Source organism: Vigna umbellata, chromosome 7 (assembly GCF_029865625.1).
Source record: "Vigna umbellata cultivar VRB3 chromosome 7, Vumbellata_1.0, whole genome shotgun sequence".
NCBI lineage: Eukaryota > Viridiplantae > Streptophyta > Magnoliopsida > Fabales > Fabaceae > Vigna > Vigna umbellata.
Window position 1 is genome coordinate 27,343,680 of NC_142171.1, and position 67,526 is coordinate 27,411,205.

General features: G+C 33.2%; 4 protein-coding genes and 1 pseudogene across 4 annotated transcripts; 3 read left to right on the forward strand and 2 right to left on the reverse strand.

Annotated features, from left to right (window-relative positions):
* Positions 1-4,153: 4,153 nt before the first annotated feature.
* On the forward strand, positions 4,154-19,616 carry LOC124843958 (Sec23/Sec24 protein transport family protein). The gene is made up of 12 exons (XM_088094306.1): positions 4,154-5,065; positions 5,747-5,920; positions 6,520-6,681; positions 8,183-8,325; positions 10,159-10,234; positions 10,312-10,487; positions 10,585-10,666; positions 13,474-13,551; positions 17,126-17,287; positions 17,383-17,646; positions 18,200-18,304; positions 19,304-19,616. Exons 1-12 carry the CDS (start codon positions 4,334-4,336, stop codon positions 19,442-19,444), a joined length of 2,295 nt encoding a protein of 764 aa, XP_087950432.1. The 5' UTR covers positions 4,154-4,333; the 3' UTR covers positions 19,445-19,616.
* Positions 13,563-17,119, reverse strand: LOC148195620 (uncharacterized; annotated as a pseudogene).
* Positions 19,617-23,257: 3,641 nt separating the features above from the next.
* Positions 23,258-26,283, forward strand: LOC124843968 (protein FAR1-RELATED SEQUENCE 5-like). The gene is made up of 3 exons (XM_088094086.1): positions 23,258-23,381; positions 24,114-24,541; positions 25,855-26,283. Coding segments are annotated over exons 1-3 (600 nt in total). The 5' UTR covers positions 23,258-23,380; the 3' UTR covers positions 26,026-26,283.
* Positions 26,284-41,940: 15,657 nt separating this feature from the next.
* On the forward strand, positions 41,941-49,885 carry LOC124843977 (ATP/DNA binding protein). The gene is made up of 4 exons (XM_047320825.2): positions 41,941-42,184; positions 44,016-44,226; positions 44,859-48,501; positions 48,628-49,885. The coding sequence occupies exons 1-4, from the start codon at positions 42,023-42,025 to the stop codon at positions 49,715-49,717; spliced, it is 5,106 nt and encodes a 1,701-aa protein (XP_047176781.1). The 5' UTR covers positions 41,941-42,022; the 3' UTR covers positions 49,718-49,885.
* A 6,938-nt stretch (positions 49,886-56,823) lies between these two features.
* LOC124843986 (putative linoleate 9S-lipoxygenase 5) lies at positions 56,824-65,207 on the reverse strand. Its single transcript, XM_047320836.2, has 9 exons — positions 64,939-65,207; positions 63,772-64,055; positions 62,683-62,923; positions 61,844-62,185; positions 61,524-61,609; positions 60,432-60,521; positions 59,374-59,672; positions 58,613-58,876; positions 56,824-57,667 (listed from the first exon to the last, which is right to left on the reverse strand). The coding sequence occupies exons 1-9, from the start codon at positions 65,156-65,158 to the stop codon at positions 56,890-56,892; spliced, it is 2,604 nt and encodes an 867-aa protein (XP_047176792.1). The 5' UTR covers positions 65,159-65,207; the 3' UTR covers positions 56,824-56,889.
* Positions 65,208-67,526: the final 2,319 nt, after the last annotated feature.

Consider the following 67,526-nt stretch of genomic DNA (forward strand, 5'->3'; position numbering starts at 1 on the left):
AAAATGACAAATGAAATTTTTTTACACACGAAGTTCGCAGAAAAATTTGAAAAATTGTTTCCTTCGAGTTTATGTGAATTTTCAGTAAGATCCGACTTTTATTTACTTTGTTTCTTGTTGTGTTTTATTTCTGTACATATTTTAGGGTTTCAGTCTAACATCTTGAGCATCTCAAATGTTTCCTCAATGGCCATTTTTGTTTCAATTTTGGTTTCATTATTTTCCGAAATTTTTCCTTTTTCTTCATTCAAATTAAATTTATCCATTATTTTGTTTTATTATCTTCTAATTTTTTTTGTTAAGTTTTTTATTGATTGAATATTTTTTGGGAATTATAAGTATATTGTATTGGGGGACTAAAAAGTCCTTTCAAATGTTAAATTACATGTTTAATTACTTAAACACTAACATTGATTTAGGTACGATAAACATTTAAATCAGGTGAATGGATTGTGATATTTTTTCTCAATACTTTTTTAAGTTCACAATTGATCTTACCTTGAGATGTTGCAGTTAGAAGACTAGACACCATGACTTTGGTCTTTTGAAGAAACTTTCATCATGATGATTTTATATACTAAGGACTAAAAATTCCATGAAGACCATCATATATTAAATCAACTATATTAACCCTAATAATAATATTTAGAGAACACCATCATAAAGATTAAAGAATTTGAAAAGAAAATTACAAAACAAAAAATTGTTTGTAACATGTTTCAAAAATTTTAAAATATTGCAGTAGTTTATAAAATATTATAAATTGGGAAAAGAAATATAAACATATTTAATCGCCACTCATTAATGAGAAAATTAAACAAGTTCCTAAATGTCCACCACCTTATTGTGAGAAAGTGCAAATAAAATATATTATATCATATAAGATGAAGCTTATTTGCAAGAATAATATATCATAAATAAAAGGTTTTTCATATATTTTGTATACTCAACATTTAATAGAATAATGTTTTATGAGAAAATATGATATCCAGACTTTATGATATTTCTTCTTTTCTTATATCATAACCTTAAATAGTTTCTTAAATGGTGAATTATACTAAAAGTTGAAAAACCTTATATAACCTATCTTGCTTTCTTCTTTCTTTAACTTATATTTTCTTTTCATGTTTACTTTTTGTATGTTTCGTGGATTTTGAGAAAGGTGCTTTCAATAAAATATTCATGTTATATTCATGTTTACTTTTCCTAATCCATGTTTTATTTTATAGTTTTATTATGCCTGATTGCCCATGATTAGTCTAATGATCTATAGATTTCGAACTTATATTTTATTAACCTTCCATATTATTAAAACCTTAAAGTAAAAAGTTTGATCAGGGATGGATTAGCACAATAATTTATTAATAAGTTGGTCAGTTCTTGACTATAGGATTCAGTGATTAAATTAATCTGCCAAAACCCTTTCTTCTATCTTAATTAAATGAGTTAGATGGGGCCACTATTCTCATTCCCACAAAAGAATGTTTAATGCAAAGAAACGAATTTTAGTGTCAAAGTCATCTCACACACGATAACATTTTTTCATATTATTACACCTCAACCAAGGCAATATATAATATAATGTAGAGACTAAAACTGAACACTTTTATTTTAAAAGCATTCGTCTTCGGATGAGAGTTATCTTTAAAGATGATAAAAATATTTGTATACGTAAATATTAGTACATATTCGTAAATAAAATTTATAATAAATAATTATTATCCACCGATATTTATTATTCACAATTTTAATATATATCTATAAACAAGTCAATCCGCACATATGAGTATTTATTATTTGTAAAAGAAACCAAAATTAAAATTTAATTTATATTTTATTAAGTTAAAATTAATTAAAATTAAAATTGATTTATATTTTATTAGGTTAAGATTTAATTAAAATTAAATTTTAATTTATATTATATTTTATACTTTTTTTAATTTTATTTATATTTTATTTTAAAAAACAAATAAATATTAATGAATGAATTTTTTATTATAGGTCCACGGATAAACATTATTTGTGCTAACCCAACCTGTTGTCATCTCTAGTTGTATATGCAATAAATACAATAATTAATAAATGTAATTAACATATATTATATAATGTTCTATTTATGTTACTGATTATGATCCTTGTTTGAACATGAATCACATAGTTCATCAAATTATTATAATTGATGGTGAATAATATAATTAGGGCAATAATTCTAGTCAAACAAAGAGAAACTTAATATATATCAAATTCATAAACCATATCGGATACTTTTAACCAAGTTCACTTGATCAATACATGTACCTAAGCTATTTTTCTCCTTTTACAAATTTCTTTTGACAATAAATCATTAAATTGACAGGGTCTCTCTACTAGACAGTGCAAGGGTTAAATATGTTTTTCGTCCCTTAAGTATCACACGATTTTGGTTTTAGTCCCTACTCAAAACTTTGGTGGTTTTTAATCCTCGTAGTTTTGAAACTATTAGTATTAGTCCTTAAAAATGGACGGCGTTAAGTTTTAGTAGATGTGGCAAACGGCGATGCCCAGCTGCGCTCTGCACTCTCTGCCACGTTGCTGGCCAACAAGAATCTGACATTTACGTGGCCATTCTCGTTCTTCCTCCATCACCTGACGACGACGAAGATCTAAGTTTTCGCCACACTGCTCCCCCGTCTCTATCTCTCTCCAGGAACTCTGCTAAGTCCACTACAACTCTCAGATCGCCATCTCCTGTCGCGGTCCCCTTGATCTACACATAATAATTGTATATAAAATTTAAATAAGTGATCAACCATAAAAAAAAGAGAACATTACTAACTCAACCTTCCCCTAATGCCTACACAACATGATCAACATAGCTGTCTAGTAGATGGACCTTCAAGATATCCAACTATTTCATCTTTTTGGTGAACAACATCCTTGTGATGCTCAATAACATCCTTCTCATGCTCATCAACATCAGGACCAACTAATGTTGAAGCTTCTCCAGCTTCACCATCACAATCCCTTCTACGAACAAATGTCGTAGATCTTCTTCTAGTTTCTTCTTGTGCAAAAGTCTTAGTTCGGTTTGTAGAGACACCTCATGTTCTTGTCATTTATAACAAACAAACTCAAAAAAACATTAAAACCAATACACTTAACAAATAACTAAAGTTAAAGAAAATAAATAAATAAAACAAAAACTAAATAAATAAATAAAATTAAAAATCCATTATTCTATTAACTAGATTTCAAAATTTGGTAAATTTTATAATCTCTCAATTCTAAGTCTTTAAAACCGTAACTCTAAATCCTCTAATTCGTTTCATGCCTATGTTCAACTATAGATTTCAACATCCCATCCAACAAAATATTTACAAATTTCTCATCTTCACCGATTACTATCCCAAATATATATACTTCGTAAATAACTTGTTTGTGACAGAATCTTGCTTGCTTTAAAGGTAAGGTGTGGGAGAAGAGATCAAAGTAGTGGGTGAAAATATGTGAGGTGTGATGTGTGGGAGAGAAATGAGTTGTAATGTGTAAGAAAGAAAGAAGGGTGGAAAGGGTGAAAAGGGGACTTGTTGCTGGGGCGCCTAGGGTAAGGAGAAAAGTGAGGGATGAGTGTTGGTGGGTGGGGTAAATATAAGGAGAAAGAAAATGACCTTTTACCCTAATAAAAAAGTTTAGGGTCGATTAAGGGATTAGAAAAATTTGGAGATTAAAGAAGAAAAATTGAAGGTGTAGGTAGAAAGCCCTTTAGATGAACTCTTTAGGCTGGGCCCAACTAATGGTGAGATGAAGTCTTTGGATTTCATAGACTAAGTTTTTAACAGTAAATAAACAGACTTTTCTGATAAAATATGAACGAGCCACAGCAAATATTTATATGTAAATAAGGTTGTAAAACTCAAGTGAATCAATAATAAATAAAATACATAAAATATATAAGAGTGAATATATTAGTTTAGAATTAGCTCTAAATGATGAACATATTTTATAAACTCTTTTTATAAATTCTTTGATAATAAGATATCGAAAGACCACACAAAAATCTTAAATACGTAATAATATTAATAAATATAATAATAATATTTGATATCATTCAATTTATTTTATATAATAGTTATAAACTCCTCTCTGAAAGTATGTTGGTGAGTACAAACAGTGCATTAACCAACCAATCAAAAGTCAGCATTGGGTCTCTGTTTTGATTCAATATTGAATGCATGCTTATTTTTTCACTGATACTGTGATCAAAGCCGTTTGAGTGGGAGCGACAGAGACACGCCATAACCACCAGGATCGCTCTCTCGTGTTCCTTCTCTTTCCTCTCACCGATCCTCTCACCATGGCCGAATTCTTGGATCTCGAATCCCAAGACGGCGTGCGCATGCCCTGGAACGTCATCCCAGGAACCAAGCAAGACGCCCTAAACTGCGTCGTTCCGGTCTCCGTTGTCTACACTCCCATAAAGCAATTCCCCTCCATGCCAGTCCTCAATTACACGCCTCTCCGATGCCGCACGTGCCGCTCCGTTCTCAATCCCTTCTGCATCGTCGACTTCGCCGCCAAGATCTGGATCTGTCCCTTCTGCTTCCAGCGCAACCACTTTCCCCCTCACTACGCCTCAATATCTGACGAATCCCTCCCGGCCGAGCTTTTCCCGCAGTACACCACCGTCGAGTATAACTCCGACGCTACGTCCGCTGCCTCCGCCGCCGTACCTCCCGTTTTCCTCTTCGTCGTTGACACCTGCGTCATCGAGGAGGAGATTGGATTCCTGCGCTCCGCGCTCGCGCAGGCCGTCGAGCTCCTCCCCGAGAATTCGCTCGTTGGGCTCATCACCTTCGGGACGTTCGTGCATGTTCACGAGCTAGGGTTTGGTGCATTGCCGAAGACGTACGTCTTCAAGGGATCGAAGGATGTCACCAAGGACCAGCTCCTCGAACAGATGAGCTTCTTCGCCAAGAAGCCCCGTCCGGCCGTTGGTGTGGTTGCCGGGGCGCGCGACGGGCTGTCCGCGGACAGCATTTCGCGGTTCCTCGTACCGGCGTCCGAGTGCGAGTTCACAATCAATTCGGTAATGGTTGTTGATTTGGAGTATGTTTGGTGTTAATTTCTGTGTGCGCACGGGTGCTAATCTTCATTTGGGAATGCCTGTTGAATGCCTTTGGCAGTGGAATGAAATGAATTCGGATTGCGTATATTTGGTGTTTATTTTGCGTGTATGTGTGTGTGCACTCTTTGCGCTCTCAATTCGGTTATGTTTGTTTAGTGTCTCTTGTAGTGGAATGAAATGAATTTATGGAAGTGTTTTTTGTCACCTGCACGGTGTTTTTTTTGAAATTTCAGACACATGTGGCTGATCCAGCTGCAATTGCAAATGTCATGTGGTGGCAGACACTCCAAACACCTTGACATTGTGGTCAAAACTGTGTTCATAGACTGTTTTAAGGTGCTGGCCTCTGGTGTTAATTTGTGTGTATAGTCTATTTTCAATTTGGGAATGTTTGTTGAGTGTCTCTTGTAGTGGAATGAAATGCATTTGGTGTATGTATAATTGTTTTCTGTGCTAAATTGTGTGTACACTCCACCCTCAATATGGTAATGTCTGTTAAGTTTCCCTTGTAGCGGAGTGGAATGAATTTGAGTGTTTTCTGTGTTAACTTTTGTGTTGAGTGTTTCTTGTAGTGAAATGAAATGATTTTGGAGTGTATTTTGTGTTAGCTTATGGGCGGTATACTTGTGGTTTGGTCGGCAGGTTTTGGAGGAGCTGCAGAAAGATCCTTGGGCGGTGCCCGCAGATCAGAGAGCAACTCGGTGTACCAGCACAGCTCTGAGTATCGCAGCAAGTTTGTTAGGGGCATGTGTCCCTGGTTCTGCTGCGAGAATAATGGCATTTATTGGTGGACCGGCTACTGAAGGACCTGCTCCTGTAAGAGCCTCTTATGCAACTTATGTAGTTATATATAAGTTTGTCAATGTGTTATTTATCGTTGTAGTGGTGCATGTAGCAAAATTTGAGTTCTATAATTAGTTAGTGTTGTGGGTTATTAGAGTGAACATTAATAAGTGAAGCCTGTGTGATCAATGGAGTGTTTAGGCTGGTAGTAAAGGAACCTTTTCAGCAAGAAAGTGTTGAGGTTAATAATTATACTTGAAGTTTAGGCTTCAAAGATTCCTTAGGATGATATTTCAGACTTAGGTTTTTCTTATCATGACTGTATTTTTGAAGGAACTCTATGATGACATCTTTTAGTAAAATTGAGTGTTGTACTTTCCCCCCTCCTCTTTAGTATCTAAACACAAATATTTAGCTTTGAATGCATTTGCTATGTTGGCATTTTCTAGTTGGCATGTACAATGCATCTTGGTGTTTTGAATGCCTGCATCAGAGTAATGTATTTAACTTGGAGTCCATTTTGTTGACCTTGTAAAATGGAGTTTGCATCATAGGCTATAATGAATTCCATTTTACTTTATTGGTTGATGACATTCAGCTGATTCTCTCTTATGAACTATTGTATATTTCAGATTGTATCCAAACAACTTTCTGAACCCATTCGATCCCACAAGGATCTGGATAAAGATTCTGTGCCACATTACCATAAATGCGTGAAATTCTATGATGGACTTGCGAAGCAGCTTGTACATCAAGGACATGTACTAGATCTCTTTGCTTGTGCTCTTGATCAGGTAATGTTCACTTTTATCAAGTGATCTTTTTTTGGTCTGTACACAGAAGTTTACATGTGTATAAGTTAACTGCTGTTTGTCTCTGTTTCCCCCTAAAGAACCTTTACTGTTAAGTTTTTGCCAAACTTAGAATATTTAAACAACAATCTAACTTCCAATTATCCATTGTAATCAAGAGTTTGTGACGATGCTATAACTTGTAATTTACTTCTTCCCATTCTTTAATATATTTAGTTTTCCAAAGTGGCGGATGCAGAAGATTTTGCTTTATGTCGAATCTTCATGCTATAACCTCCTTGCATCTTTTTATTTGATAATAATTGTTGAGTTCAAACTTTTTTTGAACATAAAATATAAGTGTTGTTCTCAAACAAATACTCCAAATAGGAGCAAAAGATCCGTGCTGCATATAAATTTAGTCTCTTTACTTCTATTTCTGCCAAAACCACCTATAAAGTCTGGATACTACATGGGCTTGATATCAAATAAATATTGGGACACAACAATTTCTCGAAATTTAATGTGATACGTTATTGGTACATAAAAAATATTGATAAAGAGATATTGATCCTTTCTTATTAATTCATAACTGTGAAGATCACAATTCAGAAATTGACATTTGTGACTGTTAACCAAAAAAGTACTCTCTGTCCATGTCATAACAATTTTTGGCTAAGTGTTCTATATTAATATAAACATCTTGGTATAACTCAAATAAGTATTGAGACTCTACGCAAAAGCCTAGAATTAGGAGCATTGCTAAATTACCGGCTACAATTATTTTAGCATTTGCTATTGATATTTATTTGTGCTTCGACGAGAAAAAATTCTCTGGAAATGTCTTTTACACCAGTCCACTCATTTTATATTATTGTTTAGAACTAACTAGAATCAGTAAACAACGACAATGTTATTTTTTTGGCATTAACAAAAGAGAATATGTTGAGTGTCTCATGTAGTGAAACATAGAGTATAATGATTATACTTATATTTTTTTCCCACAAACATATCTTTTTTTTACCAAGTTTCTTTCTCTTCCCCTGATTTCTTACTTTTTCTGAGTATTCTTAATCTGTCTTGCCTGAAATCTTCTCTTCTATTTTTATTTGTTAGATCTAATTATATGAAAAATAATTTTTTCAATCATTATTTTTAAATGAAGGTGGATGATACTTTGAGGCAGTCCTTCCAATGAGACATAATTCTAGTGCCTCTCACCATTAATAATTAGACTGTCCAAATTCATAATTCCTGTACTCTGAAATCCCTGGTTTGTTTATGGGTAAAATAAAAAATAGTTGATAATTTTGTGACCTGCTATCTGATTTCATTTCTGGTCAATTATGTGATGCTAAGCTTTATACTTTTAGTTGGACTATATTGGCTGACAAAAGCTTTATTATTTCTGTAGATGTTTGACATTTTTGTTTGTGGTTGTTTTGCTTGGTACAATTTTTACGTATGAAAAATATTAAATTCTTGTGTATACTTTATTCTCCAGGTAGGAATTGCTGAACTTAAAACTGCTGTTGAAAGGACTGGAGGCCTTGTTGTACTTGCTGAAAGTTTTGGTCATTCGGTATTCAAGGATTCACTTAAGCGTGTTTTCCAATCGGGTGATTATGATTTGGGTCTATCTTCAAAGTAAGTCTTATTTTTTTCATTTTCTTTCCTTATTTGCTATTGAAGAGCCCACATAGACTAGAGATATGACCAAATAATAATGTATAAATGGGTTTAAACCTCACCTTATTAAATTAGTTTTGTGAGGTTGAATTAGTCTTTAATTTAACTTTCTTAAGATGATAATAGAGTTATTCAAAGCCTAGCTTAGTCAAGCTTGTTGGGTCTTGTGTCACCTGCTATCGGGTTCCCCTAGTTCCACACTTGAAGTATCTAGTCCATAGTGTATTGAAGAGCCCACATTAATTAGCAATAAAGGAAAATTATAGCATATAAGTGGATGAAAACCTCATTTTACAAATTGATTTTATGAGGTTGAGTTAGGTTTAAATTTTACTTTCTTAAGATGGTATTAGAGCCTATCCTAGACTTAAATATTTTTTGTATGTTTAATGCTTGGAATAATATAAAAATAAAGGTGATGAAAAAAACGAAAAAGAGAAAGAATGACTAAGAAAATATTATGACTGTTGTGGATAGAGTACTACGACCGTTACAGTTGTATATATTAGTTGAATGTTATATTTGAGGTTTGGTTTAGGAAAAAGAGGTAGTGTGGGATTTGGGACGTGATGTCTTATTCAGCATGGGTAATTAAGTCTTCTAGCGGATCAAGGTTTAACCCAAAGGACAATGCAAATTCATAAAACATGATTATTAGCTGTACACCAATAAGCAACAACACTGTTAACTTTTGAGCACATTTTTCATTTTTAATTGCTGACACTTTTCAAACACGTATTTTAAATGTATCTAAACGTATCCGTGTCAGATACATCCTAGACACGGATACGCTGGCTTGATGAATGTATCCTAGCATCACAGCATTGGATATATTAGTGGTGGTGTAATACAATATCATTACCTAAAACTACTATTAGTACTAATACTTTGGTCAAGCACTAGTACAACTAGCCTCGGAGCCATCCAATTCATATATCTTTTAATACTCTCTTACAAGTTTAACTTGGTCTGTGGTAGTCTATCTTTCTAACATAAAAGGAATAACAGTGAAGGAGTTGATCAACACTTTTACCTTTACCGAATCCCTAATTATATTATTTTGGTAATCAGCATGTTCTTGGCTGCTGACTTGTTGATTCAATCAGGTCCATTCTTTTATATATTAGAAGAACCAAGCTTTGACACCAATCTAGTGCTGGATAATAGACCATAAACTATGAAGCTCGGACATGGTTCACAAATGGTGTGCCCTTGTGTCTAACACGTATCAGATACCGACACAACACTCCTAATAGGACATGTATCGTAGAAGTGTCCAATTTGAAAGACATTTTGTTTGTCTCTGACATAATTTTGACAGGTTCCAACACAATGTTAACAAGGGAAAATACAATGATTTTCTGAAAACCCATATACTTGTAAACTTATTGCATAAATTTGTATTATGATTATAGAAATGAGGAACAAATCTTATATGATCACTACTTTTCACTTTTTGGATATTATAGACTTATTAAGTTCATTTTTGTATTAGATGACAATATGTTTAGATTATTATATTTAACTAACCTTGTTTATAGATGATTTTGAGAATATAGATATTGGTTGTTAAATTAAATGATTTAATATATAGATCCGTGTCCCTATGTTTACATTTTGAAGACTGCATGAGTCGAAGTGTCTGTGTCGTGTCTTCCATGACCTTACTGCAAATGTATATCGTTCCCATTTATAACATATATTAAACTCTTAACAGTTAGTATAGATGGTTCTGATTGTCATGTGTTGCTTTATATATTGACTCATTTCTTATTTAACTATTTTTTGCAGTGGAATATTTGAGATAAACTGCTCGAAGGACTTGAAAATCCAGGGTATTATTGGCCCTTGTGCATCTCTTGAAAAGGTATGTCTAGAATGTCTCACCTCTTTTCTACTACTTACCTCCACAACATAGATGCTTATACCTATCTATATCTGCAGAAAGGCCCATTATGCTCAGATGTTGTTATTGGTCAAGGGGGTACAAGTGCGTGGAAGATGTGTGGCCTCGACAAATCCACATCATTGTGCCTATTTTTTGATGTTGTGAGGAAGGAAAGTCCTGATGCAGCCATTCAGGCCACAAGCAATCAATTTTACTTCCAATTCTTGACTTAGTATGAACACCGTCTCTATCCTCCTTTGAGTAATGTTTTGTCTGTTATGGTAACGTACTTGAAATATTTCTCACTCATCACAGATGTTTTGCTTCAGTTATCAGAATAACAAAGGGCAGATGAGATTACGGGTTACGACACTGTCACGTAGATGGATTGCTGGACCCGAAAGTATACAGGTAAGGTTTTATCTGCAACCTTTTGATTCGTTATACCTGCAAAACAAAGCCTTTGTTCACTCTTTCTACCACTATATTCCTTCCCTTGCTTAGCTTCCTTGTTGGAAGCTTTTGGTTTTGGGTAATTTGTTTAGCTGATTGGTAAGTGCCAAGTCTAGGCTTTGGAGCTGAAGTGAAGTTAAGACAGTTGTTCAATAGGTTGGTATTTAGGAAGTAGGTTGCTTCTTTTTATGATATGCAATTGGGTTGCTGTGCTCCTTTCATCTGAAATATTGGCCATATATATATATATATGTTAGTAGAAATAAGTTGGTCTGTACAGTTTATATAGTCATCATGTATAAGTCAATATGTACACTTGTAGGTTTTATTAATGAGTTAGTCAGTACATCTGTCAGTTTTGTTGTAAGCAATGTCTATAAATACGTTTCTGTATTCATATTTTCAGTGTTATGTGATAATAAAATTTTCAGTTCGTTTTCTCTGATTCTCTCTTCAGTTTTGTTGATCTAAGAATATATATATATACATATATATATATATACATATATATATATATATACATATATATATATATACATATATATATATATATATATATATAGTCAATACATCTGTCAGTTTTGTTGTAAATGGACTTATCGCAGTTCTTGTATGAGGGAGATGCCATGATAAAGTTATCTGATTTTGTTACTTTGAGGTCACGCAGAATCTAATCATCAAAATAGCCTCTATGGTTATGGGAGTTAATCTGGGGTACATATAGTCACCCTAGACCCAACAATGTGGATACCTCATGCATCGGTCACCATTTTTAGTTTACTGCTACACAAAGATGAGGGGTTATTTATGGCTTTTTTTAGTGTTTGGGCTTAGGGCTTAACCTTACCCTTCGAAATTGGCTTGCAAGGTGTGGAGTACATGTCTCGGTGGCCCCACACTGACATTTTATTTAGCCTTTTTAGTCAACCCCTCTGTAGGTAGTCCTTTGAGACATACTATGACCTAGAGGTGACCACCTAAGACGGGCTTCAAACTCATCCTTAATTACTAGGGGCTATGGGCTTGTGTAAGAATAATTATTAAATTTATGTATTTTAGAGTAATTATTAAGTCTAAAGTAGGGAGTAGTGTGTTGGGAACTATTTCCAGCTGTACCTATGAGTCTAGAGCAACCTATGAGTTGTACCTAGTTTTTTACCCAGGAAGTCTAGTGTAGGCCTTTGATCTTTCATCTTTCCATTGTATCACTTTCTCATCATTATAAATAGAAGATCATAAGAGTCTTTTAAGCTCTTTTAAACCAATTCAAGGCATCTAAAATAGATCCACCTATCTCTGTTTTTAATATTCATATGGTGTCAGAGTCATGAATTTGAGTCTTTCCTAGCGAGATTTATTGTTTATTGGATCTATCATACAACCCGTTATTGGGTCACTATCGGAGTACCCATTAATGTCTAGTTTCACACTTATGTATATAGCTCGACGTGAGGGGTGTATTGGAGATCCCACATCAACTAGAGAAATAAGGCATGTTTATATCATATAAGTGGGTGCAAATCTCATCTACAAGCCAATTTTGTAGGGTTGGGTTAAGTTTAAAGTTCACTTCTTAACATAGTATCAAAGCAGGTGGTTTGAGTTTTTTCTAGCACTATATTTGCTGTTGGCGGCAGCCAGCAGTGGCTGTCGGCTGGAGTCAGAATTTTGTCTTGAATTGGACTCATCCTTCATGACTAGGGGCTATGGGCTTGGAACAGTGCAGTACAATTGGGCCAACAACAAATCTAGGATAGATTCTGGTATAATTTTAGAATTTGGACTTAGGGTCTATCTGAAGCCCAAAAAATTAACTTGTAAGGTGGGGATTGTGGAAGTCTTTTAAGCACTATTTAATTCATATCACTATTCAATTTGAGATTAATACATACTGCCCCTTCAATCCTGCAATTAAGGTAGCCCAAAGAAGCTACTGCTAAGGTGTATTATGTCCATGTGTTATAGATGATGTGAGCTTAATTTAAGCCCCCAGAAGGGGTGAGCATTAACCAACTCATTTTAAGGAATACTATGACCGAATGCTAAGATGATGTGCGATCCTGACACATTCCTTGCTCTTGGAATTGTATATTTGGAGCATAAAGTTTTTTAGATTGGATATTTTAATTCATATCACTATTCAATTTGAGATTAATACATACTGCCCCTTCAATCCTGCAATTAAGGTAGCCCAAAGAAGCTACTGCTAAGGTGTATTATGTCCATGTGTTATAGATGGTGTGAGCTTAATTTAAGCCCCCAGAAGGGGTGAACATTAACCAACTCATTTTAAGGAATACTATGACCGAATGCTAAGATGATGTGCGATCCTGACACATTCCTTGCTCCTGGTATCCCATTATCAAGGTCGGGTTAGTGTTGATACCTTGTCCAATTCCATGTTATAATTAACTGCGCTTACCTCTAAAAGCTAACTTGACATGAGGTAGGTGTATTGCTCAAGCCATTTGTACAATACTTTTGCCATATATCTAGTAAATGTGGGGTCTTCTATGTCTATTATGTGGGATAACCATGCTCAAGCCATTTGTAGAATACTTTTGCCATATTATCTAGTAAATGCATGGTCTTCAATGTCTATTTTGTGTGGGATAACCAGTGCTTTTGGTTGTTCAATGTTGCATGGGATAATTTTTCAAGTAACTTGAGTACTCTATTTCTTTCTTGATGTTATAGAAAAATCATTTGGTTGTTATTTTATGAAAGATTTCAGTGTTTCTATAACAATTATGTCTAAATTGTAGGACTTGATTGCTGGATTTGACCAAGAAGCAGCTGCGATAGTCATGGCTCGTCAAGTCTCTTTCAAAATGGAAACAGAGGTGAGTACTGGATGTTTTTTTTTCCCACTTTTTTTATAATAAAGACTACCAACTCTAATTCATTAACAGAAAGAGTAGCAACTTCAAGAACTGCAGCCCCTTTACATGGATTTTGTTCATCACCACCAATATCGCACATTCTTCTTTCATTCTCTTTATAACTATTACACTTTTTTGATGGGGGGCGAAGCTTTGTGTGTATTTGTTAGGTTTCTAGATAGAGGAAACCAGGAAAACGAATGCAAATTCCCAAACTCACTGATTAAACCTTGTATTATTGATTCTAGGAAACAAGTGCAGCATGAGGGCATCCAAGGGACAATTGTCCCTTCAAACAGGATGTCAAAGATCTTTCCAACAATTCTACAAAAGATCCAAAAGTCCCCCGAATACAAGGACGCCCCAACTATATTTAGAAAAACTCACTCATCCTGGCAACCTGACTAACAACTACTTTTTAATGTTTCCTCCTAACATACGCATTACATATCCTATCAGTATTAAAATTAAATCTTCAGTTCTTTTTTGGATTAATCCTATTTCTTTTCATAAAGTGAATAAATTAATATATGCTTCAGTTTCTCTTATAACGAGAAGACAATGATGCCTTCTTTAGGATTAAGCCTACTCTTATTTATTGGACTTGGGTACGACCCAATATGTGCCATAAAAGCACGCATATGTACCCTAGTTAAGTACCTATTTGTTTTTTAAAATATTTTTGGCACGTAACTACCCAATGAGTATGTTCATATATGTACCGGTATGGATACAACATGATTTTAGGAGTATCTATGCTTCTTATTTGGTCATTAACTTGTAAATTTCATTAGTCACCCATGATAATAGAGTCCTCCAGTGAGTGAATTAGTCACATGGATTCATTCACCAAATGTTTTGTCTCTTTCAGCACTGTATGCAGAGTTTGATTATAATCAATCTGTACCCAATGAGTATTGGGTTCATGTATGTATGGGTTCATGTGTACCGATATGGATACAACATGATTTTAGGAGTATCTATCCTTCTTAGTTGGTCATTAACTTATAAATTTCAGTAGTCACCCATGATAATAGAGTCCTCCAGTAAGTGAATTAGTCACATGGATTCATTCAAATGCTTTGTCTCTTTCAGCACTGTATGCAGAGTTTGATGAGAATCAATCTTAGTACATGAATACCCAGTGGACCCGTTGTCCATTGGTGAAACCCTTTTTCTAGAAACTGTATTCCTTCTCTCATTTCCAGTCTGTCTCTTGTTATTGACTGTGGCCCTATTCCAATTGCGTTTTGTTTTTCCTATCAAGGTGCTTTTCCAGCACTATTCGTAACTGACCTCTTATTCTATGATTTTTCTTGCCTCCAAATAGGACCAACATTGTTATCCCTGGGAGTTCCGTGGTCATGTGAGCTGTGATGTGCTTCTATCCACATCTAGGCTGTGACTTTCTCCTCACTGCAATTCAGCTGCAGTTCATTTTTTTCTGGCCTTTTTGGTAATAATTCCACCAAACTCATTTTTGCTTGCTTGAGCCTGATCTGTATTCCTGGTCCATCCTTTTTGTGTGAACCAGCCAAATCATCTAGTGATTGTGAACCTCTTCTCTGATTCTTCTTCCTTGGTTACTGCCAAAACCGTGCTTCTTATTATGTATTAGGAAGTTTTCTTTTTGTTTATTCTTGCTATAATTTTATTCTTTATTACAGTTGTATCTTGCTGTTAATACTAGGATTATGTATTTAGAAATAATCCCATAATCACTGGGATTTTGTGTTTTAGAATTTACTGTTTATATTTCCTAAAATAACCAGGAGGCTCGTGTATTTATAGGTACAATAGCCTCATTATTAAAAAACAGAAGAAATATATTATTCTTTCAAATTTGAGAGTTATGTCTCACTTGGGGGCATTCCCATTCCCAAGCCCAAAGTCCTAGAATTCTATTCCCACAGGTCCAAACTGAAAGAATGCTTCGGTGAGGAAAGTCAGGAAATACTTAGAGCAGAGAGAAATAGGAAGATAATATTGTTTCCTTATAGGGGAGGGGGAATATTCTGGGGTTGTACAATTTTCTTTTCTTGTTATGCATTGCATTGGGCTAGGGAATTTCCTCCATATAGGGAGCTTATGCTCTCATTTTTCTTTACTGAACTTTCCCTTTAATTCAATTACACTATCTCCTTCTTGGACAGGAATTGATCTTATCATTTGGTCTCATAGCAGCATGGTAGTTGAATCGAGATACAAATTATGTATCGGGTAGCTCATATTTTGAATCATGAATCGTTTTGTATGGTTAATCGTAAGATTCATAAACATTAAAAAATGTTCTTCCCCTTCCTAAACATTAAAAAACGTTCATATATTCATATTTCATCCTCTTCCTCTCCAAGATCTATATCACTCAGTCAATTTCTTCCTCATCTACCATGGATTTTCCATTTTTATTGGTCTTGGCAGTTAAGTTTCTAGGATCTATATTAGAAAAAGAAAACCAAATAAATTTTAGTTCTAGTTTGTTGAACTTTCAAGTTCTAACTTCTAAAAATTCTAAATAGAAATAATTACCTATATTCCTTCTTTTGCCTGAAGCTCCCTCTTCAACATCAAAACACTCATGTACATCCATCTATGAGGAATCAATAGTAAAACAATGATTTTCTTTTTCAGTGATCCATTCATCATCCAATTCAATATCCAACAAACTTATGTGATCATAAGTTTCCCCCTTCTCTTCTCTACTCTTTTGTCTCATCTCAAGTTCAAATTTTTTGTCATAGTTATATCTGATACAATACAAAATAAGTTGATGTGAAAAAAGAAGATAGTGCTACTTAGTAGGGCAAATTTGGATTTAATTAGCTTACCCAGGATTGAGATAATAGGCTGCTGCACAGAGAGGTCTGTGTTGTTTTAAATTCCACCTAATGCCAATAATTTTCCACACTTTTTTAGACCTTGTTTTTAGCTTTTGGAAATTTTCATTAATGTTCTCCTTAGCTCTATCTATCCATTGATTCATAAATATATGGCATGGCTGGTTTTGCATCCCCATCAAGCCTCAACACTTTTACAAGTGGAATCACACATTTTAGGCAATATGTGATTGATCTCCAAAATCTGCCATCATTCACCAGATTCATCACTTGCTTAGCCTCAGTTTTAGTTGCATATGTACTATTAACCCATTCCTCTGAAGCAAAACATTGATCTAAGAGCATTCTTATGTTGCTTAATACAATTTAATGTAAGATAAAAAGTTACAAATTAAGAACCCATGTGTGCCTATATATGTAAGTACTGATTTTCTTTGCATTGCCAATGGCATGGGGTTTCCTTTGCTTCTTTAATGAAAAAGAATGAAGATGCATAGCCAATTGAAAAATCCATCATACTTGTGTATTGTTGAAAAGTCCAATAACAAATGATCAATAGTCTCAGAGTACTCTTTCCCGCATGACACACCCATAGTTGTGAGAACTGAGAACCTGCTCATCTCTTTCTCACTGATCTGCTTATGTGGTTTTGCTCTTTTATGTTGTCATGTTTTGTAATGATGTAATTTTGGAATCAGGCTGAATTTGATCCTATCAGATGGTTGGACAAGGCATTGATAAATGTGTGTTCCCGATTTGGGGAATTTCAGAAGGACACACCATCTTCTTTCAGTTTGTCTCCCAGGTTGTCAATATTCCCACAATTTATGTTTCATTTCCGACGCTCTCAATTTGTTCAGGTACAAAGTGTTGGATTTTTGTAAGTTTGTGATATTTGGTGCACCAATGTTTGTACTTAAGTGTTTACCTATTTCCCTAATTATATTTATCACAGGTCTTTAACAACAGCCCAGACGAGACTGCTTACTTTAGAATGATACTGAACCGTGAAAATGTTGCTAATTCTGTTGTCATGGTTCAGCCTTCATTGATTTCTTATTCATTCCATTCTGGTCCGGAACCAGCACTTCTTGATGTTGCTGCCATTGCGGCTGATAAGATCCTCCTTTTGGATTCATTTTTCACTGTTGTTATTTTTCATGGTTCAACAATTGCTCAGTGGCGTAAGGCTGGATATCATAATGAACCGGAACATCAGGTATTCTTTGATCATATTATTGCTAATCTGAGAATAATTATTCTATTTAGTTTTGATCTGAGGTTTTTGTTGGGGAATTACAATATCCAACTCACTGTCAGTATTTTTTTTTAATTTCATTGTTGGGAAAAATATTGTATATTATGGGCTTTTATAGATCATATTGATTTAAAATTAAATTCAGTAAGGGGCTTGGGCTTGCTGCTAAGTTTATTTTCAGGTATAGGGCTATATTTGCAGCTACTACAAAGTTTTAGCAAATCTGGCAGTTCCTTGGCTGCAGTTAGGCATCCGTTTTATAATACATGGGCTTCATTTTATTTTCTGAATTTTATCATTCTTGTATTAATTATTTGGTGAGAAGTCCATGCTATGGCCTGTGTTATATCAAGTCAACCTGGTAATTTGAATTGGTATTTGGACACCTTTACCAGGTCTTAGTAAGCTTCTATCAGTGTTTTCTTGATGTCATAATGTCTAGAACTGCACTAAATCACCAATGTTCTTACCTTGACATTGACAATTTATTTGAGTAAGTCGCTATATTTTTCAGGCATTTGCTCAATTTCTACGAGCTCCTCATGATGATGCAGATTTAATAATAAAGGAGAGGTTTCCTGTACCTCGCCTGGTCATTTGTGATCAGCATGGCTCTCAGGTTACTTTCTATTATTTTTTGCCATTGATCACCTTATAGTACAATAATTGGCTTGCTTTCTTGCTGCTACCGTTTGTTTTTCATTACTGCTAATTAGTCACCCCTTTCATTGTTTGTTAATAACCATGCTGTCATTACAGAATTATTGTTCTGAATTTTTTTTCTTTTAATTTTGTTTCTTGTATTTCACTCAGCACTTGTATGCATGTACACCGGCTAAGAACTCCAAGTATCCTCAATATTTTGTCATTCTCCCTGAGATTTCATCTGGATAGGGCCTCTGACTTTGCCATTTCATCCTTTCATTAGTGATTTTAAAGTTCATGGTAGTATTTTGCAATGCTACCCAGATTGCATGAATATCACAAGTTGCCACTATCTGAAATAAATTACTTTTTGCAATACTTACATGTTATGTTTATCCAATTAATGACATTTAATATAGGTTTCTGAGGACAAGTCGGGTGAACCACAGACAGGGTCTACCCACTATCCGAACTGTATGAAAAAATCATATCTATTATCAGTCTCGTTACCTGTTGGATATCCGCAATAAAGATATCCGCGAATAAAGAATCTGAGGATTTTTTTCAACCTACCCGCTGGATATCCACAATAAAGATATCCACAATAAAAAAATCTGTGGATTTTTTTCAACATGTGATCACCTGTTGGAATACCTATAGATGTTTAAATATTATTTCGGTAATCCTTGTGCATGTGGGTTTCCTTGAGATCCGTTGGCAATGAATAAAGAAAATGAATTTACATGTCAGTTTCATTTTAAAAGGTTCTCCTTCTCCCTATTGATTGTTTATGTATGATAAGAATAATTCTTGTTTATTGGTGAGCTTGAATTTGAATATAGCTGTAATTTAATTGATGTGATTCATATGCGCTGAACTAACTGGAATATGCATACTAGTATTTTTTTTTTCAGTGTGACTAGCTGCATTCGTTTCACAGTAGTTTAAGATGTTTTGTTTGATGTATGTGCAGGCTCGATTTTTACTGGCAAAGTTAAATCCTTCTGCGACTTACAGCACCGAAAATTATAATCCTGGAGGAGATATTATATTCACTGATGATGTTAGCTTTGAGGTCTTCCTGGATCACTTACAAAGATTAGTAGTTCAATAAATTATGACCTTGGAGTTTTTATGTAAAATTTTCTTTTTATTGCTGCCTGTACATTAACATCATTTTAGAATGCTGTTACAATTTCCAATTTTGTGCAAAATGTTGTAATTATTTTGGAATCGAGCGTTCAAATCAGTGACACACGAGTAAATCTATTTTCTTTGTAGCTATATATCCAGGTTTGAAGCTTTTCTTTGGTGGCGAAAGTTTCTATATTCTAGTGAATATCATAAACCTTTTTTTAACATTACACTCTTAGAGACTAAAAGGAGATCAAAGACTGATAATGTGTGTGTATATATATGAACAAAGACTGCATTTGACTCGCTAAAAAGTAAAACAAATTTAGTTGCTACCTGTTTGATTCTAAAATTGGTCATGGAACATAAAATAACACAAGGAATGAGGGATACTTTGTCAAATTTTACTCTACATGTAGTTAATTTTTTTAGTATTGAGTATATTATTTTTTAAATTAAGTGTCGAATAAATTATTTAAGCCCATGAAAAGGTAGTTATTTGTAGGTTTAATGTCTCAATAGGTCCTTATTTTTGTTCAAAATTTGAAATAGGTCTCTTTATTTTTTGGCGTCTCAATTGGGTCCTTATTTTTGTTAATTTGATGTAAATAAATCCGTTCCGTCAATTTCATCAAACGGCGTTAATGAATGTGTGACGTGGCCTGAGGACAGTATTGACACGTGTAAGGCCACGTCACACATTCATTAATGCCGTTTGATGAAATTGACGGAAATGATTTATTTGCATCAAATTAACAAAAATAAGGACTCAATTGAGACGCCAAAAAATAAAGGGACCTATTTCAAATTTTGAACAAAAATAGGGACCTATTGAGACATTAAACCATATTTGTATTTCCTTAGTTATTATGTTGACTAGTCCTTTTTTTAAGCGATCTTTGAAACATTTTATATTTTCATTTTGGTATTTCAAGTTATTATTTATCATAGCAAGCATGTAACAAAAATAAAAATAAAAATTAATACATATCGTTCTTTAACACTCTAAATTGTAAGACATGTGATTCAACTTAATGATCACATGAATAACATAACTGACACAGGAAGCAAAAAATACTTACACTAAAGTGTTTAATTTATCAGGCATGCAAAGTTAAAAAAATGTATTTATTAGGCACTAAAAAATTAGTTGTATATTGAAAATCTGAAACTTATTTAAGCTGACTTTATAGAGAAATGATAGACGTACGGTAATATATGTGTGTACCCAAGTCCAACACCATTAAGTGCATTATTGTAGTAATTCATAAAGCCATCAAAGCATGTATTCGAGGGCACTATAGAATCTACAAGACATGACCAATGGTTTCTTAAATCCATTTTGCAAGTGATATGCACATTTAAAGCACCATACACAACTTAACCAGATTTTTCAACCTTTTTCACCAATCAATTACCTTTCCCAAAACAATGGCGACAACAGTCAACAATAAAAACTAATTTATCCATTCACTTTAGTTGAATTCATGGGAAGGTCATACTCATTTTTAGGTTATTGGGCATAACTTTTTAACCTAATACCAGTCACTGATCCGTGTGTACGCACATGCTTTTTATTTATTTATTTTTTCACTAAGGATAACAAAAGATCAAGTATGTAGTTTGTTCATTTGACTATTTCGTCAGTTTGTTTTTTTTTTCTATTATTTTGGTCATTCCGTCAGCTCATTGATCCTGACCAGTACGATCATATCGATGATTCTGACAATCCCGACCATATTGTCAATTTATCCATCCTGGCTAGATCAGTCAACCCATTCATCCTAGCCAGCTCGGCCAGACAGGCCAACTCAACCATTTCATCCATCCAGTCATCCAAGTTAGGCAGGCAGGATCGACAAGCTTGTCCACCCAGCCATCCAAGCTAGCCCATATAAATCGGTCAGTTCATCAATCCCAACCATTTCGTCATCCATCCATCCAATACATCTCGGTCATCCAATCAGTTTGGTCCATCTTGTTCAACTTGGTCACCCCGTCCATCCCGTCAGCCTGTCCATCGTAGTCAGCCCAACCATCCCGTTAGCTTGTCCATCTTGGTCATCCTTGTTAGCTTGTCCATCTTGGTCATCCTTGTTAGCTTAGTTGTCACACCAACCCATCAGCCAAGATATTTTGTCCATTATGGTTGTCCATACCAGAACCTACAAATCAACTAGTCTGTCCATCCTATCCATCCCGACCATCTAGTCAGTCTGATCCATCCTCTCCAACTCTTCCATCCTGGTCATCTCTATTAACCCATACATCACGCCAGCCCATACATCCTGGTTACCCTGTCATCCCGTCTATCAGACTATCGCAGCCATTCCATCCAAACGATAACTATAAACTCATACTATGAAAAGTAAAACTTCCATCCTGGTCATCTCTATCAACCCAGACATCACGTCAGCCCATCCATCCTGGTTATCCCGTCAGCATGTCTTTCAGACTATCGCAGCCATTCCATCCAAACGATAACTATAAACTCATACTATGAAAAGTAAAATTGAAACTAAGAAGGACAACACAATAGCCCAAAACAACTTCTTTTAGAACAATGAAATGACAAAAAAAAATGTAGTTGAAGAAGACTTAACCTTTAAATTAATACTCGCCTAAAAAAGTATGAAAACAAACTTTGAAGAAGATGAAGAAGAAGAAGCTAGGATCGAATAAGAATATGAAGAAGCATGAAAGAGAAAAACAGAGTGAAAAATTTATCTAAAAAGAGTAGGAAATTTAAGTGCAAATGACAAATGACTAAAAATCCAAAATGCTAGACAAGTGTCATCATACCAAATTGAGTATATTTAGTAACTTTCTATGGTTTTATTGTTTTAAATATATATTGACACCAATTATTGACCGTAAACAACATGTAATCACATTTGACCACCAATTTAATTAAGAATGTGAACAACATATAATGAAATCTAACTAAGCAAAACATAATTAAAGCGTTCATAATAAGAAATTTACAAATGATTTAATATTTAATCCAATACACATTGTACTTATTACTTAAACATATTTATCATTATTTTAACCAATATATTTTATCATTTTTATTAAAAGCTTATTGAATAAAAGTCATTAATTATTTTACTTTAACCAAAGTATCATTTGACCTCACATTTATTAATACATGAAGAAAAAATGACAAATATCTACTTCTAAAATTATAATTTTTTTAAGAATTATATATAAAAGAAAAGAATTAGAAATTTAATTAAGAATACTTAAATTTACCATAAACTTGAAAAATTAAATATAAAATAAAAACTGAAACATACTTTAATATTTAAGTTTTTTTTATCAAATTTTAATATTAGACTTTTTATTTTTCTCGTAGTTTTTGTCAAAAGTAATAGATTCAGTAAAGATATTTTGACATCAGGAATTATTAAAAAATAATTTTGTAATTATACTAAAGTCAAAGGATAATACCTACGCAGTTACTAGGTCGTAGTAACTTTTTAAGAGATATAAAAGTATTTCTCTTTTTTATTTTCTTTTCTAGTCTACAAGATATTTTATTTTATTTATTTATAGACTGGTTCTGTTTTGGTTTTGCACATTGCTTTTGGTTCACTTAATACATTACCACTTAATAAAAAATATTTAATAAAAATCAATAAATTTAATTTTAAATATATTATGAATAAAAATTAAAAATATTTCGAGAATCACTTAAATTTTTAAAGACAAAAAACTTAAAAACATCAGAAATATCCAGAAATGACCAACATTAAGCCAAAAAAAAATGATTTTATTACAAATGAAAAAAACATAAAAGTCATGACATTCTTCTTCCTTCATTGAACACATTTACTTTCATTGTTCAACTTTCTCGCATTATCTTCCACCAATTTAACCCTACTTGCACACATCCCTGTGTTAATTCCTACCAAGTAAGCTTACTCATTCTGGGTTGATTCATTTCACTTCATTGCCTTTAAAATTTCACATTTTCACTGATGGGTATGATTTCAGGAAAATTCTTGTATGTGGGGAGTTTCAACCTACACACACCCACACCCTCTTTTTTTATGTATTCGCTAGAGCTTATGTACGGTTGAATCTGCCAGGGAAAACTTTGTTATAGCAAATGGGTTTGTTAATTTTGTAAGATAAATTCAGAGAATGGCAATTTGTTACTGTTTGTTGAGATTTTGAAATATTGGGATTCAATACCATTCTTCCATTTCTTTTGTCGAAGGTAAGCTCAATTTGGTTTGGGGCTGCATATTTTCGTAATGCACTTGTCTTCAGTTTTGGTTATTCTCAAGTGTAACTACAAATTAAACAAACTGTTAAAATTGGATGGAAAACCATTTGAAGCATCATTAAGGAGAGTAAAGATAGTCAGGGAGGGAGATGAAGAAGAACATTGAGAAACTTATTTAGAGGGATTTATGATGAATAGTATACTAAAAATCTGGTCTTAAACCGAAATTAATGCAACTTTGCCAAAACCTACTTACTGGAATAAGGCTTTGATTGTCGTGGTGGTTGAAATTTGAAGATAGAATTTTGCTTCGGTGAATTTTCTTTTGAAAATGTATTTATGCAAGATTTAAATAGATAAGCCCATGATTGGATAGTTTCATTGAATGGTCATTTTCTTACTATTGTCTTATTAGTGGATTTGGAAGCTGTGGCAGAAACAGTTGAAAATTCTACTGATCAAATATCAGCAGCATTTGAAGGCAGTTCTATTGGGGAGCCAGATGTTGGTATGGAATTTGAGTCAGAGGAAGCTGCTAAGAACTTTTATGAGAAATATGCAAAACATGAAGGGTTTGTTGTTCGCCTTGATCGCTGCCACCGTTCTGAGGTTGACAACCGAATCATTTCACGCCGTTTTTCATGCAATAAGCAAGGTTTTCATGTGAGGGTTAGAAATAAAACCAAGCCTGTTCATAAACCAAGGACTAGCATAAGAGAAGGTTGTGAAGCCATGATGTTGGTTAAAGTTAATAAATGTGGGAAGTGGGTGGTTACTAAATTTGTGAAGGAGCACAGTCATCTACTAAATGCTTCTGGTTCTCCTTCATATAGTAAAATGATTGTGAGTTTTATCTTCTTCAATTCCTGATCTCGATATTAAAATTGAATACGGAGTCATATTTTACTTTAATCTATTGCAAATTGGGACAAGAAATGTCCTTTAGAGTAGTAATTCCTGTTTGCACAACTTAAACTTTTGAAGTAGTCTTTAATCTTCAATATTATGAAAGGTTGTTCTATCTCTATTTATGTTATGTAAAGATCAGTAGATCACAGATCTGTTGCTCTTTATAAAAAGGTAAAATTATTTGTTATTATTTGTTCTTTTAGGCAACATGTTTTGTGAGTAACTATTTTATTTGACCAACAGCAGAGTTGAGTGTACTTCTTGATGTCACACAAGTGAGGCTATTTTAAAGATTCCTATATTTTAAAGATTTCTATAGCAGTTTGTATTCCCAAACTTCTTAGATTGAACACCATTGATGCATATTCATTCTTATTTGATTTCATTTTCTTATCATCCAGAATGCTGACAAGATTAATTTAGCACAATGTTAAAAAATCTCATCTTGGCTACTCATTCTTTTGCTTTTTCAGAATTAAGGTTTATTGGGTCAAAAAAATGAATTAAGACTTGTTCATTCTAATTCCATGCTTCTGAAGAGCATGTTGTTTTAGTGTCATATTTGTTAGGAATCCAAGCGAGTCTAAATTCCACATAATAAAAATAAAATAGTTGAGAGGAAAAAGACTCCTAAATTTATATTGTCTTAAGGTTTTAGGTTTTGGATTTTGGATTTTGGATTGAAAGTAGTGTCGTGTTAGAATGTTTTCGCTTGAAGGGAAGTATACTAATATTGAAGAGACTTGCTCTTGATGGAAAGATTTTCAGGAATTCAAGTGTCAGTATATGTATGCAATGAATCTGCCAGTTGTATTAGGTACCATTTGTATTTGGCTCCTATTTTTATATTATGTCCAAATATGATGTGAAGTTATACATAAGTATATGTTACTATAGGATATCTCCAGCAGTCTCTTGTGTCACACTAGGAGATTGATGAAAGTGGTGAACTTTTTCCTTATTAGAAGATCAGCTCTGAATCACTAGCAAAATGTTATTCAAAATTATAATTTGCATTGAGTGAAAATTTGCAGAACAGTTGGCATATTTTTATCTTGGCATCTTCACTTGAACTTTCCTTACATATTTTCAAAGTTCAAACACTTCAGACACCTGAAACATTTGAAGGATTATACTCATACTACACCAGAAACATCAGTATCAACATCTACTCAGCCAGCATTTTTCTCTTTCTGCATTTTAAACTAATGCATTTATGAAATCTTAACAATTTTGCTTACTTGCAGGAGTCAAAGGATAGGATAATTCAACAACTCACAAAGGAACTTGAGTACCGAGATCGATTATGTCAGCAATATCGCAGACAGCTATTCTCCCTTCTGGAGACTGTTGAGGAACAAACAGAAAGTTTATCAAAAAATGTTGAGCTTGTTGTTAACAATATAAAAAATCTTTAGAATGAAGTGCAAAAACCATACAACACTGACAAGCTTCCACACAGGATTTGTTAGAAAGCAATATTTTTGTTTCATCTTTTATACTAACTTGGGTCTAATGTAAAGGAGAGCAATGAATAGGATATTGGAGATGATTTGGCAAAAAATCTCCATTGTAAGCCTAATAGAATTCATGCTACATGAGTCAGATTCATGATTACATTGTTTTTCGTCTGTTGATAATGGATCATCCAATTGCAGTCACAGGCATTCAACATATTTAGAAAGGCTTCATGATCATACAATTTCTACATATGTTTACACTTTCAATACCAATTAGAATTCTACAATGCAACAACGTATAAAACTAAATTAGTGCAATTACATTTGATCTAAAACAAAAGTTTTAGTCGAAATCAACACCAAGGTTACTTTTTACAAATTTTGATCCAAATATGTATGCGCTGATGTGTTAATTAAGATGTTTTCATACTCATAATCAAACTTCAAGTATCCAATTGGGATCTATTTATGAGTTAATCTTGTTTATACAAACTATTATTGTATTCATAAAGATCATGGGAGAATTTCCGCATCACCTTCCTTTCGTCACCAATCTAAAATCTTTCTTTTTTTATTCATGACATTGCTTCCCTCTTCTCTTGAATATCCATTTATATCTGACTACCTTTTTATATTTGGGTAGATCAACAAGCATCTAAGTGTGGTTCCTCTTCAAATATTCAATTTCTTCTTCCATGGCACACTATCATTGCTGACTCTCTCCGCCTCCTATAGTCTTTTTGAATCTTCTTGGTTCTAAATCATCTATCTATTGGATGGCAATTAATATCAGGCATTCAATGACTACCTTTTAAAACACATCATGATTAAAACTAGTTGATTTAAATCATACCATATATTAAAATCTTTGTAGTTTTTATTGCTGTTTAATATTTTAAAAAGGAACTTGATGTAAATTTTTCATTCATACCTTTGGAAATTGTTTCCCATGTTATGTCTTGAATTTATGTAATAATTAAAGTTTTTATTCGTATAAATTTTGAAAATGATTGAATATCATGTTAAGTCTCATTCTTGCTTGATAATTAAAATTTGCATTCTCATAATGATTTTGAAAATAATTATTTATTTAGCCTCAAATTTGTTTGATAATTAAAATTTTTATTCACATAATAAAACTTAAAAGTTATAGATTATCATGTTGATTATCATATATGCTTGACAATTCAAATTTTAATATAAAATTACTCATTCAAAACAATTACATCTTTAAAACATTTAAATATATCCACTTTCAAAATTTCTTTTATAAAAATAACTATGTAAACCCTAATATCTATTATGAATGAGAATATATATATATATATATATATATATATATATATATATATATATATATATATATATATATATATATATATATATATATATAAAAACAAGGTCAATCATCATTGAACTCACATAAATATTTTCATTACATTTTTTAGTTTTCTAAAAAGAGCCATGTATCTCTGATTTTTTAATTGCCAATGAAAATATAGTTAGCAAATAAAAAAGAACTATGTTTCTCTATTGTGATCCCGGTTGTGACATTGAGGTAGAAAAAGTTAGCAAGTAAAAAAGTTTCACTGTGCTTGCACTTATTGACAAACTTAATATTAATGGAGTTTTGTTATTTGGAAGTAGGCATCATATTATGCCCTTATCTATTAACTAATGGGAGATGTGAAGAACCTATTTCTAAGGTCTTAAAACTTATGAATCACTCACTCTATTGAGTTCCTTCACAAGATTATTGAATATGTCTTACAAAGGTGGACGAGACTTTCTTTTTCTATTGGATATTTATGTGATGAAGATGAAATATTATTGTAAAGTTTCGTTAATACTAGGCCGTCATTTACGAAGACAAATTGATACTAGTGAACTTAAAATTCTTAAGAATTCAAGTGTGAATTTGAATTTCATACATTCATAAATTTAGGTAGAGACTATGTTAGGTCTCTTATATAAATTTGATTCATATTTCATAAATTTTAAATTTCCTCAGTGTATTTATAAGTAGCTTCGTAATGATTGCATATTTGTAATTCAATTTTTTTGTTTTTAACTTTGTCTCATAAAGCAACTTTGATTTCATTTTTGTAATTTGTTATGGATGGGTAATAGTGTCTTACTAACAGGTGCATGAGGGGATAAACTCACCCGCCAAACTTATCTTTTTAGTTTTTGTTTAATTAGACATTTGATATTATTTTACCTATTAAATATGTTAGAAATTATAGAATGTTTACATTGTCTAATGATAACAATGTAATTTATAACAAAATATCACACGTCAAGAAGGAAAAAAAACAAAGCAAGAACATATTTCTATTGAAGAAGAAGAAAAAGTAGAAGAAGAAGAAAAACTAATCTAGCTAAACCTAATTGATACATACTTGTACAAAAACGGACTTTGACGTCTCTTATTTTCGACCTTTGATGTCGGTGAAAATATCAAGGTCACAACGGGAGATGTTGATTGACATAGGAAGCAAAAAAAGAAAGACGTTGATTGACATCAGAAAATAAGTATTTTAGACATCCTTGTCGTTGAGCGTCAAAGTTTCTGAAGTACATTTTTGAACGTCATTTGACTCATTTGACGTCAAAATTGGGATTTTGGACATTAATTGACGTAAAAAATGACCAATTTCTAATGGCAAATAAGTCAAACGACATCCAAAAATGCACTTTCTAATATTGTCCCTCCTTTATTTTTTTTTAATAAATAATTCATTTTTACAGTTTTTACCCGCATAACTAGATGTTCTTTCTAGATTTTTTTTAAAAATGTCGTTTTCTATTTTTGGTCAATTTATTTTGTTTTTTTTCAAACTTTGCAAAAATATTTCACATACTTAGACTTTGAATTTTGATCTAAAATTTTTTATGGGACTTCTCATGATTTTTTTGTGCTTTGAACAAATTTTCAGGTCATTTGAAGTTGTTTTGACTATACTCTTAGTTTTATTCTAAATTTGGATGTATACACTTTATGAATAACAAACAAATTCAACAATACCAATATCAACACTACCAACAAGTTTAACCAATTTATAGCTTATAAAAAAAGAAAGCCCAAAACAAAACTAACCTTCTTGAAGGTGGGTTCGCCGTCAAAATAAAGTGTTGCCGCCAACGAGGGAGAAAGGAGAATGTGTCTATGCTCCAAAGAGTACTTGTGCACGAAATCAATTAGTCAAAATGAAAGAAATTTATACATAAAGTAATTAATCAACTTGCATTTGTGTAAAATGAAAGAAAGATTATATGTGATGATTGCCGAAAACTTCATCCAAAAAAGTTTGAGTAGAGAAGAATGTTTCGCATAAAGATAAAGTGAATAAATTTTCACCCTTTCCGCCCAAATTTTTAATAAATTCACTAATATATAATGTCTGAAAAGTGATATTTTGAAGTCTTATAGTTCTTTGATGTCTGAAACCAGGGTATTCGATGTCTGAAACTAGGGTATTTGATGTCATATGTAGGTATATTTTCACCTCGACACCAAAAATTTTCATCAAATTTTCCTAATATGACGTCATAAATTGAAAATTCTGACGTCTAATGATCATATGATGTCAGAAAAGTATAAATTTTGACAACAAAATTGAATATTTATTTACAAAAACATCACCAATCATTTTTTATGTTGAAATTTTTGTATTACAATGTTGAATGCAAAACCTTAAAGGCTTATTTTGTACTAGTAACATAAACTGAACCAACTAAACTTAATTAAACCTAATCAGTAGGACCTGTCAAAGATGGAAGAAGAATATTGTATATGCTCATCTTGGAAATGAAAAAGAGGAAACTGGTGTGATTTAAACCCTAGTAAAAATGTCAGCAAGTTCATGATGTTTGTGGACATGAATTAATCTGATAGTTCCCTTTTCCACTTGTCCTTTAGGCCTTGTTCTTTTGAGTGAATTTGAGGGAGTGGATTTGAGGGGATTTGAGAGGATTTGAAGATAAATTTTTTTGTCGTTTATTTGAGTGAATTTGGAGGTAAATGAGAGTGAATTTGGAAATAAATTTTTTTAATTTGTCACGTCAATACAATTCTATACTAATTCTTACAAATTTTATTTCTAAATTCACTCTCATTTATCTCCAAATTCACTCAAATAAACGACAAAAATATTTATCTTCAAATCCTCTCAAATCCACTTAAAAGAACAAGGCTTTAATGAAATGAAAATCAATTTCTAAATGATTGATTATTTCATGACGTGACATATTTGTTGCAAACAAGTCCATAATACGTAGAGATATGAAAACTAGTCAATAAATTTCTTAACCAAACAAGTTCAGCAAAAACAATGGCTAAAACTCTATATTCAGCTTCAACAAAATTCCCTCCAATAATGATCTTAAGATATCTTAGAAGGACATTAGCAACATTCGAAGTTTTGAATAAGGATAAGAGAGAAATTGGCTCCATTTATGAATGAAAGAGAGTTTCCAGAATTATTATGCAACTTAAGATTAGGTATCATATGAATAGATGAAATTTTACGTATGCAAGCTCAATTCAAAGTATAATGATGCTAACACATGAAAATTCTAGCCTGATATTTTGAAAGCTCAATTCCAAGAAAAAAAAAACCTTAAATCACAAAGATCTTTCAATTTGAAAATGTTTTGAAGAATAATTTCAACAGAATTAATGCTACCAACGTTAGAACTGACAATAACAATATCATCAATATAAACAAAACTAGTGCCATCACCTTTGGTGAATAAAGAATATCATGTTTAGATTGGCTGAAACCAAAATTGAGGAATTTATGAAACGAACTCCTTGAAACTTGTTTTAAACCATATATATGGATTTATGAAGTTGACAGAGTAAAGATGTATTGGATGTAGGTGAAAGTTATGAGTATATCTAGGTAGAATATTCATGAAAGTTTATTCAATGAGATTACCATTTAGAAAAGCATTATTGATATCAAGTTGAGTTAGAGGGTTAGATGCATCAAGAGATAAACGAAGACGCATAGTAGAAATTTTTGCGACAGGGGAGAAACTTTCTTGGAAATCAATGCCATATTGTTGAGTAAATCCATGAGCAACTAACCTATAGCTTTATGTTTAGAAATAATGACATCATAATTTAGCTTAAGTTTGAAGAACCATTTGTAACTTATAGGCTTTTTACCAATAGGGAGATAAGTAATAGACCAAGTATTATTCATGTCCATAACAACAAACTCATCTTCAATATCTTATCTCCTATGTGGAAATCTAGTGCTTGATTCAAAGATACAATAAAGTACCGAAAACCTTGGGATCACAATAATCAAGAATCTTATAAAAAAAAATTCATAAAGTGATTTATTTCCTAAAATGGGACTAGGAGTTCTATTCATGATAACCACAACAATCTGCATACAATCACCCCATATATTCATAGGAATATTGGATTGAAACATTAAAGACTTAGTAATATTAAGGATGTGCAAATGTTTTCCTTCAACCATACTATGTGTCTTAGGTCTTTCCAGAAAACTGATGTAAAACACCTTTATTAACAAAAAAATCTTGGAAGGAAAGATCTCTAACATTATCAGATCGAAAGGTTTTAATAATAACATGAAATTGACTCTGAACATAGGTAGAAAATTGAGGTATGAGAGTAAAGCAATTATATTTATTCTTAATAAAAGTAAACCATGTAAAATGACTTTTACCATAAACCAATGTGAGAAAATGACGAGAACCATCATATGTGTTAAAAAAAGTGACCCTATAATTTGAATTCTCAATTCATTGTGATTGATTTTCATTGAACCTTGATAACCTTTAAATAGATGTAAATAGAATCTTGGACCAAGTACAAATAATAAAAATTGAAAATAAAATATTAACTAACTTAAAATAAAATCTACTTAATCTATCTCTATCTTATATCAATAAAATAAAATAATACTGCACCTAAATAAATAGAAAATCAAAACTACTTATCCTTATTTATCTTTATCAAAATCAAACTAAATATTATTAGATTCAAACTATAATAAAATAAGATTTAAACAAAACTATTAACAAAACTCCTAAAATTTAAGTTTATTCCAATAAAACTCCCTCGTAAACTTAAATTTTCTTTCCTTTATTCAACTTCTCATGTGCATCAGTCCACATCGGACTTCTTTCTTTCAATCATATTTAACTTCTTTTTCCTTATGACTTTCTTATCTTTTATCTTGGTTGACCTTTTTAACGCTTTGACCAACTTTGTTATGCCCGACTTTCAATAATTTCGACCAACTGTTTCTGACTTTAGGCGATTTCTCAATAATCTTGGTCGACCTCTCAACAGCATTGGTCGACTTCTTCATCTGGTATGAAATCTTACTTATCATATTTTTTGTCATCTCAGTATCCGAGCTTCTCACACTGTTGTTCTTCTCAACATCTTCATCTTCCTTTCTCCCTTTTTCATCTAGTTCATGAATACTAGATGCTTCCTCATCATTGTCTTCAGTCGTCTTCTTCATCTCCTCAAGCTCAACCCTCTCTTTATTCATAATCTCATTAGCTTCATCTAGAAGTTTCACAAAACCATTATCAAAGGAGAGGTTTTATACAATTAGAAGTGAATTAGGCATTCTTAACATTAGTTGCACATCATAATAGCCAAATATAACTTAGCATTGCATAAAATTAAATAAATATGGCATACATTACAATAAAATGTGAAAAACTCCTTAGAAAACCAAATATGCAAGTTTTAATCAATTAGATAAACTCTCAATTAGGTGTTTTTCTATAGTTTCACTGCTTAGGGGTCTTTCTCAGCTTTAATCGATTAGGTCAAAACCTTAATCGATTAGATTAAAACGATAATTGATTAAAACTACTACAAGTCCACTTTTTCTGATACTTGGGTTCCTAGTACACCTTAATCCGTTACATTGAAACCTTAATCAATTCTCACCATATGCTCTCATCTATTCTACCCAAAACCCTAGAACCCCAAAGCATTTCTTCCTCAAAATCACCTAATAACCACCTTTAATCTCTCACCATTTCTAACTCCTTTTAGTAACCACCATTCTTCATCTATTTTTAACTTTAGAAACCAATTTCCTAATTTTAGCTTCTCCCAAACCCCAGAAATATCCCTACCTTGACCAATCGAAATGGCTTCCTCATCAAAACCCAAGAGGATGAAAAGGGTCGCAAAGAAGATGAGACATACAGGACCAGATGGTTGACGAAGAGGCGCAAACCAATTTTATATTCTACTGACGCATTAGAAAGGTTGTGCCTCATAAGTACCTGGATTAGAACTACTTTCACAACGAGGGTTTCAACTTCCGAGATTGGTTGGAATATTAGGGGTTGAAGACGTAGGTACCCTGATCTGGTAAAGGTATTTTATGTTAATCTCAAAGTCTTTGATGGCATTGTTTGCTCCAGGGTGAAGGAAGTGAACATCAAATTAGATGAAGTTGTATGGACCTCTATTGCTGGCTTTCACCCATGCAATGAAAGATCTCTTTTGGGCATTTCTGGGCTCAACAAGCTTGCCATCTATAAGTCCTGTTTAAGGTACCCCCGATGTCCTTCTCTGTTGGTCCTCCAAACCGCTTGAGTGTACATGTCAAAGGCACTCCGGCGCTTAAGTCAGAGTGATTAATCCGGTCAAGGGTAACAGTAAAAATTTAAATTCATAATAAATGCAATCACATATCTTTTTACTTTTGACCTGTATTTATAGGTTTCGAGATGAGCTTGTGATTAGTAAAAACGTAATCACGACCCAATTATAGTTCATTACCTATCAAACAACGCTTACAAATAATTTTGATTAAAGGTGATGTTTAGGGATGATTATTGTCGAATGTCATCCGTTTGGTCTCTCATCTTCTATGATTATATGTCTAATATACTATTTATCTGAATTGTCTGACGTGTGATCATGAACATTAGCTTATTCATTCGGTTGTCTCTTCATGATAACTTTGTCCGGTCGATACCATTATATCACCATATGACTATATAGTACAATTATAAAAAAATTTAACATTAATATGCTTTAATTTTTGTTTTCACGGGTGATAATAAAATATTTCTTAATATTTTTGTTTTCAGTAATTAAATTTAATATTTTTAATCGGAATCCTTCCAAAACCAACTTTAAACTATGAAAGTGTTACCGTTTTCTATGTTGTAATATGTTTTTAATACTCAATTTTTTGACACCTATATCTGTTTATACTATTTTTAGTAATTTACTTTTGAAAAATATGTCGTTCAAGATATTATTAACAAGCATAAGCTGTTCATGTTAACCTTTTGCTGAGAGTAGAAAGAGCGTGCACAGGTTGAGTATAAACTTCTGACAAACGATGTGATACTATTATATTCGCCGCCGCGCACTGCAGTAAGATATGTTTAAGATTTTAATAAGTACAAAAATAATAAATATTTATCGGCTCAATATAAATATAAATAAATATTTAAATTTTTTTTAAAATTTTTTTATTATTTGACATTTCAAGTTTATATTTATTTAAATTATGTTTATATATAACTAAATTTTAATATTTTAGTATGTTATTTATATATTATAATTAAATTTCGATAATTTAATTGATTATAATTAAATTTTAATATTTCACATATTAATTATTATTCATGATTATTGTATGGTATATGATATGGTCGGGAAGTTAGTATTTACAATTGTTCAGTCTATTTTTTCAGTAAATAAAAAATTAGGTTGGAGTAAATGATCTTATTCATGTTAGACCAGCACATAAATTATATGTATGAGCCGCAATGAGATAAGCGTTTAAATTATTTATGATGGACCATAGATGAATACAGGATATGTATTGAATGACTAAGTTGTTTACACCCTTCTCCTTAATCCTATATTTATAGGATTAAGTGAATGGAACAAACCTCACACACACTCAGATACAACACATACACACTCAGCTCTAAACACAATAATCAATAATTCTAACACGTTTGACATAGTTCCTAACATCATCCTCTTTAAAAAGGTTGAACAGTTTTCGGATTTTGCCAAGGTGAGAGTATCCTTACGACGAAGGTTTTGCCAGAAACCCAAGCAATATAGGTTGTAATACCCCTAGGATGGATGGTCCAGCCGACAAAATCACCCACCGCGTGTCTGGTCTGTGCCATGAGCTCTGAAGCAAGGTGGCTACTGCAAATAGCACGAGAAACACGCTTCTCGCCATAGATGTGTGTTCTTGGAAGTAAATCATCTCTCTTTGTTTCTAGATTATACCTCTATCTATGTTACTCTTATCTCTTTCTTTTCCTCCCATTTTCATCTTCAACCATTTCTATTTAAAACAAGAAAACAACAAAAGGCTGCATTTGAGATCCGTCTGACTTGAACGAATATCTATATTCGTCAACGGATGTCCATATAAGGAAATTTTCCATATCCCTTTTGGGTTCGAGTTACATCATAAATGAAAGTGAGCATAGCGCAAAATGAGTTAAGTACCAAGAGTTTGGAATTATTTTCCACCATTATATTTAATCCAGCAGTGTTAGTTGGATTACTAAAAAAAGTTTCAAGCAACAGATCTTTGCTAAAGTGCAAAACACGAAGTTAAACCTCACAGAAGACCATACCATATCCCCAAATCCTTATCCTCACCCTTTGCTCAAGAATTTGTAAAGACACTTAAAAAACAATAAATAATCAAAAAGCAATTATAAAGGTGTTAAATTATTAACACTTTCTCTTCAGTTTTCCTCCTACGTGCCACGTCTTGTTCCAAGGAAGTAACTAGAAGGAAAAAAATGAAAATAATGGGAGAAGAGAGGGAAGAAAACGAAACTATAACACAAAAAGAGAGAAATAAAAATGGAGAAAAGAAGGAATGAGAAAGAGAGAAGTTGTGGGGGTGGATGATAGAAACGGAAATGAGAAAGAAAAGGGAAAAGAGAGCAGTATGAAGGAGGTCGGGTGTGCTGTGCCGCAAGGGTTTTTAATAAAAGTATAAAAAGTTAAGGGTAAAAGTAGAAATATTTTAACCTGAGAACAAAAAAATGAAGAGGTTCATGGAGAAGGTTGCGGTGGTGTAGGGAGAACCTCTCTCTTACAATTACCAAGTTAAGAACAGATAGGTTCCCCTATGAAGAAGCAGGCAAACCCTGATCGTCATCACTCCCTGCTTCATTGGGAATCCTTGTTTGTCACAGCCTCCAATACATAACCTTTAATTCATGCCACTGCATTTATTAAAAGGAAAAATGACTACTCTCCATCACACCTCATCCACTCATTAATGCTTGGAATTAAACAGATTTCAACATTCGTGAACGGATGTTCATATTCGTTTCTCCTCCAATAGATAATGCTATCAATTTAAAAATACATCATATATTTATATTCGTTCAAATATTACTAAAGGGTAAAAATGGAATGGAGAGGTGGAGAAAGTATTTTGTAGAAGTGGAGAAAGTAACACCGTAAAGATATTGATAAGTTATTTATGAGTAATTCACCAAATCTAAAACTAAGTTTGTTTTCATTCTACATCAATGGAATAACTTATAAATACAAAATTAAGTCCGAAAAACAAATACGTTTTACTAAATTCCAAATACGAGTTGTGAAACACAGTTCACATAATCACGTATAACTTGAGGTCATAATGCCTTTTGCAGTTCACATTAATTGATTCAAACATTGAGAGACAGAAAAAGTATATCTCTTGACCTCACGTAAATATATACAAAAATAATTATATTAATATTTATTATATTTTTTAAATAATTATTATTTTAATAAAAATATAAATTAGCGTTCTAGATTAATGTATAAATATACATAGTATTAATCGAGGAATGAACTATTTTTTTTATTTCAACAATAACAAAATTTATAAAAGGATTTAGGATTTTGTAGACTGGTTATAAATCAACGTTTAGAGTTTAGGATTATTCAATATCCTAGTAAGATAAATATGTTTTAATAATCATATCTATTGGTGGTTGTGTGACACCCGGGCACTGATAAGAGGGCGGGGAGTGACACCGGTGCAGGGAGCATGGTGCAGGGGGCACAGACAAGGAGCGGCTCCTGGCAAGGCTTCCGGTGGAAGGGACACATGGATGAATCGAACATACACCGGAATGAGAGGGATCTGGAGACTGTATAGGTATGGGACTATACGGTTGAAGGATAGCTTAAAGGAATTGATTTGACTACTCATATCACCAAAATGCATTTACTTTTCGGTAGCCTGACTCATAAGAACTCCATGGTTGGAAAGCCTAGTGGTGATCTGTGGGGGCAGTCAACGGTCCCTGTGAGTTGCCGGGACGTTACAGGTTGAGAATATTTTAATATTCTTTGTGTAGTTATTTATTATTTATATTTTAAAAAAAATCTCAAAACATTAAAAAGAAGAAGAAAGAAACTTTTCAACAAGATAAATTTGAAAACAAATAATTATAAAATTCTGTTCTTAAATTTTCATTCTGCAATGTTGAAAGTTTTAAATAACTTTTCTTCTCTTCTGATATTTTTCCAAATAATTATTCTTTCATATTTTTTCAATAAAAACATTAATTTAATGTCTATATTGATGTTATAAATATAATTAATATTATTTACTTTTGTTTTCATCTTTTCCAATAAGTCAAGATATTGGAAAGATAAATATATTTTCAATAATCATATTGGTGGTTTGTTGACCAAGTTTCAATATTTTCTTTGTACTCATTCATTATTTACTTTTACCAGAAAATCTCAAAACATTACGTAGAAGAAGAAGATACTTTTCAGTGAGGATAAATTTAAAAACAAATGATTATAAAATTCTGTTCTTACATTTTTATTTTGCGATATTGAAAGTTTTAAATAACTTTTCTTCTGAAGTACAATAATATGACAAGTATTTATAATCATTTTCACACGTTATTAATACAATACCAATACAATTATTAATTCGGTTAAGTTTATCAATAAATAAAATAATATAGTAAATAACTATATTTAATTAAAATGTATTAAAAATCTAAAAAACATTTTCACCGCTGTTCAATTACAGTCAAGTGTGGTAAAATTATTGAGTCTCTTTTTTGGTAAGAAAATAATATCATATATTGATTATATTTCGTGATTGATGAGGAAGATATTATATTCAGTAATCCTACATTATAGCATATAAATGCAACAATCTTCATCTAGCAAACCAGGAAGTAAGAAGATTGAGAGGATTTGAAGATATTCACTGTTTATTTTAAAAAATTATTTTTAAATACTTTTATTTTTTTCTCCAAATATGTGACATCTCACAAATACAGTTATAAACCATATAATTAAAAATCACATTTAATAATAATCCAGTACAGTTTTCTAACTAAAACAAAAACGAACGAACGCCCAAGGATAAACGCTCAAGGACGAACGTCCTTGAGTACAGTCTTACAACAGGAACGAACGCGCAAAGCCGCACGTCTTCAGAGTTACAAATGAAAAAGTCGAGCGTACACGAAACTTGACCGAAAGGTTTACACATGAAAATACCGAATGGTCGAACTTAACTTAAAACGAAAACATGAAGTGGTCGAACGACCACCCAACCAACAATTAATAGCCGAGCGCCTCACTGCTCGGTCTTCACTTCAACTTCTAACAGGTTCTCTTCGTTCAGCGCCTCTTCCAAACGCTCGTCTCCCTCTGCTCACATCCACACGGATGATCATTGCAATGACAAGACGGACGTACAAAACGAGACAACACAAGGAAAAACGCAGGGTAAGCTTATGTAATTTAACTCATGCATCAACATACAAATTCATGTAAACAGTTCATTGCACACATACCTATCAACGCACGCATTCATCACATATCAACACACTTTAACGTACGTACTAAATAAAAACTCAACACTAGACTGACCGTCCGGACTGTATGAATTCTGTGTAGCTTCGGCGTTCGTGCACCCGGGTGATGTAGTAACTGGAACTCTCATCAGCTGCCACCCGAGGTTAGTCCTATCTGTCCAAATAACCACCAGGACTAGGACCTCCTGCCGTTCCCACGCATGACGTACCCCCTTTACGTGAGGACGAGTACTCACGGAACATCAGGATGAACGACCGGCTAAGCTTACCACATTCATACTTTACAATCTCAATAATCGAATCCTGAGGCGTTCCTCCCCGGAATGCTCGTTCAAAAGTCACAACTTTCTATTCATCTCTTATACTTTTCATCATTTACTATACATCATCCCACATTCATTAATACCATAAAATATCGAACGTTCTATCCCAAGGAGACCGAGGACGAACGCTGTGAGAGAGACCAAAGGACGCTCGTTCGAATACAAGTACGAACGGCAGGGTTATAGTTACATTCGGGAATGGCCGAGTAATATCCTGTTCATTTGGACGAACGTTATTTACCTTGAGAATCAGTTGAATGAACTGACGCTCGTGATTTCAAACCAATACTCCAAGAAATAATTTAAGTATAGAGGCCCTAGGCTGGATACATCAACGCGAACCTTTCAAGACTTCCAGGAAACGTTTTTATAAAAATTATTATACTGAACCCACTGCCAATCAATGACCGGTCGTGGCAAATCTGAAGTTAGACGTACGCTAATTTGCGAGAAAAGAGTACGAGCGCTCAAAATAATACCGAGCATCATTTGGGCGAGCACTCAGTATAAGACCGAGCCTCATTTAGAACGGTCGCTTAGTATAAGACTGAGCACCCTTTTGAACGATCGCTCAGTATAAGACCGAACGCTTCCCAGTACGAACGTTAGGTTGGAGGCCGAACGTTAATAACCTTAAAATAATTGATAAATATACTAAGGGATTTTCGAAGCAATGTTTACGAACGGAAAAGTATACAGTTACATATACATATACAATTACGAAAGAAGGAAGTTTATCAAAAATACCAGATTCAATAGTGCTTGGCCGAACGCTCAAGCGGAGTATTTTAAATAGAGGACGCTCGTCCTCAACTAGGATTCCATCCGGATGATAGAATCCCATTTCCATTTTGTTCACCAAGAAAACCGAACGGTCAAAGACCGTTTCAATAACGAACGTACAGGCACAGTATTTTAGTACGAGGACGCTCGTCCTCAACAAGAGTTTTATTCGGATGAAAGAGTCAACATTTCAACTGTTACTAGAGAAAACCGAACGGTCAATGACCGTCCAGTACGAACGTACATTTTCATGGGAAATTCTCTTACAATCCATTTTCATTCCAGTTCATTTCTGATCTTAAACTTTCACAGTTCCATTCATTCATATTAATCCAACTTTCATATTTCATTTGATCCACATCATCAAAATCTCATATATTTCATTCATCATACATAACTCGATCATATTTCATTCCTACTCATGTAAATAACGAACGTTCATTCCACACAATCATAGCAACATCATGCATCATACTCAGGCAGTTAATAACGAACGTTCATACATCAAACCAGTTAAATTAAATAAGCTTCCCTTACCTGGAAATGACCGAACGTCCACAGACGCACAAACACTCCTTTCCACTACAGGTTCCCCGCTCGTCAACGCTCGTTAATCCAAACTACAACGAACGAGCCCCGACACCAAATCAGATTTACTCACTCTTAAGAAAGATGACGAACGTACGAACTCAGAACTGAGTTCGCATGCATGAAAACGAGTGACAGAGAGCGGGAAAGGACTTACCAGTCCAGCTTCGCCAAACGAACGGTTCTTCTGGAGTCCCTAACGCCGAGCGTCCTTCAACGGTGCCGAAGATACTGAACGGAGGAGATGAACGGGTGCTTCCTTAGAGAGAAGGTTCAGAGAGTGCAGAGAGTAAGGGGAGAGAAGGAATTCTCAGAAATGAAGCAAGAGGTGCGTGCAGAGGGAGTGGAGAATAAGTTCAGAAGCTCACATTTGTTCCACTCCTGCCGAGCGCACGCCCACTCTGGCAGCCGCGTTGCCATCGCACTCCACCACTTCTCTGACAACCCATACCGGACGGTCTTCCATTCTGAGGTCGCCACGTGTTTTCCACCATCGCCGAACGCACGTTCTCACGCTGGCAGCACGTTTTCCACTGACGTTTCTGACTGCCATGCTGGACGGACGTCCACTCCCAGGCGGACACGTGTATTCCACTACCAGTTTCCACTACCGCTTCAGGCTGCCCATGCCGGACGTCCCTTCTGCCAAAGCACGCTCCCACTACGCTGCTGACTCAGCTCGGCGTGCGACAGCTAGCGTCCGTCCGTGGAGCGTCAGACTCTGCTGCTGCCATGTGCACTGCTGAGGTGGCGCGCTCTCCTGCAACCACGTGGACTCCACTACGTTCGTCATTTTCGAGGCCTGACAAAATATCTTAAAAGAATAAAAGACATTTTATTTTCAGATTCATTTATTGAATATTTCTCAAATTCATCTTTAAAATAAACAAACACACATTTAACTCATGACATTTTTTAATTTATATTAAAAAAATATGGTAATTATTTTATTTTTTGAGTGAGATTTAATTTAATTTTCTAACATTTAATATTATCTTATTAGGACTTATAAATTTATTTTAAAGATTTCTTACAAATATCTAGATTTATTGTATTACAATATACATATATAATTAATACAAATAAAAGTAGAAACAGGTACCTATGCAACTGAGAACATATTGCAATCTTCTGATTGGTCTGGTCGAAAGTACAAAGAAACCAAAGGAAATTCAGAAGCCTTTAGCCGTACAATAATAATTGATAATAAATTTAATGAAAACTCAGATTTTTTACTTTACTTCTCCAAGAAGTAGTCTTTTCGTCATTGCTGTTTATTATGAGCTTTTAAATAGACCTATACTGCTCTTCTTCCCTTCACATTCTCACATTCTCAGACTCTCACTCTCACTATTCTTCCATTCGTGAGACATTAGGGCAGAGGTACCCTTATGGAGGTCACACCAAAGGAACACATTCAGAAGATTCGAAGGACCAAGTTCTCCATTGGAGGGGAACTAAACCCTTTGCGTGAGGACTTACACCAAGCAACAAAAAATCTCTCTACTGAACTTTATGCCAAAGATGTTCATTTTCTCATGGAACTAATTCAAGTAAGTATCCATTTTCGCTTTTTTCACAATATAATCATGTTATATATTTCGATGAAAACATCATTTTCTTTTATCCTAATGTTTTGGGATATATTTGATGGAAGTCTCACTTATATGTGTGTATAGACTGTTCGTGTTCATCCTTTAATATAGACTATTATTATATACAATTGTTTTTTTTTTGTGATGATCGCTTTTAAAAAAATTATATTGGTTTCAAGTTAAATGATATGCCAAACTCTTTTTACTTATGCTTTAAAAAAATAAATTCAATATATATGTACTATTTAGTTTTTGAAATAACACAAATAGGTATACATAAAAAAAAGTTTTATGTAATGATTCTATTGTAAACTATTACTTTTATTATAATTTTCTTTAAAAGTTAATTTAATGAATGGTATTTTCTCCTTAATTTGCATTTAAAAATTATTTATGCTGCATGAGAATTAGACTGTTTAAAATAATAATCATCAAACTACAAAAACAATAAATTAAAGAAAAGACAATATTGTTTTATAAAGAAAGGGAGGTCATGAATAGCAAAAAGTTGAAAGGTATTGGACCACCATTCTTCATAATTTTCTTTTTCGTTTTCTTTCATTCCAATTGCTCAGGACCGAATCAAGAAATCTGGTCTGTGAATTTTAAAATGGTCGAATCTTGTGGTCTTTCACTGTGATCAACAATGCTCTAAGATACTAATAAAAAAGAATAAGTTTTAATTTCAAGCATAACAAAAGGTAGGACTGGAAAATGGGTCTTGTAAAATTTATATTTTTGAATCGTAAAATTTTGTAATCGAAATTTTACATCTAGACATGTATAGATATAATTTTTCTAAACTTTATATTAATGCAAGAAATATTATTCAATTTTTTATTACATGTATAACGGAGATACTTAGGTAAACTTTTTTATTTGAAAGTGGGTGTCTCCTTTTTATTTGAAAGTGGGTTTTTCTTTTAAAATTAGAAATCTACGTGGTAAATAAAAAATGTCCACTCTAGCATAGTTATATACACATATTAAAAAATTTAACAAAATTTAACTATATTTTATACATTAAATAAAGAATAACTAATTTTAAAAAACTTAAAACATATTTAAAATTATCAGATATATAATTCATTTTACTTATAATTTTAAAATTATCATAACATCTCACTCCTTTAGGACTAATTGTAGCTTTGATTGATATCCAGTAGAACCATTCCTAAAGTAATTAAAATCATATCTTTTAAATTTAGTATTTCATTGAATTCGGCTAGTTTCTTTACTATTTAATATCATTCTTTTCTTTTAGTTAATATTTTTATTATTCGTATTCTATTTTATCTACCATTTCTAAGTCTAATTTATGCTTTTATAGTATTTATTTTATAAGTGCATTCTTCGTGATCTGATTTTTCACATTAAGGTTTTAATACTGCTTCTTCTTTTGTGTAAGACAATTCTTCTTCTAATGTTATCATTATTTGTTCTTTAAATTCTTCACTCACTTAAGTTATTTTTTCCTTTACTTATATACCTTCATTTTTCATGTGTCTTAAATCTTCCACATTTGTGATAATTATACATTTTTTTTATTGTTCTATCTTTGGTTGGTGCTATTATTATTATGTCTCCGATTATTCTTTTAATTATTTGCCTTTGTGTGTGTGTGTGTATATATATATATATATATATATATATATATATATATATATATATATATATATATATATATATATATCTAACTTTTACTACTACTGTTAACAGGAATGATGCATTATTATCATTCAACTACAGTGACTAATTAACCATCACAAATTTCTTGTCATATTCACAGAATGCTGAAGATAACAAGTATGCTGAAGGAGTGAAGCCATCACTTGAGTTCATCATAACTTCTAAGGATATAACAGCTACTTCAGCTCCAGCCACTTTGCTAATATTCAACAATGAAAAGGGTTTCTCTCCTGAAAATATTGAATCTATCTGCAGTGTTGGAAAGTCCACAAAGAAAGGCAACAGAAGTAGTGGTTACATTGGTGAAAAAGGTACACTATCAATCCAACATGTCTCAACAAGATACTATTCTGGTTTTGTTACAAGAATGGAATGCATTAATGTGCTTGCTTAATTATATAATTTAATGGTATTTAAATTCAATGATCAACTGTATTGGACTTACATGCATGCATATAACTAGCCTGGATCAATCCATTGTCTAGTAATTTGATTTTGTGAAGAGAATGTTTGTACCTGATATTGCCAAAGAAAATGTAACAAATGCTTAATTTCACAATGCTTTACCGAACCGGACTGTGTTTCTTATGCATAGCTTTTGTGCATTGCATTTTACATCATCCATACATAACATTTAGCTAGAAAAATAACATATGCACTTTTAGGACTTAATCTCGATGGATTTTTATACTTTTTCTGTTGTTTGTTGAACTGATTATACTTTTTCTGTGTTTTTTTATGCATAGCATAGTTCTCAGAATTTTAAACATGTTATTCAATAAAGTGTTGTATATCTTTTGAAAAGCCATGTTAATACAAATAGGATGATTTATATAATAGAAAAGGCTTTTAATAAAGTGCAGAAGAACACTGCTTTAAAGTAACCATGTGAAACAAAAAGATGCGAATTTTTGACAGAAAATATCCTTTGGTTAAATTGCAGGAATTGGTTTCAAGAGTGTATTTCTGCTCACTGTTCATCCTTATATATATAGCAATGGATATCAGATACGTTTCAGTGAGAAACCTTGCCCACACTGTGACATTGGGTATATAGTTCCTGAATGGGTTGAAGAAAAACCAACCCTTGATGACATAAAGAAGATATATGGTGGTGCTGCTGGTTCTCTGCCAACTACCACACTTATCTTACCTCTAAAGCCAGACAAGGTAAATCCTGTGAAGCAGCAGCTCTCTAGTATTCATCCTGAAGTGATGTTGTTCCTGTCAAAAATCAGACACCTGTCTGTAAGGGAAGATAATGAGGACCCCAAGCTGAATACAGTGAATGCTGTGTCAATTTCGAGCGAGATTAACTTTTGCACCAGGAAAAACATGAATGCAGAATCATACACACTGCATCTCTCTGCTGAGGAAAATGGTAATTCTGAAAAGGAATGCAGCTACTATATGTGGAAGCAGAAGTTTCCTGTGAGGTTGGAAAATGTGGTGGAAAGGAGAATGGATGTTGAGGAGTGGACTGTAACATTAGCCTTCCCAAATCAGGAGAGGCTTCATAGGGGAAAGAGCTTACCAGGAGTCTATGCATTTCTTCCTACAGAAATGGTAACAAATTTTCCCTTTATAATTCAAGCAGATTTTGTTCTGGCTTCATCAAGGGAAACAATTCTCTTGGACAATAAGTGGAATCAAGGGATACTAGAATGTGTTCCATCAGCTTTTATGGATGCATTCAGAACGCTTGTCATAGGAGCATCAAATGAAGCTCCAATATCCAGTTTGCCACCCATCTTCAGGTTCCTTCCCATTGATAGTTCTCCTTTTGAAAAGTTAAATCATGTGAGGGAGAAAATCAAAGAAAAAATTCTTGGAGAAAACATTGTTCCTGTTGAGACATACAAAGAGCAGAAGCACTTCTATAGGCCGTGTGAAGTTAGCAGGCTACTGCCAGAATTCTGGGACATTGTGACTGATGCTCGGGAAGAAAGAGTATACTTGCATAATCTGTCATCTCACAATAACAGAAAAATATTGAGTTCTTCATTTGATAGAAGTGAGTATGATCACATTCTCAGTTTTCTAGAGTTAAAACAAGTCAGCACTGATTGGTATGCAAAGTGCATCCAAAGTTCTAATCTAGTGGATGGAGCATCAGAAATTCTTTATCTGAAGCTTTTACTGTTTATTGCTAAAAACTGGTCAATATTCACAGGTTCCAATATGACGGAGATTCCATTAATCAAGTATGTGAATTCTGATAATAATTTGTCCCATTTTACTCTTCGTCAATGCAGCAGCCATCCTGGGGCCAAGCAAGTAGTTCTAGCGGATCCAAGTCCGTCTTCTCCTTGCTCTTGGATGATTGATTGGAACAGTGAATTTTCTTGCGAAACCTCTCTATTCTTTATGCCGCAAGTCACACAGCAAGCCATCTTTCAGTCACCACGCAGGCAGACATTGTTGGAATGGCTAGAAAATCGAGTTAGTGTCGCTACTGTTGATATGCACACTTTTGCACTAGTCCTTTGTAGTTCTATAAATAATGACTCAAAGCTTGCCATTAAATATGTCCATTTCTTATACCACTCTCTCTCGAAGAGATATTTATCAAGTAGTGAGGTTCAAGGTTTGTGTAGTTCAATGCCACTTGTGGACAATTATGGTTATGTGATTGGATGCAGAAAAGGGGTTCTTGTGCCTGCAAGTGGGAGCAAATGGGCAGAGTTGATTGTATCTAATCCATGGAGAAATCAGGATTATGTTGAGCTGGGAAAGGAGTACTTGCGTCCATTGGATTGTGCAGGCCAACATACAGGGTGTGGGAAGCTCATAGAATTCCTGAAAAAATATGCTGATGCTTCTGATATACCTAATATATATCCCCCAAATGCTGGTTTTTCCTCTGTGGAAACACCACTCACCAAAAAAAATGCCCTTTTGCTTCTGGATTGGATTCGAAATCTGAAGCGTAGGGGTGGGAGTCTGCCAGATAGGTTCTTGAAATGCATAAAGGAAGGAAGCTGGCTTAAAGTTACAGTCAGTGATTGGAGACCACCTTCAAAGTCATTTTTAATTGGCTCATCATTAGGAAGAATTTTGCAGAGGGGTTCTGTTCTTGTTGATATTCCACTGATTGATGAGGGCTTCTATGGGAATCAAATATCAGAGTACGAGGAAGAGTTGAAAACAATTGGGGTGATGTTCAGCTGTGAGGAAGCGTGTGGATTCATTGGAAGAGAGCTAATGTCGCGTTCAACTTCTTTCACTTTAAGCAGAAATCATATTCTTTTGATGCTTGAATTCATCCAATATCTGAGACAAAATTATCTTCCCTTAGACCAGTTTGTCAACTACATCAGAGAGGGAAGTTGGCTACGGACATCTCATGGTCTAAGGTGTCCTATAGGATCTGTATTGTATGATTCAGACTGGCTAGTTGCATCTCAAGTTAGTTCTATCCCTTTCATTGATAAGGATTTTTTTGGTAAGGACATATATAAGTTCAAAGAGGAGTTGAAGTTGTTGGGTGTGATAGTTGGATTTGATGAAAACTATCAAGTGGTCATTGACCATTTAAAATCATCCTCAGATCTGGCCAATTTGACAGCTGAGGCTGTTGTTTTGTTATTGGAATGTTTAGAATTCTCCCGTGGCTCTAGTAAACTCATAAATTCACTCAAGGGAGCAAGGTGCTTGAAGACAATCATGGGTTTCAAAACTCCTTCTGAATGTTTCTTGCGTGACCCTCTATGGGGCTGCATTTTGGAGGTATTCGATGGTCTTCCTATAATAGATCATCAATTCTATGGAGAGGAAATTTTCTCTTACGAGGAGGAACTAAAGCACATAGGGGTGGTTATTCACTTCGATGAGGCTATCAAAAAGTTTGCTGATCTCTTCAAACAGAAGGCATCACAAGCTTCATTTAACCAACATCATGTTAAGTCATTTCTTTCATGTTGTAGGGTGCTGAAGGGAACTGAATACAAATTTCCTCCTGAATTTTCTAACATCATTCGTACTGAGAAATGGTTGCAAACCAGGGTTGGTGGTTATAGGTCTCCAAGAGCATGCATTTTATATGGTCCAGAGTGGAAAGCTATCTCTTCAATAGCTTCTTGTCTCCCTTTCATTGATGACAGTGAGAAATGCTATGGTGAGGGAATACATGAATACAAGAAAGAGCTGAAGAGCATTGGTGTTGTTACCGAAGTAAAAGACGGGGTGAAGTTTGTGTTTAAATGTTTGAATTTTCCTTCAGATTGCTCCACCATTACTCCTGAAAGTGTTTTTTCCTTGCTGGAATGCATCCGCGTACAAATGCATGTGGGTGTTTTCGAAATTGAAGATGATTTCAAAAAGACATTGTCTGGAAATTGGTTGAAAACACATGCTGGTTATAGATCTCCAGATAACTGTTTGTTGTTTCACTCCAAGTGGAATAGGTACCTCAAGCCAACAGACGGGCCTTTCATTGATGAGAATTTCTATGGACCTGAAATTGCGTCATACAAGAAAGAACTCAATGCAATTGGAGTAACCATTGACGTTGAGAAAGGGTGCCCTTTGATTTCTAATCACCTTAACCATCTCACTGATTATGACACCATTGTGAAAACATACAGGTACATCATCCTTTTTCTCTCAAGTAGATTATTCCTCTTTTTATATATTCTTTTCAAAATTTTAAGCCTATGATGGTATCTATGATTCATTCTGTCTGATTATTACAACTTTGTGCATGTGTATAGGTACTTGAGCGAGCACAAGTGGAAAATTGAAGATAAAGCTGCCAGAAAAATTTGGATTCCAGAAAGTAAAGTGTGGGTCAGTTCTGAACAATGCGTCATACATGACCAGGATGATCTTTTTGGTTCAAAGTTTTATGTATTGGATGATGACTATGATGAGGATATTCTTCCATTTTTCTCCTTTGCCTTGGAAATCCGCAGCATGCCCTCCCTTGATGATTACATCAATATTTGGAATGATTGGGAGAGTTCAGGGGAAGAGTTGTCACCTGACCAATGTTCTAAGTTCTGGGGGTTTATGTTGAAACATTTGTCCACAAGATCTGAGAAGAAACTTGCTAATTGCTTTTTGAAACTACCTGCAACATCTGGCAACAATGAAATATTTTTGTTAAACAAGAATGATGTTTTCATTCCTGATAACCTCCATATGAAGAAGCTTTTTGAGCAGGAGAAAGTCTTTGTCTGGTATCCTCAGAACTTGGCACCATTGACCAGGTGTGAGTTGTTTAACATATACAGAAAAATTGGTGCTCGAAATGTCTCCGAATCTATTAGCATGGAAGAGTCATCCTTGATCAACGGTGTTGAACTTAAACAAGTTGATCGTGGTCATATTTGTAATGTGAAGGTGTTGGCTAAGCTTATTCTGGGTTTCCTTTCTTCTTCTAGTCTTAAAATGGAACCAAGCAAGAGACATGAAGCTGTTCAAGATCTGCTCAACTTGAGTTTCTTTGAGACAAACGGTGCAGTCACTGCAAGTTACACTTTGCCATTATCATCAGGGGACAAAATTATCAAAAAGGCAAACAGAATGGTACGTTGGCAAAGACAAAGCTCCAAGTTTTTCACCCAAAATAACTGGCAAAGTGAAGATGCAAGTCTGCTAAAATATGCTACATATTTTTCAGAAGCCATATCAGAGGGTGTTTTGCAAGAGAATCATGATCATGTTCCTGAGCTTGCTAAGCTCATCAGATTGGCTTTTCTTCTGAAATTCAACAGTGGGGAAATTGAATTTCTGATGGAGTCCAACAACTTGCACTGTGAGGATGCGGACTTCCTCAGTTCTGCCTTCCCATCAAACTAAGCTTCTCTGTAGTTTTAAATGTTTTATATGCACTTTCATAAATTATGTTTGACTATGTTTTTTTCCTTGTCTAAGTAGTGTGTGATCAGTAAAGTTTGGTATTGGCCGTTAAAATCTGAAGAAATCTTAGTTACTAAATTTCATGGCTAATGCTTTGTTTTTATTGTATGGCTGAATAGTATTTGTGTCCATATTCTCATGCTATGTTTCTACTTAAATCTGAAATTATCAGTGCTGAATTCATAACAAACCATGAAAACTTGTTTATTTAGTCAAAGGAGAAATGAAGAAAATGATACTATGGAACATAGCCATGCTGGTTGAGCAATTGTTTCCTAAACGTGATAAATAAAATTGATCTTGCTATATAAAACACTCTTGATCTGAGAATGAATTATGTTGTTTTTTTTAAGATATTTAAAAGTGATGGAAAGGGAATTTAAAAATGAAATTAAAATTTGTGTAAGATTTGATTAATATGATAGATTAAAAAAATATTTTAATTACTCTTAATGGTGATAATAATATAAAATTATATACAATGTTTATTTATTTTATGTGATTGAAAGTTTTTTGTTCAAATAATATTTTTTTAGAATATAATACGAATGGATTGTGAATTTAATACGAATCAAAAAAAATTAAAAATCATAACTATATTTGACTTATGAATTAAAAGTAATACTTTTTAACAAAAATAAAAGTGACTTTTCACGAGAATTATCCTCGAATCTGAGGTGGATAGCGAAGATGGAATAAATGATGAAACACACAAATCCTCTCCTTTCTTCGCTTCAAAATTCTTCAAAACAAACATAAATGTAATAGAAAATTCATCTGCGTCAATGACTATGAACCGTATCAACCCCAAACAAACAAAGTTTTAATGATATACTTTTTGAATCTAATACGATATATAACCAGATTTGGATTAAAGAGGAATCATTAAGATTTTGTTCGCTTGAGATTAATTTTGAATTGAAAGATAATAACTTGATTTATTTTTAAGATTTATTTTTAATATTTATTTTTAATATTTATTTTTATTTAAGTTAATTTTAGCTAAGCAAACATTAACTATTAGAAAATTAAAATAAATATTAAAAATAAATAAGGTTAGTATCGATTTAGTATATACTAACCTTATTTAGTTTTAATATTTCATTTATTTAAGGTGGTGTTAATTAAGCAGATGTTAACTTAAAAAAAACTAAACTAAATAAGGTTAGTGTTAGCTTAGCAAATATTAACCTTATTTATTTTTAATATTTTATTTATTTAAATTAGTTAATGTTTATTTTAACCATTATTGTAGTACTTTAAATTAACATATCAATTTTTCTTTAGCTTTTAACTTATTTAGTCTTCATTTTTTATCGTGTTTTTACAAATAGTAGATTTTGGGTTACTCTAATATAATAATACCTCTAACCCTTATAATTTTTTGTCTAAATTTTGAACGAGAAGCTTTTATTTCAAGCCAAACAAGTTTACAATTCAAGGAAGTAGGGAAGAAAAGCCTAAGCATAAAAAAACAACAAAACATGTGTTGGGCGCCACTTTATCCACACCAAATGCCACTAAGTCAAAGAGCAATTGTAGCTTCTAGGGCCACTTACACTAGGTGCCACCTAGCGTTGGGCTCCCTTGTTCAAGTAGTCACCGACATTGGACATAAGCTCCTCCCCTTAGCTATGTGTGATAGTGCTCAATGAGGGATTAAAATATAAAACATAACTTTGAATGATTTTTTATTAAAAACAACCTAGTGATCTAAAATAATTATAAATAAAAGTAGTAAAATACTCAAAACCTAAATTAGATTCGACATGACTATGCCTCCAAATGTTAAAGTAAACTAATGCAAAAGGTGACTCATAAGTGTTTAATATAAGTTAATTTTGGTATTAATTTGACACTTAAATTGTTTTTTATTATGTTAAATATTTGTAAAAATCACTCCAACTTAACGTGTTTTTGTAGATTTTGATAACCATGGAAAGTCAAAGGACAAAAATCAAGAAAATAGAGGAGTTTTAAGCAATTTTGGACAAAATTGACTTTGGCGAACCCACTTTGAAAGGAAACCTAAGCACTAGACTTGAGATTGAGTCACGAAAATTCCTTCTTAGAGAAGTTATTTCAAGATCTACAACACAAAAGCATGAGGCTTGAGCCATAGAGGAAACCTACCTTAAAAGGAAACCTCTATGGTTGTAGGTACAACATCAACGTTGAAGCCACACCTTGAAAAATTTATAAAAATAGAGTTGCTCCTTTATTTTAAAGAGACTTCTAGACAAATTTTAGAGAGAGACTTTAAAGAGTTTCTCAAACACTTCTTTTGTACTTTAAGAACATTATTAGAGGGTTAGGAGATGATGTCTTCTTTTTGTATTAAATTCTTTTTATTTATTATGAGGAGCTAAATCTCCTAAGTGTTGAAGTGAGATGTAATCCTTTGTAACTCTCTTGTAATTGGTATTGTTTTATTTATGAAATTATGCTTTTAATGGCATGTTTGTGAATTGGCTTGAGATTGAGTGAGAATTGGTTCCAAGTCGTGGTCCAATCAATTCTCGTTATGCTTTTAGATAGTAGGAATATATCTAAGACTTTAGCTAGTTATAGAGTCCTGATCTTAATGTAGGTGATCTATTCAAGCAATCAATGAGGAATCTTACTGAAGTTTCATGATGTTAGACTGTATGTGCCAAGAATGGACCTAAAGTTACATTCAAAGAAAGCTCTCAACAGATGATTAATTACATCTTCATAATTAATGACCTAACCTTTACAAGAGAGGGACAAAGTGACGTAGTTGAGCTTCACAACATTTTTACTACCTAGAAGTCAATCATTTTCAATTCCAAACTGTTTTAGAACACATTTTTCTATCAAAATTCTCTGTTTCACAAGATCATTTTTGTTTTATACTCTAAGAAATTATTTTATTGTTTCATTCATGGTCAAATTAGTTAGAACATTGTGTTTTTTTGCCAAATCCTTATGGATACAACAATTGTTATACTATAAACTATCCAATGTACTTGTTGGTATATTTGATTGCTTTGTAGAAGTGACAACAATGACGTATCAGGTTGTGAAACACTACGAGGAAAGAAACTACAACTATGTTTTCCTAATTGACATAACTCAAAAAAATAGATAAATTGGACAAACTAGGAACAAGCTATTGAAATTTGACAAGACTGGGATGACCTAAACGAGCATGATGAAGAGATGGAGGCTCCATAAATGTGCCAACATGTGTAGGAGGGTGGAGATGATAAAGGTCATGAGACTCATATCCGATGCCAATTATCTCTCTCCAAACTCCGGTCCTTTAAACAAATAAATTTTTCGTAAAAAAAATAACACAATCAAGAGAACATGTTAGACGACTAATGGATAATAAGTTAAAGGGGACCTAGGGACATAAAGAACATTATCAATGGTTAAAGATGGAAAAAGATGAACAATACCAACACCATGAGATAAGACCCTAGACTAGCAGATGGATGAGTCAATGAAGGTTTACCACAAAAATCTCAATCCTTGATAAGAACCAATGTTCTATAGCAAGAACTAAGATAATCCTCTCTCAATGAATTCAAAATTCAAATATTGACTATAAAAAAAACTTTAGGCTCTAGATACCATATTGACTATAGTAAAACTAGGATTAATAATGTCCTTTATGTTTAAAACACACGTAGGATAATATATTTATAATGAAGAATGATACAAATATATATGGCAACCAAGCATAAATAAATATGGTAAATATAAGATATTGTTAAAAACTTGCATGCTTTTTATTCTATCGTCTCCTTCGTATTCTTCCTTCAAAAATTCCCAAATTTCTTTGGATAACTTAGGGATCATAATTTTTGTGAAGATCAATGTTGTGACACAAAAAAACAAGGACGACTTTGTCTTTTCCTTCTTTCTTTTTCATTCTTTAAAAATTTTGATTTGGCCATGCATTTTTGTGGCCCACATATCATGGTCTTTCTCATTAAAGATGGGAAATGTTACTGGAAACGAATTTCATTCTCCTTCCATTCTACACATCCGTTAAGAAATAAAGAGCTCTAAATTCTAATTGTTGGTTTAGAGATGAAAAACAAATGAATATATTGGCTGAAAGTGTTATTTCTTATTAAATACAACTTGATTTAAATCCATTCAGAAAAGACTAATTAAGAGATAACATCTCCTGTGAGACCCAGGAAAGTGCACCCTAATAATTACCTGTCACGTCCAGTAATGAATCCCGAAAACCCCTCTGCAGTGCATTAAAAACGCACTTTCATTCTCTCTGTCTCCTTGCCAAGTGTCGCGGTGGAAGGTTCTGAATTCAGTATGGGAAGCCAGGTGTCGGAAGGGGAGAGTGCGTTCGTTTGAATTGGGAAGGAAACTGATTTCTGAAAAACCTTCTCCCCATTCCTGCATGCACCTTTCTTCTTCCTCTGAATCAAACCTTGCATTTTTCTCCTCCTTCTCTCTAAAACTCTTTCATCTTCTCTCTACGATAACTCACCACCATCTCCTCCGATCCCATTTCAGAAACCGTAGGACCGTTCACGGCGTCGTGAGCTTTCACTGGAACCGAACGCTTTAGAGTTCTGTGACCGGTAAGTTCTCAAACTCTAAACGCTCCTTTCTGAGTTGCATGCGGACCCTGGTACAGCTGCATGTTAGAGTATAAGCTAAGTTCTTCTACGTTTCTTGTGGTTAGATTTAGTGAAGCACTTAAGAAGCACGTTGAGGGTAGGAAACCGTATTTGAACAAGTTAAAAAGCACTCGCTTAGGGCGTTCACTGTTGAACCAGGTAAGGGAAGCTTTAGTAATTTAATTGATACTTGTATGATGTGTGTGAAAGCATGAAGTGTACTGGATGTATGAAATGTATGATGTTTAAGTATGCATGAACGAGCCCTGTTGTACTGGTTGTGTATGAGTGATATTGTATGAACTGTATGTTGAGAATGAAACGTATGAACTGGAAAATGGATAATTTCTGTAAGGTATGAGATGATAATATGAATTCTGTAATGTAGGAGATTTACGGTGGAGATAAGTTATAAGATGAGAATCGTATGAAAAATGTGAAGTTATTGTAGATGAAAAATCTGAAAAATATAATAGTCCTTACTTTGATAATGCACGCTCGTCATCGAACGGTCTTCCACCGTTCGATTTTCCCCTGAAAATGACTTAGAATAGGAGTTCTTTCATTTGGAAAGGATTCTGCTTAAGAACGAGCGTCCTCTTGTGAAAGGCTAGGTTTGAGCGTTCGGCACAGCCTAGTGGTACCCAACATTCGTAATTAATTGAAGTGATATTAGTAACGCTCGGTTTTATATCCAGCGTTCGTTATAGGTAACGCTTAGTCATATACTAAGCGCTCGTCCAAATCGGTGTTCGGTCTTATACCGAGCGTTCGTTCTAATTAGTGCTCGGTCATCTACCTAGCGTTCGTCCTAAGTAGTGTTCGGTTTTATACTGAACGCTCGTCCTCACATTTGATTCCCGAACGAACGTAAATAGCGTTCGTCCAAATTATTAGTTGGCGTTCGGTCATTGACTGGCGATATTGTCTCCTGAATTAAATCCCAAATTGTTTATTTATCTAAATAATTTGTACTGTATCTATCCATTTGATCCAACCTAAAGTCTTTATACTTAAATTTTTCTAAGTATTAATCAGATCTTCTAGAATCAGTGTATTTAAATGATTTCAATGTTCGTAACGTCCGTCAGCGGACAATGGTTTGTTTCTTTTGTTCAGAAACGAGGATTTCTACGTACTGTAATACGTTCGTCCTTATTTATAAAAGGATGAACGCTCGTCATTTTATGAAAGTGGAACAAAGAATGAAAATATGAATAAGAGGAAAGATTGAGATGTGCGAACAGTATGTTGAGTGAAGTATTGAAAATGGATTTTTGAACGAGCGTTCCAAGGAGGAACGACTCTATGATTGGAATTGTGATAAGTTGTGTAGTATGACCATGGTAAAGCTACTGATGGCTGTTCATCCTGATATTCCGTGAGTGCTCGTCCTCATGTAGAGGGGAGCAGGTCATGCGTGGGAATGGCAGGAGGTCCTAGTCCTTAGGAGTACTTTGGACTGATAGGGCTAACCTCGGGTGGCAGCTGTTGAGCGTATCCCAGTTATTACACCACCCGGGTGCACGAACGCCTGTAGATACATGGATTCATACAGTCCGGACGGTCGGTGTTTATGAGAGTTTAGATAATTTGTTATATGCTGATGTATTGTTGTATGTCTTGCAAGTTGATTTTATAAGTTAAAGTGTATGTATGTTGTATGAATTAAATTACCTAAGCTTACCCTTGCATTTCCTTGTGTTGTCTACTGTTTATGTACGTCCGTCTTGTTAATGCAATGATCATCCGTGTGGATGTGAGCAGACGGAGAGGCGCTGCTTGAAGAGACGCTGGAAGAAGGAAATTTGGAGAATGCCAATCTCGTCGAAGTAGAGGTTAAAGCTGAGCCCTAGAGCGCTCGTTAAGTTGTAGCCTTTAGTATTTCTATTTAGCTTTTTGGACGTTCGGTTAATGTGTGTAAAACCGTTCGTCTTTAAACGTTGAAATACTACTGTATGGTATTTATTTCTGTATTTATTTACGTTTGGTTTTGGAAGTTTAAAATTTTAGTGTAAAACTGCATGGATTAACTGTTAATTGTAATTAATTCTAAATTATGGTTATTACTGTATTTTGGATGTTACATCTCCTGATTCTACTAATGACTTAGCTAAAAAATAGGAAATAACTAAATTCTAGGTGAATCAAATTCACTAATTCAAACTTAAACAAATATGAAATCTTCCTAAAAATATGCAACTAACAAGTCAGTTTTCTAACAACTTTAAAGCTACCCACTAGTTCCTTAACCTGTGGCATTGATGTATATCACCAAGAAACAAAACTTAGATGCAGAGTCGGAATTGTTTTTAGTGTTGCTTACCATCAAATTTAGAGTTTTAACCAAAGTTAAAGTTTGAATTAAAGATCTTAGTAAGTTATCAAAATGAAACTTCAATTCTAATGATATAACAACAGCAAAAACGTTTAAAGAAATACACATAAGTTTTATCCATCAACAATGAAAACTTGGTAATCTATAACAAGATGTCAAATTGATATACTGTTAGGTATCCCCCTTCCTGTGATTCCTCTTTTTGAGGCAGAAGAAGAAGCTGCATCAGGGTACAGAAGAGTGTACTCAATGTTCGCAGGGCCACGTCTATTCTTAAGCTTAGGATCCCTATTCCTTTGCATGATCCTTGCTTGAATCTCCTTTAGTTCTTGTTTGAACTCAGCAAACCTATTCTGAATCACTTCATTGTCTATCCACCCTGGTGATTGTTGGCACCCCAAGTAGACCTCATCACAAGTGTGACTTGAGAGAACATTCACCAATGCCACTGCAAGACTCATCTCAAACCTGTCAGGAAGCATCTTGAGGAAAAACTTATCTGGGTCCTTGAGGAACTCACCAAACTCCACTGTCCCTTCTAGAGGAACAAATTTCCTGCATAGTGTGGGGCGGTTTGGAGGGTAGCCACTGTATGCATATTGGCCATAGTTTAGAGATGCATGTTTGGCAGAAGCAATCCATACGAGGATTGTTAGTGTCTCCACAAGGTTTGAGAGTGTTGTCATTTGGTTCCACCATGTGTCATTGTGTTTGTCACCATGGCCTTGAGTTCTAATCTCTGACCACCAGGCTTGCAGTTCAACATCACCCTCAATGTCCTCGTTGTCTTTGTAGAAGAATGAGCAAAAGTCTTTGACCCATTCTTTGATGGCTACCCATATTTCAAGTCCATCAGTGGCATAGGGATAGTCCAGCAGCAGAAGCTGAATCCCTGTGGGGTTATTCATGTCTGGATCTTGTACAGCCATGCCCCTGCAAAATTAGTTGCTGTTGGATTAGCTCATGCATCAAGGTGAAAGTAATGGAACCTTTTTATTTTCCCTCCCGGATTAAACTATTCACCAGTTTTATGTTCTAGTCTGTATATGAGAAAACTGTAAGTTTTAGTTCCTCTATATTATGCATAAAAGTTGAGTTTTCACCCCAGTTTTTAGCACTGAAGAAAACTTTAATGGCAATGTAAAACTGCTACAAGAAATGTTGGAGACAATGAGACAACTACAGGGACCAAGTGAATAGTTTAACCTTCTTTATACATTTTTATGCCTCTTTTAGGTTAAATGAGTCATCTGGATTTTGTTGGTGATACTCATTTAAGAGTCAGTCCTCTATATAAGAAACTTAAGTTTTAGTTCCTGAAAGGACATATACTTTAGGGACTAGGACTTAGAAAACACAGTGCAACAAAATGGACCAATGTATACTAATAAGGATACATAAGGACTAAAACTTGTGTATTTATTTTACAAAATGTTTGATTTGTACAATAGTGTCTCGTACAGTGAGTGTTGTTAATTTATATTTTTTAACTATCATTTAAATACTTGATGCAAGATTGGTTAAAGTTTTCTTGTGTTAAAAAAGCTAGATGTAGGTGATGCTTAGTCATAAATGGCTGTTTTCTTTGCACAATTAGAGGTTTCACAATTTTTCTAAATTCTTGCTACAAAATTACAAAACTCACAGAACCAACTTGTAAGACAAGATTTACATCTACTCATATACTATAATTTGTTGTAAGTCCTACATCGACTGATGATAAAGTTAGTTTAGAGTAACAAGTAGATAAAAACATCACTTTACAAGTTGGTTTTGTAGAATTGATTTAGATTTAAAGTCTATTTCTTAACATAATTTGGTCTTATATAGGGTCGATGTGTGCTCATGAACAATTCTTAACGAGGGTTTGTAATGTACCTTTTGAGTAGATCAGCTGGGAGTCCTTGGTCAATGAATCTCCACTCTTTATAGAGGTCACATGAGATCTGCATACAGATTTCACCTGGAAATAATATTCTCTCGAGAATTCCTCCAGAGTTTATAACGATGAGTCTTGCCAAGGCATTTATGTGCATGGTACCTTTGAAATGAGGATTCAACAACCTATGGATTGGATGCATAACACTTAACCTTCTTTTGGTGGCAATGATAAATGGTTCAACAACTGCATGGGTGCATAACCTGCATATAAGTTTTCATTGCATGATACTTAAATTCCAAACCAAAGGTGATAACAGAATAAGTGTACTACTGAATTTCTTTGTAGTTCATTATTTTCTCAAATAAAACAATATTTCTTTTGCATTTGAAGGCAAATGTTTCCACAATATACAAAGGATCATGGTATTTAATTTCAGACACTTGAAATATTCATTGGCCACTAGGGATTGTTCTTATGCGTAAAAGAATCAACAAGAATTCTAGAAACCATTATTGGAAAAGAACAAGGATTCTTAAAACATGATTATTGACTTATATTCTTTACAAACTTAATCATAAATCTATCAAAAAGAAAATCTTTTTCCTTTCTTTCCTATCTCTGTCACATGATTTGACATTTTGAGGAGGTGATGCAGAAAAAAAAGTACAGAAATTAGTGTGCAACAGATTACTTTCAAGAATCTATGCAGAGTGAAAGTTGAGTTAGTAACTGTGATTGCGGAAAGATCTCAACTCACCAATGGCTAATTAGTTGATGATAAACAGCATCATTAGCCAATACATGAGCTTTAGCAAGCTGCCAAAGTGCTGCTTGTGTTCCCTGTTTGGCTGGAAGAAAAACCCTATGGAGTTCAAGGTGAGGAGCTGGACCTGGCAAGCTAAGTTCTATTGCCAATGGCTTAAGCATGCCATCAGTCCTTAAGAATAGAAGGGTCCTTGATGCATAAGCACATACCCCATTTGCGTTTATTCTGTTCAAATATGGAATAAGGTAGTCATGGTGATCCAGCATGAAAATTCTTCCCTGCTCCATTGCCTACACAATTTTGCAAGGAAAGAGGACAGGAAATAAATAACACTTAAATTTATCCAATAAAAATTTAGCCAAGTTGTTTTAAATTTGTTTGCTTCATTAACTACTATAAATATAATGAACGAATCTTATATACAGTACTACAGCTACTGCAAGTATTCTCTGATTAGATTTGGTGTTTCATCTTGGTAATCTGAGCAATAAATAAGTCCATTAAATGTAATCATATAGTACTAAGTGAAGCTTCAAATGTGATTGGAGAACAACACTAACAGTACTAACAGGAGCAATAGAATCTAAGTTTTCTTCTAATATAACAAACATGCAGAAAGTTATAAGCCGTGTTAGGATTGTTAGAATCGCATGGAGTAGAATAATACTATGTTTATCATTTGTGTTAGAAATTCAAGATAAGTTGGAAGTCCCATGTTGGGTAAAAATGAGTAAAAGAACTTAAATTTATTACTTTAAGATTTTGGGTCATGTCTCATAATGATACTGTGTTTCGTTAAGGAAGTCTTCTCTTCATATGACATAAACTTCAAATGATTGTTGTGGCAAATATCTGAAGTATGATACTTATTGTTTGAAAAGAGCTTAAGTTTTACAAATTGCAATTTAATTTTCTAATTTATTAGCTCATGAAAGGTTAACAAAAGTAAATAAGAATTGTGACTAAAACCTTATTAGTATCTTCCAAAAGAAGTAACAAAAAAAGGTTTATTTTCTCAATGCCAAAGCCTCAAGACTTTGGTTACTTACCTGAGAAAGTGTCCATCCTTCTAGCTTCTGTTCTATGATTGATTTCTTTATTGAACTCTGTATTCCGTATTTGTTCTGAGGTGGGAATGTCTGAAAGGAAAATTGAAACCAACAATAATGAGGCCAAAAATGTGAGTTTGAATATCATTTTCATTACACAGATATAGAATTAACAATTTTACCAAGGCATAGTTAATGTAGTGGTAAAGTGTGACCAACATGCTAAAGCTGAACTTAAATTCATTCTATATTTCTCGGAAACTATATACAGTCTACAAATTTGATTTGACAACTTTGGCTGGTCTAAACATGAGAACAAACACAGTTCAGAGTATTTTCCATTTTGTTTTTACAATTTAGATTCAATAAGTTTGTCTTTGGTCCAAAGAATATTCTTTAACTGTGACAGATTATTTGCAACAGAGTATTAAAAGGTTCAAAAGATGCAAAGTCAACAAAAAGGTGGTTTCAATTAGAACATGAACTGCGCAAGCTGTCCAATGCTGTACTACTATTTTCTACAGTAAAACAATTGAAAATCATTCTATGACTTTTGACAAAATATTCTAAACATCAAATAACTTTACAGTAAATGACAATCTATGATTAGGTGACAATGTAAAAAACCTTTTCACCGACACTCAATTTCTATTTGAGTTAAAAGAGATTTTATGTTTCCACAGTAAGAAACAATGTTTTCCTTTTACGTATCTATTTCCATCAATTGTTTTGTGGCATATGCTATGCTAAGTAGGTCAAGTCATGATACTTTAGTTGTTATTTTCTTTAAGTAAAACTTGACCATTAACTATAACTTTTAACTTATTAGTAAATGCTTGATTCAACAATTGGTATTAGAATCATGGTCACAAGTTTGTTTCCCAATCGGTCGAGTCATAATTAAAGAGTTTGATTCTTAATAGTACAATTGGTTTGGGGAGATTGTTGCAGGATTCATCAATTACCTTGTAGCATAACCAAGGTAGTCACAAACAAATTGTAGAACTTGGACTACTACGCTCTTAAGACCCCTTATACATCATAAAACATAGCAGATTGTTGTAAATCCTAGTTCATAAGTGTATTAAGTACCGTTAAGCATTGTATTCTGGTGGGGTGAGTTCCTGCAAGCATTTGTCTTCCAAACTCTATATCATCTTTCCAAGCCAATTCATTTTCTGAAGAGCACACAAAACAATCTCATGAAACAACTTAGCATAACTTGTAGTATCTTTGACAAATTCAATGTAAGGAGAGAACTCTTGAAATTTAACTAGGTTACAAATTTCCTGATATGTTACTTTTCAATCTAAGATTTATTTACCATACAAACCGATCTCCTAAATCAACTGACATTGTAACCAGCTAACTGAGATATTATATACAAATAAAGGGTATCAAGATTTCTTTACCGAATATGATTTGAGGGATAGGCAATTGTCCATGATTTTCCTTGTTTGCAATAGTTATTTCCTTCAAGTACGCAATAGGTATCAGTTTCTTTAAGTTGTCTTTCATCCACCCCTCTATTATTTGGCTCCTATTGCTAGAAAACATCTCAAGTAACTCTTCGAATGATTGAAAGTTTGCAGAATTTCTGTGTGATAATAATTCTGCCTTTGGTGACAAAAAATGTACCATAGCATGCACACAATTTGATTTCAACTCCTTCAATTTATTGGGGGCAAATCTCTCATCTGATGGAACATATATGCCAAAGTTCATTGGTTGTGGCCGGCTCTCACTAGATGGACCTAAAATTTTCCATAAACACGTGAAAATTGAAATGAGAATCAACTCAATGCTACTAGTTTATATTGGAGACACAATTTAACACATACCCTTTAATTTCAAAGGACTATTTTCTTACTTAGGCTCATTTTCAGCTGAGGTCCTCCAATCACAAATGCAGGGCATGAAGTACCAAAGCAGGTAATGAAACTTGAAATGTAAAAACTAGTACGTAAATATTAAGAGAAGGACTTTAAACCTAACTTAATCTCACAAAACCAATTTATAAAGTGAGATTTGCATTCAGTTATATTTTAGTTTTAATACACACAATCGCCATTCCGAAGTAAGAAAGGAATGATGGTTCATCCATCCACCCTTGATTCAACTGTACCTTGTTAGTCTTAATCAACCTTAAACCAACTGTATTAAAGCATGTTATTAAGCTGAAATTCCAATGGATCATGCCAATTTAGGTTTCTACCTTGAACTGAATTTAAAAGGAAAGTAAAATAAATACCTGCTGTACTTTGTTTTCGACCTGTTCTTCCTCTGCGTGGATATGGAAACAACTTTGTGCCCCCAAGAACTGGTCTAAGGTGTTCAGGACCTTTTTCAGGATCACCAAGATCGTTATAGAAGTCGTAGTCATAGATTCTATCCCATTCCTTTCTTTCTCCCATTCCATTACCCCTCAATATATCAAGCTCTTCCTTTCTTAGTTCCACTAATGCTCTTGGCGTTTGACTTGGAAGATAACACTGTCATAACGACAAAGTTATGCACTTTCATGTAACATAAAATTGCCACTAGCAGGAAACAAGATTAAACTAATCATTTGGTCCTACAACTGACACTCATTTCAGAATCAGTTCCTGCATGAAAATATCTTTTAGTCACTACATGACTCTTTTTTGGACACTAAAACTTTAGAGACTTAGCACCTAATCAGACAAGTTTCTCCTGAAGCACTTCCAGAAGAAAAAAAATGAAATGAGCTTCTGCATACTCTAAAATTACCTTATGCACAAGTTAAAAGAATTTAAAGAAAATATGAGAGAGCTTGCATAAGCTAATTTTAGCATACAGAGAAACTTATTTCACCTTCTTTTTTTAAGAGTGCTTATTTATGGACCAGCCTGTCCAAACATACCCTGGTGCCTAATTGACTGTCTTTTGGTTATAAAAACTGTTTTCTGAAACAACTTCACACAACTTAGCATTTAATATTTCATTCAAAATCTATTATGTTTAGAAAATTGTTCCTAGCAAAGTGTTCCGAAACCAAAAAACAGAAACAATTGGGAAATGTTTTCTCATATTGTTTTGTTTTCATCTTGTTGAATCTCTAACTCAACTACATACCCTGCTCTTTGCCTAACACCTTTGACCAACGTTTTGCAACCTTGTTTAGTTACATGTTGAATACTTCAAAAATATTTAAAATATAAATCAACACACCCTTAGTAATATCAGTACCTATATGCACTGATAAGGACATATAAGGATAAAAGCTCAAGGTCTTATTTTCATAAAGGGACTAATTCTAAGTAGTGTCACTTATAAGATCCAAATGATTAACTTGATGAGAGAATAATATAAAACATACTCTATTTGAGAAGAAGAGCCTATCAGATTTGGTCTTCTTTATTGGATATATCCATGAATTGATATCATAGTGAATGATGCGGTTGCTAGAAGTCTCAATAGATGCAGACTGAAGGAAGAACTTCTTCTTGTACTTGTTTTGAATAACAAAAGCTCTTGGACTTCCAAAATTTGAGTCAACATGTATCTTAATTTTATATATCGTGGTTTGTGCATCATGACTGTGTTTCATGCTCTCACCTTGTTTGAAATGTGCTTTCTCGCTCAATTTCCCTTTACCAGTCTCTGTCCAGTGCAACACAAAGTTGTAAACATAATATGTTCCCTATATCAAAACATATCTTACAAATATAGTAAACCATGTAATTCAAACAAGTTCAAGTAAAAGAAAAACAGTTAATTTTTTTTTCACCCTTATAATTGTCATCAACTTTTAATTTCTTTTCTAAAGTAAAAAGTTATAATCTAGTATTCATGTTTTTCATAGATATCAAGATGATTTGTTTATACATTTTGCTTTTCTAAATATCATGAACTTTTTCTCAGTTTTTCCTTCATTTTCAAGAGCTGGTGAGATGAATTTAGAAAAGCACAGGATGCAACCTTCTCTCCTCAATTTTTTTATTGATTATGCACATAGACACTAATCTTCATGCAAAAAAAATATAATTTCTTGAAATTTACTGATGTATATAAGTCAAAGTTCATTCACTTTTAACTACTGGTATGTTCACAAAGAACAAAATATTTATAAATAGATTGATGAAATGAAATAAAATATTTACCAGGACTGAAGTATAACTTTATAAAGATAATAGATTATGAGATTGAAGTTATATTCAGAATTAATCAATTATGAACATGTTTAGAGAAATATTTTCATAAGCACTTATAGAAGAGAAAAGTACGAAATATAAAACCAGTTTCTCCATAAAATATAATTAGCTTATGTACTGCAGGACTTTTAACTTCTGCATAATCTTACTTTTAACACATGCAGAGATTAATTATAACTTACAGAGATATTTACTCCAACCATATCTAATAACACTATTGGTTCATCATTTTTGGAGAAATATTTGTTTATTTTCAAAAACTTTTTCATAAAGACTATTCCTTTTGAAAAAAAATCGTGCACCAATGTTATCTGCATAGAAGGTGCACTTACCAGGATCAACATCAGTTCCACTGTAAATCTGGACAGAAATGAACTTTCCAGGAATTGATTTGCTTTGGTTGTGTATGATCACGAACTTCCCTTTGAGAGTTAATTGTTGGGTAGCTTGGCATATAGGATTTAAGTTATTGACAATTTTGGTTGTGACTGATGAAGAATGCCATTTGGGCACACTACTTGAAGCCATTTTTGGCATTTCATTGATACTCATACTTCCTTCTTACTTTGATGGTGTTTCTTACTCTTTGTTTCTCATAAAAATCTGCAATAATAGCTTCTGCATGAGTTATGGTAATCAAATTTATGATACTAGTTTATCTCTGCTTAAATACTTGCCTTCTTTTCAGTGACATAGCATCTGATACGTTACCTTTGTCTTACCATGTGGTTTTCTTGTGACTGTGAAAATGGCACCAACTAGATTCCTAGAAATTATTGTATCGGTGTGAGTTGGCAATGGTAACTACATGCAACATTGGTTTTATTTCGTTACATTCGAATTAAACATTATTCTCATTTTTTTTTATGAAAAATATTGTAAAAAAGCATTTCTTAAAATGCTTACCTATAAAAAAATATTTTTGATCGTTGCTATTTTATTCTAGTTTCCATGAATAGTATTTCTTTTTGCCTACAGCATATAGACAGTTAGCTTTAGTCCCCGTCAAACAATTTTCAAAAGGGCTAATTTAAAATAAACAAAATCTCATACACAAAAGCTTAAAATATATTAAATGAACTAAAATGAAAATTTTACACTAGTTAAATCTTACCAAAAAAAGTTTTAGAAATTAAAAAATATATATATTTGGGGGGTTAAAATAGTTTTAAACAGTGTTTAATTTTCTGCAATTTTTTTTTTATTTTGAAACTTTCTCTAACGAACTAACATTATTTTTCAGAATTCAGAGTTTTCACCTAGTTTTATTTAAAAAAAAAATGCTCTGGAAGGTTATAAAAAATTATATTTAAATTAACTTTGGATTTAACTTTTAAATGATATGAAATTATTAGATATATCAAAATAAAGTAAAAATTAACTTTATTTATTTGTTGCAAAGCTACTTGTACCATTTCCACTGCCGCAAGACTAGAAGTTTTATTTGGAAAGTTTTAAACTTTAAGTTTTCTTTATGATTTTCTGAAAACAATATTTCCAAAAAGATTTTAAAGATTGTCGCTTTAGTGATAATAAATTTTGTTATGAAGTGTTTTGAGATGAATATTTAAGAGATACAACCATTAATATAAAAAAAAAGGTTTGAACTTTCAACGTTAAAAACAAAAAATGTGAACGTTAAAATTATGGGTGATATTTTTGTAAATAATTGTTCAATATAGACATCGCAAAAAATCATCTTTAGACGTCATATAATCAATTAATGTCAGACAAAAAAATCTTATGTCAATTAACATTAGAGTTACCATTTCGTTATATTGTTGCATAAATCAACTTTTTTGGACGTTATAATGTCGGAATAGCTAATTCTGACGTCCAAAACAAAATAAATATCTCATCAAAAACACATCTCATCCACTAAAGTTTTTTTTTCTAAAAAGCTTTCAAAACTTTTGTATCCTCGAAATCGTTAATTTTTTATTTCTTAATTTCAATTCACAAAATCTATACTTTTAATATTACTCGTAGATTCATCTTATTTATGTATAAGTTTTGTAAACCTTGAAGGAGTGATTGAAATCAACAGATCGAAAATTACCATATCTAGATTTTAAATAACTAGTCACTAGATTTCAAACAGCTCCTTCATGTTCACAAAATATATGTTTTTCTTGCTCGTAGACTTTTCACATTTATGCATAGGTTATGTGACTATAAAGGAACTGTTTGAAATCCTCGAATCATTTAGATGTTATATAGTTGCAGGAATTACACAGGAATGACAGACCTGGGTTGTCAATGGAGCAATTCGACATTAAAAAGTACAATTTTTAAGCTTTCTTGGAAATGTCTCATACAGTAAGCTTCCATAACATTTCTATCTTTAAACCGAAAATTCTTGTCTCCAGATTTCAAATAACTCATTCATCTTCACAAAATCTATTCATTTCGTAAATTAATGCATATGTATTATGAACATGAATATTCTGAATATTCTGAATATTCTGATTGAAATCCAAAGACAGTAAAATTCGGTTTGGAGAACACAAATGTTCTAAAAACTGACTTTAAGAGACATCTCCAAGAAAGCTTAAAAATGGCTCTCAGTACATTCAAGAAGGAAGCTTTAAGGGATAAGAAATGAAAGCAATGAAAAAGTGATATTTCCTTTAAGTAGCCCTTGTTAAGACAAGATCTATAATATTGGATCATCTAATGTCCTCATATGTTTTGAAGTTTAATAAACAACAATAAATTAAATGAGCATATGATAAAGTGTTATCTTTGTGAAAAATAATTTTGCTGAAAGAAAATTGTCTTGTGAAAAAACCTTTTTTTAATCTGAATGTATGAAAGGAAAAAGCTTTAGTAAACGCATTAATATCCTAGTGGATACACTACCAAAAGCAAATCTGTGAGGGCTTAGCCCAAAGCGGACAATATCTTACTAATAGGGTGA

Bases quoted from the DNA above. Each gene is read 5' to 3' on its own strand.
- LOC124843958 (XM_088094306.1), top strand. From the start codon at position 4,334: ATGGCCGAATTCTTGGATCTCGAATCCCAAGACGGCGTGCGCATGCCC. The intron at 5,921-6,519 runs GTAAGAGCCTCT...TGTATATTTCAG, and splicing joins CTACTGAAGGACCTGCTCCT to ATTGTATCCAAACAACTTTC. The intron at 13,552-17,125 runs GTGAGTACTGGA...TTTTGGAATCAG, and splicing joins CTTTCAAAATGGAAACAGAG to GCTGAATTTGATCCTATCAG.
- LOC124843968 (XM_088094086.1), top strand. The intron at 24,542-25,854 runs GTGAGTTTTATC...GCTTACTTGCAG, and splicing joins CTTCATATAGTAAAATGATT to GAGTCAAAGGATAGGATAAT.
- LOC124843977 (XM_047320825.2), top strand. From the start codon at position 42,023: ATGGAGGTCACACCAAAGGAACACATTCAGAAGATTCGAAGGACCAAG. The intron at 42,185-44,015 runs GTAAGTATCCAT...TCATATTCACAG, and splicing joins TTCTCATGGAACTAATTCAA to AATGCTGAAGATAACAAGTA. The intron at 48,502-48,627 runs GTACATCATCCT...GCATGTGTATAG, and splicing joins ACCATTGTGAAAACATACAG to GTACTTGAGCGAGCACAAGT.
- LOC124843986 (XM_047320836.2), bottom strand. From the start codon at position 65,158: ATGAGTATCAATGAAATGCCAAAAATGGCTTCAAGTAGTGTGCCCAAA. The intron at 60,522-61,523 runs GTACTTAATACA...TTTTCCTTTCAG, and splicing joins CCAGAATACAATGCTTAACG to ACATTCCCACCTCAGAACAA. The intron at 59,673-60,431 runs GTAAGTAACCAA...AAAATTGTGTAG, and splicing joins AAGGATGGACACTTTCTCAG to GCAATGGAGCAGGGAAGAAT.